Here is a 72089-nt window from a genome sequence, read left to right on the forward strand (position 1 = left end):
GCCGCGCGAGGGACCCTGGGTAGGAGCGCGTGACGGAGCCGGGGAGCGGGGCCGCGCGCCCAAAGCTCGGGCCGGCAGCCGCGCGAGGGAGCTGGGGGCCAGAGGCGGATGAGCTAAGGGGGGGGGGGGCGTGATGGCGTGTAACTCACACGTTCGTTGGGAACCCCAAGAGGAAGGTATGATGCGCACAGCAGCAAGTTTTCCCTCAGAAAGAAACCAAGGTTTATCGAACCAGGAGGAGCCAAGAAGCACGTTGAAGGTTGATGGTGGCGAAATGTAGTGCGGCGCAACACCGGGGATTCCGGCGCCAACGTGGAACCTACACAACACAACCAAAGTACTTTGCCCCAACGAAACAGATGAGGTTGTCAATCTCACCGGCTTGCTGTAACAAAGGATTAACCGTATTGTGTGGAAGATGATTGTTTGCAAGAAAACGAGTAAAACAAGTATTGCGGTAGATTGTATGCGATGTAAAGAATAGGACCGGGGTCCACAGTTCACTAGAGGTGTCTCTCCCATAAGATTAAAGCATGTTGGGTGAACAAATTACAGTCGGGCAATTGACAAATAGAAAAGGGCATAACAATGCATATACATGAAATGATAAATATAGTGAGATTTAATTGGGCATTACGACAAAGTACATAGACCGCCATCCAACTGCATCTATGCCTAAAAAGTCCACCTTCAGGTTATCATCCGAACCCCATTTAGTATTAAGTTGCAAAGCAACAGACAATTGCATTAAGTATGGTGCGTAATGTAATCGACAACTACATCCTTAGACATAGAATCAATGTTTTATCCCTAGTGGCAACAAGCACATCACAACCTTAGAACTTTCCGTCACTCGTCCCGGTGTCAATGAAGGCATGAACCCACTATCGAGCATAAATACTCCCTCTTGGAGTTAAGAGCAAAAACTTGGCCGAGCCTCTACTAATAACGGAGAGCATGCAAGATCATAAACAACACATAAGTAATAGATTGATAATCACCATAACATAGTACTCTCTATCCATCGGATCCCGACAAACACAACATATAGTATTACAGATAGATGATCTTGATCATGTTAGGCAGCTCACAAGATCCAACAATTAAGCACAATTAGGAGAAGACGACCATCTAGCTACTGCTATGGACCCATAGTCCAGGGGTGAACTACTCACTCATCACTCCGGAGGCGATCATGGCGATGAAGAGTCCTCCGGGAGATGAATCCCCTCTCCGGCAGGGTGCCGGAGGCGATCTCCTGAATCTCCCGAGATGGGATTCGCGGCGGTGGCGGCTCTGGAAGGTTTTCCGTATTGTGGCTCTCGGTACTGGGGGTTTCGCGACGGAGGCTTTAAGTAGGCGAAAGGGCAGCCTCGGAGGGGGTCTGGTGGGGCCAGACACTAGGGCGGCGCGGCCAGGGCCTGGGCCGCGCCGCCACCATATGTGGGCCCCACGTGGCCCCTCTCTGACGTCTCTCGGGTGTTCTGGATGCTTCCGGGCAAAATAGGAACCTGGGCGTTGATTTCGTCCAATTCCGAGAATATTTCCTTACTAGGATTTCTGAAACCAAAAACAGCAGAAAATGACAGAATCGGCTCTTCAGACATCTTGTTAATAGGTTAGTTCCAGAAAATGCGTAAATACGACATATAATGTGCATAAAACATGTAGATATCATCAATAATGTAGCATGAAACATAAGAAATTATCGATACGTTGGAGACGTATCAGCATCCCCAAGCTTAGTTCTGCTCGTTCCGAGCAGGTAAAACGATAACAAAGATAATTTCTGGAGTGACATGCCATCATAATCTTGATCATACTATTGTAAACATATGTAATGAATGCAGCGATCAAAACAATGGTAATGACATGAGTAAACGAATGAATCATAAAGCAAAGACTTTTCATGAATAGTACTTCAAGACAAGCATCAATAAGTCTTGCATAAGAGTTAACTCATAAAGCAATAAATCAAAGTAAAGGTATTGAAGCAACACAAAGGAAAATTAAGTTTCAGCGGTTGCTTTCAACTTATAACATGTATATCTCATGGATAGTGCCAATGTAAAGTAATATAACAAGTGCAATATGCAAGTATGTAGGAATCAATGCACAGTTCACACAAGTGTTTGCTTCTTAAGGTGGAGAGAGAGAGGTAAACTGACTCAACAATAAAAGTAAAAGAAAGGTCCTTCAAAGAGGAAAGCATCGATTGCTGTATTTGTGCTAGAGCTTTTATTTTGAAAACATGAAACAATTTTGTCAACGGTAGTAATAAAGCATATGAGTTATGTAAATTATATCTTACAAGTTGCAAGCCTCATGCATAGTATACTAATAGTGCCCGCAACTTGTCCTACTTAGCTTGGACTACCGGATCTTCGCAATGCACATGTTTCAACCAAGTGTCACAAAGGGGTACCTCCATGCCGCTCGTACAAAGGTCTAAGGAGAAAGCTCGCATTTTGGATTTCTCGCTTTTGATTATTCTCAACTTAGACATCCATACCGGGACAACATGGACAACGAGATAATGGACTCCTCTTTAATGCATAAGCATGTAGCAACAATTATTATTCTCATATGAGATTGAGGATATATGTCCAAACTGAAACTTCCACCATGATTCATGGCTTTAGTTAGCGGCCCAATGTTCTTCTCTAACAATATGCATGTTCCAACCATTAAGGTGGTAGATCTCTCTTACTTCAGACAAGACGGACATGCATAGCAACTCACATGATATTCAACAAAGAGTAGTTGATGGCGTCCCCGAAGCATGGTTATCGCACAACAAGCAACTTAATAAGAGATAAAGTGCATAAGTACATATTCAATACTACGATAGTTTTTAAGGCTATTTTGTCCCATGAGCTATATATTGCAAAGGCGAATGATGGAATTTTAAAGGTAGCACTCAAGCAAATTACTTTGGAATGGCGGAGAAATACCATGTAGTAGGTAGGTATGGTGGACACAAATGGCATAGTGGTTGGCTCAAGGATTTTGAATGCATGAGAAGTATTCCCTCTCGATACAAGGTTTAGGCTAGTAAGGTTATTTGAAGCAAACTCAAGGATGAACCGGTGCAGCAAAACTCACATAAAAGACATTGTAAACATTATAAGACTCTACACCGTCTTCCTTGTTGTTCAAAACTCAATACTAGAATTATCTAGACCTTAGAGAGACCAAATATGCAAATCAGATTTTAGCAAGCTCTATGTATTTCTTCATTAATGGGTGCAAAGTATATGATGCAAGAGCTTAAACATGAGCACAACAATTGCCAAGTATCACATTATCCAAGACATTTTAGAATTACTACATGTAGCATTTTCCAATTCCAACCATATAACAATTTAACGAAGAAGAAACTTCGCCATGAACATTATGAGTAAAGCCTAAGGACATATTTGTCCATATGCAACAGCGGAGCGTGTCTCTCTACCACAAAGTGAATGCTAGGATCCATTTTACTCAAACAAAAACAAAAACAAAAACAAACCGACGCTCCAAGCAAAGAACACAAGATGTGACTGAATAAAAATATAGTTTCAGGGGAGGAACCTGATGATGTTGTCGATGAAGAAGGGGATGCCTTGGGCATCCCCAAGCTTAGACGCTTGAGTCTTCTTAAAATATGCAGGGATGAACCACGGGGCATCCCCAAGCTTAGAGCTTTCACTCCTCTTGATCATAGTATATCATACTCCTCTCTTGACCCTTGAAAACTTCCTTCACACCAAACTTCAAGCAAACTCATTAGAGGGTTAGTGCACAATTAATAATTCACATATTCAGAGGTGACACAATCATTCTTAACACTTCTGGACATTGCATAAAGCTACTGGACATTAATGGATCAAAGAAATTCATCCAACATAGCAAATACGGCAATGCGAAATAAAAGGCAGAATCTATCAAAAGCAGAACAGTTCGTAAAGACGAATTTTAAAATGGCACCAGACTTGCTCAAATGGAAAAACTCAAAACTAATGAAAGTTGCGTACATATCTGAGGATCACGCTCGTAAATTGGCAGATTTTTTTCGAATTTTCTACAGAGACTTGTGCCAGAATTCGTGACAGACAGCAATGCTGTTTCTCGCAGCGATCCCAAATATAACATCAACTTTAGCATAGAAACTTTACTTGGCACAAAAACATGATAAGGAGAGGTTGCTACAGTAGTAAACAACTTCCAAGACTCAAATATAAAATAAAGTACTGTAGTAAAAACATGGGTTGTCTCCCATAAGCGTTTTTATTTAACGCCTTTCAGCTAGGCGCAGAAAGTGCAAATCAAGTAACATCAAGAGTAGAAGCATCAACATCATAACTTGTTCTAATAATAGAATCAAAAGGCAACTTCATTCTCTTTCTAGGGAAGTGTTCCATACCTTTCTTGAGAGGAAATTGATATTTAATATTACCTTCCCTCATATCAATAACAGCACCAACGAGTTCGAAAAAAGGTCTTCCCAACACAATAGGACAAGATGCATTGCATTCGATATCCAAGACAACAAAATCAACGGGGACAAGGTTATTGTTAACCGTAATGCGCACATTATCAATCCTCCCCAAAGGTTTCTTTTTAACATTATCGGCAAGATTAACATCCGAATAACAATTCTTCAATGGTGGCAAGTCAAGCATATCATAAATCTTTTTAGGCATAACAGAAATACTTGCACCAAGATCACATAAAGCATTACATTCAAAGTCATTGAATTTCATTTTAATGATGGGCTCCCAACCATCTTCTAACTTTCTAGGAATAGAAGTTTCAAGTTTTAGTTTCTCTTCTCTAGCTTTTATGAGAGCATTTGTAATATGTTTTGTAAAGGCTAAATTTATAGCACTAGCATTAGGACTTTTAGCAAGTTTTTGTAAGAACTTTATAACTTCAGAGATGTGAAAATCATCAAAATCTAAATCATTATGAGCTACAGCAATGGGATCATTGTTCCCAAGGTTGGAAAAAATTTCAGCAGTTTTATCACAAGCAGTTTCAGCAGTTTTAGCAATTTCAGCAGTTTTGTACGCTTTGCACTAGGAGTAGAAACATTGCCAACACCAATTATTTTACCATTGATAGTAGGAGGTGTAGCAACATGTGAAGATTTAACATTACTAGTGGTGGTAATAGTCCAAACTTTAGCTACATTATTCTCTTTAGCTAGTTTTTCATTTTCTTCTCTATCCCACCTAGCACGCAATTCAGCCATTAATCTTATATTCTCATTAATTCTAACTTGGATGACATTTGCTGTAGTAGTAATCTTATTATCAATATCATTATTAGGCATAACTTTCAATTTTAATAGATTAACGTCAGAGGCAAGTCTATCAACTCTAGAAGCAATAATATCAATTTTATCAAGCTTTTCCTCAACAGATTTGTTAAAAGCAGTTTGTGTACTAATAAATTCTTTAAGCATAGCTTCAAGACCGAGAGGGTACTTGAAAGGATCGTATGCCGCACCTAGAGGGGGGTGAATAGGTGCTAACCAATTTTTAGTTCTTTTTCAATTTAGGCTTGACACAATGGTAAATTCTCTAGATATGCAACTAAGTGAATTTACCTATATGACAAGGTTATCACCTAAGCAAGATATAGCTACGCAATATAGAGAGATAGAATGGGATAGAGGTAACCGAGAGTGGAGCACGCGATGACACGGAGATGATTCCCGTAGTTCCCTTCCTTTGCAAGAAGGTACGTCTACGTTTGGAGGAGTGTGGTTGCTACGCAAGCCAAACCAACGACCACGAAGGCTTCACTCGGATCTCCCGTGAGCAACGCCACGAAGGCCTAGCCCACTTCCACTAAGGGATTTCCTCGAGGCGGAAACCGGGCCTTTACAAAGTTCTTGGGGCACACATCCACAACCAAATTGGAGGCTCCCAAATCTGTAACAACACAACAAATCAACAAGCATACATCAACAACAACAACTAGGGATCCAAAGAGGAACACTAGCAAGGGGGCCCTCAAGCATAAGAGGGGAAATGAGAAACGCTTCGGTGAGGATGTAGATCGGGGTCTTCTCCTTCGATTCTCCAAAGCACAAGTGATTTGGGTGGTTGAGAGAGGAGATCTGGCTACTTTGGTGTTCTTGGTGGCTCAGCAATGGAGGATGAAGATCTTAGGGTTTGAGCTAGCTTCCAAGGTAGGTGAAGGGGGGTTTTTATACCCCACCTACTTTTCTGCCCGTTGGAGGTGAAACCCCGGCAGTGCCGGCCTTGAGACGCCGGCAGTGCCGGCCACTTTTCTGAACCTGAAGATCGACAGTCAGGCCGGCAGTGCCGGGCCGAAAACGCCGGCAGTGCCGGGGTGTACACACCGGCAGTGCCGGCCCGGTGTTGCCGGCAGTGCCGGCCACTGCCAGGTTTCAGCTTCTTCTTCCTTTTCTTTTCTTCCTTTTTGAGTGGGTCGAGATTTTCCGTGGTATCTTTTCCATAACTGTAAACCACTTAGCACACGGTTAAATTGTCACCGGTGTTGTTAACAAACACACAAAACTTAGAGATCATGAAATGTTCTTTCAATCTCCCCCTTTTTGGCGTTTGATGACAATACCGGGATTTTGCAAAGAATAGGGCAAGAATATCATTGTGCTTGATATAAGAAAGAAACTCCCCCTAGATGTGTGCATGCGAGAAATTGATGCAAGAAAACAACTGATACACACATTAGGTATGGAGCAACTCCAACTTACAAGGTAGAAAGCACAATGCTCATAATATGTATGATAGATAATGTATGGACAAAGATAAAAGTTGAGATGTTAAGATCATACCCTTGCATACTGACATCCTCAACAATACAAGACAATAGTCTCAAATTCATAAACAAGAATCCCATGACCATATCAAGTAGATGAATCCATAGACAATATGAGATATAAGATGGTCATACCAATTCATAACAATACTCTCAACCATATAGAATACCGAAGACCATAGCAATAGTTCACTCACTAACAGGTCTTGCCCACCACACATAGAACACATAAAACACAAGATAAGGTTCAACATAAACATAGACGGTAAATGAAGGACACAAGCTTTAACGGAATGATAAAAAGCAAATGCTTGTGCCCTCAAACCCTAGCAAATCCCGTGCAAGTTCTACTAGACCTTCTTCTCCCCCTTTGGCATCAAGACACCAAAAAGGAGAAAAGAAGCGATGCTACATCGTCCCATGAAAACTCAATCATCCTCGGAGGATTCCTCCGTATCTTCATCATCATCAGACTCGGCGGGCTCAACATCATCACTAGGGGGGCGCCGACGGCGAGAAGGACCGGGAAGACCAAGCTGTTCAAATTCAGCCACATTGCCATGCTTAGAGAGCCATTCTTCTTCAGGAGTTATGACCTCCTCAGACCCACTCTCAACAGGAATATCCAACTTGCGCATGATGAGCTTTGTGTTCCTCCTGTCCATTTTCCGCTCCCTGTGAGCTTGATACTGACGCCTGTTGATGTCAGTCTTGAGACAGAACATCTTGGCCAACTTGGCCTCTATACGAGCAACCCAACCATTGTCAGCAGGGGGAGCATACTCCATATCGGAGTCTTCTTGGGCAGACTCCTCATCATTGGGAAGACGAGGAGGATTATCATGAGTCTTGACCCTGAGATCCTTGGCCTTGTGAGGTAGAAGGTTAACCTCATCAGTGAGGTTGCCATATCCAGCATTGTCCCAACGAGAGCATATGAAGAACATGAAGTAGGGAGCAAAAACAGGGGCCTTGCGAGCTATTATGCAAGCCCAAAACTCATTCCACAGAAAGTCCATCACATCAAGCTGCATACCAGTGTCACGGTGCTGGTGAGAAAGAAGCAACAAGTTCCCAAGATATCCATAGATCTGATCAACGCAGCCAACCTTGGGATTAAGGACCTCTCGGTAAATGCGGAGAAGGATGTCATACACCGGACGGAGGAATTTCTGAGAACCATATATCACTTCTCCTTCAAGATAAAGATCAGCAAGGAGAGCCTTCTCAACGGGCTTGGGAGTGTTGTGGGCTCTAAAGTATCCATTTTCATTGCCAGAGAGCACCGGATAACCAAGACAAGCTGCAAATTGGTCCCAAGTGCCATGCAACATGCGACCTTCTGTCATCCAAGTCATAGTCTTGGCATCATCATTGTCAACATAAACTGTGGCAAAGAATTGCCCAATCACGTCCACACAGTAAGGATGATGAAACTTCATCAGAGGAAAAAGACCAAACTGCTCACAAATATCTCGAGCTTCAGCAAAGTAGTTGGCGTGTTTATCCATGTGAGCAAAGTTGATGTGATGCATAGGAGCAACTTTATAGGTGGCATTTGCATAGAGATCATCAAAAGTCTTTTCTTGATACTTACTCCAGAACAGCGCAGAGCAATTGGTGGCCTTGGGAGAGGTGTAGATGTTGGTCTGACGCAGCCGAGCATACTCATTATCTGGCCACTTCCCAATGGGCATGCCTCTCAGCCTCCGGATGAGGTTAGCTCGAGGTTCATCCGGAGCGGAATTCCTCTCCCGACGAGATGACTTCTTCATAGGTAGAATTTCGGCTTCAAAGTCACTAGGTATCGCCCGTTTGCCCGAGCTAGAACCACCTGGACCTGTGAGAGCAATGGATAGGAGGAGCATATGATAAGGTACACTAAAACAAAGCAAAACATGATAATCAAAGCATGGTGACAGAAGTGTTCAAGATACAAGAGAGGAGGCTGAAAGAGATCTGGCCCAGCTACACCGGCAGTGCCGGGGTGGTTAGGGCGGCAGTGCCGGGTCGACAGAGGCGGCAGTGCCGGCCCGACCGGCAGTGCCGGTTTGGAGGGGGCGGCAGTGCCGGCAAACACGAAGAACTACCAGATCTGCTCTAGACTCAACCATTGTTCCTCAAACTTTCACACCACAATGCACAAGATTATCTACCTCTATGGCAAAAATTTCGGAGAGATTCAACCACCCTTCTTTCTTCTAGAGAGGTCTACCCATTCTAGAGAGGGAGAGGGAGGGGAGGAAGCTAACCGGAGGAGGAAGCCATGGAGGAGAGAGGGCACAGCCCGGATCCAGCCGACCAGAGGAGGAGGGAGGTCCCGGGACGGCGGCTGGAGGGCAGGGGCGACGGCGGCGGCGGCTGGGGTCGGGTAGGAGGAGAGCACTCACGCTGGGGAAGAAAAGGGCGGTTGCCCTAACTCCCCCTGCGGGCCCTCAACTTATCCCACGCCCGCAGCGGCAGTGCCGCCGAGCCGAGGCCGGCAGTGCCGGCTCCACCGGCAGTGCCGGTGTGAATGCACCGGCAGTGCCGCCGAAACTGCCCGCAGCCCAAAACCCTCGAAATTTTGCGGAGTTTTAGAGTATGGAGATAGATAAGGTTTCTTTAGGAAAGGTGGGGCTTAGGATAGAGAGATAGCACAGTTGATGGTACGATATCACCCATATTTGCAAAATATTGCAAATGAAGACCAAACATGAGTGATTTCCCATAAACAAGGAGATGTCAATAAAAAAGGCGATAAGACCCAAATAACTCCAACTCTTCACAAAGAAGAGTGTGGTGGCCTAGGCCACCATATATGAGTGTTATGGCATGGCACCGCGAAGATATATCTTGGGCCCAAAACCACTACTCATCATTGAAGCTCACATATCATTATATGATATAAAGAGAATGATTTCTTTTAATGTTGGCATTATGGGGGAGGGATAGCTCAATAGTTTAAACCGCACTCCCCTATTTCCATGCCCACATCTAAACCAAATAAAGTTTTGAGACAAAGGTGTGTTTGCAAGATGGTCAAGCTATACTCCTTGAATCTATGATATTTAGCTCATTCCTCAAATAAGAGAACCTTGCTTCATCAAGAGGCTTCGTGAATATGTCGGCAAGTTGATCTTTGGTAGGAACATAGATAAGCTCAATATCACCACGGGCAACATGATCCCTAATGAAATGATTCCGGATCTCAATATGCTTCGTTCTTGAATGTTGCACCGGATTATAGGCAATCTTGATGGCACTTTCATTGTCACATAATAGAGGCACTTTGTCACAAATGACACCGTATTCCTTTAAAGTTTGCCTCATCCATAACAATTGAGTGCATCCACTTGCGGCGGCAACATATTCGGCTTCGGCGGTGGAGAGAGATATGCAATTTTGCTTCTTAGAAGACCAACACACCAAGGACCTACCAAGGAATTGGCAAGCCCCGGAAGTTGATTTCCTATCATCCTTGTCACCCGCCCAATCCGCATCGGTATATCCATTGAGAATAAAGCTTGAGCCTTTGGGGTACCAAATACCATATCTTGGGGTATCAACCAAATATCGAAAGATTCTTTTGAGAGCCATCATGTGGCTCTCCTTAGGAGAAGCTTGATACCTTGCACACACACCAACACTCAACACTATGTCCGGTCTAGATGCACAAAGGTAAAGCAAAGATCCAATCATGGAGCGGTATACCTTTTGATCCACCTCTTTACCATTGGGATCTAGTGCAAGATGACATTTGGTAACCATAGGAGTGGCCACACCCTTCAACTCGGTCATCTTGAACCTCTTGAGCATGTCTTGGAGATATTTTGCTTGATTGATGAAGGTTCCTCCTCTCAATTGCTTGATCTCAAAACCAAGAAAGAACTTCATCTCTCCCATCATAGACATCTCAAACCTATCGGTCATAAGCTTTGAAAATTCATCATTGAAAGCTTTGTTAGTAGAGCCAAAGATAATATCATCAACATATAATTGGCAAACGAAAAGCTCCCCATTGACCCTCTTAGTAAAAAGAGTGGGATCGATTAACCCAACATCAAACCCACGGTCTACCAACAATTCTTTAAGGTGCTCGTACCAAGCTCTAGGAGCTTGTTTGAGACCATAAAGTGCTTTATCAAGCTTGTAGACATGGTTAGGAAAGTTGAGATCCTCGAACCCCGGGGTTGCTTAACATAAACCTCTTCATGCAAAGGACCATTAAGAAATGCACTTTTAACATCCATTTGTTGCAACTTAAAGTTATGATGCGATGCATAAGCAAGAAGGATACGGATGGACTCAAGACGAGCCACGGGAGCATAGGTCTCTCCAAAGTCAATTCCTTCAACTTGAGAGAAACCTTGAGCCACCAATCTTGCCTTGTTCCTCACAATATTTCCAAACTCATCTTGCTTGTTCTTGAATATCCACTTAGTGCCTATAACATTGCGGCACTCCTTTGGCTTCTCTACTAAGGTCCACACTTTGTTGCGCTTGAAGTTGTTGAGTTCCTCATGCATGGCTTCCACCCAATCCGAATCTTCAAGGGCTTCAAATACTTTCTTGGGTTCCACAACGGAGATATAAGCATGATGATTGCTAAAGTTAGCCAATTGCCTTCTTGTGGAAACCTTTGCCCTTGCATCACCAAGAACCTTGTCATGTGTGTGTTCAAGACGTTCAAGTTGCCTTTCTCTTCTAGCTAGACGACGGGCCTCGATCTCCTCCTTGGTAGGCCTTGGAGGTGTCACTTGATCAACTTGATCATTTGGGTCCCCGTCTTGATCTTCAATTTGAGCTTCCTCAATTTCTTGAGAATGCTCAACCTCATGTGCTTGATCTTGGACAATGTTTGGTGAAGTGCAAATATCAAATGGTTGATCTTGAATGCTTGGTTGATCTTGTCCTTGATCTTGTTCATGAGAGGGAGGGTTTCCTTCTTGTTCTTGGGTTGGTGCATCATTAGCTTCAAGAGATGGGGTTTGTTGATGTTGAGAGGATGAGGGCTCCACCGTGGTAGAGCATAGTTCTTCCCGAGACGCCACACCGTGTCCCTCAATGGGGCGGAAAAATCCCACACCCATTCTTACTATGGCATCTTGAGGTATTTCATCACCTGCACATACATCAACTTGCCCCACTTGGGAGCTATCATTTTCTTCGAACCTCACACTACAAGATTCAATGATAATCCCGGAGGCTATATCAAAGATTCTATAAGTGTGAGATTCAGCACCGTAACCAACAAATATACCCTCCAAAGCTTTAGGAGCAAATTTAGACAAACGAACTCCTTTGATTTTGTAGAAACACTTACAACCGAACACCTTGAAGTATGAGATATTAGGGTTGTGTCCGGTGAGTATTTCATATGGAGTCTTGTTCAATCCCTTGCGGAGGTAGAGCCGGTTAGAGGAGTGGCAAGCGGTGGAGATGGCTTCGGCCCAAAAGTTATAGCGGGATTTGTACTCCGCCATCATAGATCTTGCCATATCCATAAGAGTCTGGTTCTTCCTCTCCGCAACACCATTTTGTTGAGGGGTGTAAGCAGCGGAATATTGATGACGAATCCCCTCATCACTAAGAAAATCATTGAATGTGTAGTTCTTGAACTCGGAGTCGTTGTCACTTCTTATTGCCATAATGAGGAGGTTGTGTTGGCGTTGCACCTCGGTGGCAAAGTCAATGAATATTTGTTGAGTCTCATCTTTCGTCTTGAGAAAGTAGACCCAAGTGTATCTTGAGTAATCATCAACAATCACCAAGCAATGTTTCTTCGCACCAAGACTTGCATGAGTAACGGGACCAAAGAGATCCACATGAAGGAGCTCCAAGATCCTCTTGGAAGAGATGATAGTCTTGCTTGGATGCGGAGAGTCATGCATTTTGCCTTCAACACAAGCCCTACAAACACGATCTTTGGCAAAAGAAACACTTTCCATTAGTCCCACAATATGGTTCTCCTTGTGAAGACTTTGCAAAGTTCTCATGTTGACATGGGCTAGGCGGCGATGCCACAACCAACCCACATCCGCCTTTCCGAATAGGCACATCGCACTTGAAGTGGTGGTCCCCGAAAAGTCCACCACATACAAGTTATGTTCGCGATACCCAACGAAAGCGACTTTTAGAGTCTTGCTCCACAAGAGGACCACAATATCATTATCAATAAAGACGGCGAAACCCATCTTGCCAAGGGCGGAAACGGAAAGCAAATTGTAACCAAGGGTTTTGACAAGCATGACATCCACAAGAGTAATGTTGTGTGCAACCACAACCTTGCCAAAACCCAATACCTCGGATGTAGAATTATCGCCAAAGGAGACGGTGATATCATTTATGTTAGGCCTCAACTCCTTGACGAGGTTCTTGCCGCCGGTCATATGACTTGTACATCCACTATCAAGTACCCATTTTGAACCTCCGGCGGCATAGTCCTACATGAGATCAATTCTTGGATTTAGGTACCCATTTCACAATCGGTCCTCTTTTGTTAGCAACAAGGGTCTTTGGGACCCAAATAGACCAAGCAACATAACCATTATATGGGCCAACATATTTAGCATAAACATCACCATAATAATCTTTAAATAAAACATAGTGAGGGTTAGCATTTCCCGCATCATCATCATTAATGGTTTTGCCCTTAGGAGCTTCACCATTAGTGATATCTTTCTTCTTCTCTTGTGCGGGCTTGGCCTTTTGCTTGTTTGCCTTCTTTGCCTTGGCTCCATAACCAAGGCCCTCCTTCCCATTGTTTGATCTTTGCTTACTCAAAAGATCATCCAAAGAAAGTTTACTTTGGGGAGAGGAGGCCTTTGCAAGTTCATCCTTCAACCTAGTATTTTCCTCAATAACATTTGCATGATCACATGAAGGAGTAGAGGAACTAGGCACATCATATGAAGCAAGCCTAATTTGAAGTTGCTCACACGACTTGGATAGGAGAGTGTATTCACTCTTCAAAGCTTTGTGAGCTTTGTCTAGTTCATCTAGATCCTTCACAAGTTTCTCATGATCAACCCCAAATTGGGCTTTTTCCTTTTTAAGCACTTTATTCTTAGCCCTAGCAAGATCTCTAGCTTTAGTGAGCTTGTTAATTTTATCTTGAGGCTCTTCAAGAGTTTCTAGCCTCTCCTCAAGAGAAGCTATAGTTTCTTGACTTTCCTCAAGAGCTTGTTTAAGAGCATGTATTTCAAGAGAGTCTTCTCTCTCTATTTGACCCTTTTTCTCAAGAGTATGATTTTGTTGAGCTATACGAGCCATGAGATTTGAAACATGTTTTTTAGTGTTACCTTGTAGGTTGAGAATGAAATCATCAAACTCTAGCATTTCTTGTTTCACTTTTAGACTAGCATCATCAACCCCTAGATCACTAGATATGTTAGGCATAGAGGGGTTAGGGGATGATACCTCGGAGGATTTAGCCATGAGGCAACTTTCTTCCTCCACATGAATGACCTCATTGGGGGATTCACTTGGTGATGAAGAGTTAGTGGAGGGAGGCAAGAGCGACCAATCCATTAGAGGTTGCATCTTCTTCATCATCAACATCATCATCTCCGGAGGTATACTCTTCTTGAGTTGATAGCACAATAGATGTGTCCAAGGAGGACCTTGCCATGAAGCAATGTGCATTCTTGTTATGAGGATTCTCATTGGGAGAGTCAAAGAGAGATGAAGAGGGAATGTTGGTGGTGACGATGGCGGCCAATTCCTTTGAGCTTTCTTCACCTTCCTCACTACTAGAACTTTCAACTTCATCGGAAGAATATTCTTCCCTAGTTACGAGCACAACTCTTGGGTGCCTCTTGCCCTTCTTGATCTTGTTGTTGTAGAATTTCTTGTTTGAGGCTTTTGAATATTTGCCCTTTGTGTCCTTGCTCTTGTCCTTGGGAATGAGCCTTCCATTATGAAGCTCTCTATTCTCATAGGGGCATTCGGCAATGAAGTGGCGCTTGTCATCACAATTGTAGCATGATCTTGTCTTTGGACCAAAGCTAGTGAACCCACTCTTGTTGTTTCTCTTGATGTTGTCTTCCTTGGCCTTGGAGGGATCAACCCAAAAGGACTTAGCATGGAAGGCCATGTGATCATGGTAGTGGCATTGCAAATCTTCCGGATAGGACATACTCCAAGATGCCCTATATTGCTCTTGAGGGTACACTTCTTCTACGGGGTTGACCACCAAGGCAAGATTGTTCCCTTTTGACATACCAATGACACGATTGAGAGAATCATGAGAGTTTTGCTCGAGCACCTTGAGGGCTTGCATCTCGTGCACGGCATCTTGAGAAGAGAGAGAGGAATAGCATTCTCTCCCAACAAGGGTCTTGACATCAATGGGTACATATGGCATCATGCATTCAATGTACTTCTCCTTGATCCAAGAGTCATTGATGTGGGTGGCACCAATAAGCCGGAAGGAATCGGCAACAATGAGGAGTCTTGAATACATGTCTTGATGATCTTCATCCGGTAGCCTCATGAATCCTTCGGCTTGATTCCGAAGAGCATTATACTTGTTCCTTCTCGTGCTCTCACTTCCAATGCAACTAGCGGCCAAACCTTCCCAAGCTTCCTTGGCGGTGGTGTAGTTCCGAACACGAGGCAAATCCTTTGTCCCCACACTAGTTTGAATCATGTGCAAGGCGGTGTTGTTGAGTTGACTATCAACCGCTTCTCTTCTAGTCAACTTGTCGGGGTTGTAAGGGTTGAAGCCTTCCTGGATGATTCTCCAAAGTTCATTGGAGGCACTGCAAACATGAGAGCGGAACTCAAATCGCCAAGTATCATAATTCTCAACGGAAAACTTAGGTGGGTCGCCCGAATGTTCAAATGAGGATGGGGGACCGGTATATCGGGAGATAGAAAAGGTGGGGCTACTCGATTGTAGCTCTCACCTCCACTAGTATCCCTAGGAGATGCAATGGTAGATTTGTTAGTGTTTAAGTTATCACCTTCCACGGGTTTGGTAGAGGAGGGTAGTGCCGAAGCACCTCCCTCTTCTAACACACCCGTTTCCTTTACCTCTAAGACGGTAGCCTTAGGAGGGACCGGAGTCATAAGCTCGGAAATCAATTTTCTCATGCTTTCCATTTGAGCGTCCATGGAGGATCTCAACGAATTGATGTCCTCCATGGTGACCACCTTACCGGCCTCTACCGGGGGCACATCGTCCGGCATACTCTTAGGCGGTTAAGCCCGAAATAAGAGCCGAGGCTCTGATACCAATTGAAAGGATCGTATGCCGCACCTAGAGGGGGGGGTGAATAGGTGCTAACCAATTTTTAGTTCTTTTTCAATTTAGGCTTGACACAATGGTAAATTCTCTAGATATGCAACTAAGTGAATTTACCTATATGACAAGGTTATCACCTAAGCAAGATATAGCTACGCAATATAGAGAGATAGAATGGGATAGAGGTAACCGAGAGTGGAGCACGCGATGACACGGAGATGATTCCCGTAGTTCCCTTCCTTTGCAAGAAGGTACGTCTACGTTTGGAGGAGTGTGGTTGCTACGCAAGCCAAACCAACAGCCACGAAGGCTTCACTCGGATCTCCCGTGAGCAACGCCACGAAGGCCTAGCCCACTTCCACTAAGGGATTTCCTCGAGGCGGAAACCGGGCCTTTACAAAGTTCTTGGGGCACACATCCACAACCAAATTGGAGGCTCCCAAATCTGTAACAACACAACAAATCAACAAGCATACATCAACAACAACAACTAGGGATCCAAAGAGGAACACTAGCAAGGGGGCCCTCAAGCATAAGAGGGGGAAATGAGAAACGCTTCGGTGAGGATGTAGATCGGGGTCTTCTCCTTCGATTCTCCAAAGCACAAGTGATTTGGGTGGTTGAGAGAGGAGATCTGGCTACTTTGGTGTTCTTGGTGGCTCAGCAATGGAGGATGAAGATCTTAGGGTTTGAGCTAGCTTCCAAGGTAGGTGAAGGGGGGTTTTTATACCCCACCTACTTTTCTGCCCATTGGAGGTGAAACCCCGGCAGTGCCGGCCTTGAGACGCCGGCAGTGCCGGCCACTTTTCTGAACCTGAAGATCGACAGTCAGGCCGGCAGTGCCGGGCCGAAAATGCCGGCAGTGCCGGGGTGTACACACCGGCGAGTGCCGGCCCGGTGTTGCCGGCGGTGCCGGCCACCGCCGGGTTTCAGCTTCTTCTTCCTTTTCTTTTCTTCCTTTTTGAGTGGGTCGAGATTTTCCGTGGTATCTTTTCCATAACTGTAAACCACTTAGCACACGGTTAAATTGTCACCGGTGTTGTTAACAAACACACAAAACTTAGAGATCATGAAATGTTCTTTTAGGTACACTCCTATTATTGTTGTAAGAATTCCCATAAGAATTACCATAACCATTACCATTAGCAGAAGGATATGGCCTATAGTTATTACCAGAGTTGTTCCTATAAGCATTGTTGTTGAAATTATTATTTTTAATGAAATTCACCTCAACATTTTCTTCTTGAGCAACCAATGAAGCTAAAGGAACATTATTTGGATCAACATTAGATCTACCATTCACAAGCATAGACATAATCACATCAATCTTATCATTCAAGGAAGAGGTTTCTTCAACAGAATTTACCTTCTTACCTTGTGGAGCTCTTTCCGTGTGCCATTCGGAGTAATTTATCATCATATCATCAAGAAGTTTTGTAGCCACCCCCAAAGTGATGGACATAAAGGTACCTCCAAGCAGCTGAATCCAATAAATTCCGCGAAGAAAAATTTAGTCCCGCATAGAAGGTTTGGATGATCATCCAAGTAGTCGACTCCATGGGTTGGGCAATTCTTTACCAAAGTTTTCATTATCTCCCATGCTTGAGCAACATGTTCAGTATCTAATTGCTTAAAATTCATTATGCTACTTCTCAAAGATATAATTTTAGCGGGAGGATAATATCTACCAATAAAAGCATCTTTGCATTTAGTCCATGAATCAATACTATTCTTAGGCAAAGATAGCAACCAATCTTTAGCTCTTCCTCTTAATGAGAAAGGAAATACTTTCAATTTAATAATATCACCATCTACATCCTTATACTTTTGCATTTCACAAAGTTCAACAAAATTATTAAGATGGGCAGCAAGATCAGAACTAATAGCAGAAAATTGATCTCTCATAACCAGGTTCAGTAAAGCAGGTTTAATTTCAAAGAATTCTGCTGTAGTAGCAGGTGGAGCAATAGGTGTGCATAGGAAATCATTGTTATTTGTAGTTGTGATGTCACACAACTTAGTATTTTCAGGGGTATTCATTTTAGCAACAGTAAATAAAATAAACTAGATAAAGTAAATGCAAGTAACTAATTTTTTGTGTTTTTGATATAGAGAGCAAGACAGTAAATAAAGTAAAACTAGCAACTAATTTTTTTGTGTTTTGTTTAGGTGCAGCAAACAAAGTAGTAAATAAAATAAAGCAAGACAAAAACAAAGTAAAGAGATTGAGAAGTGGAGACTCCCTTGCAGCGTGTCTTGATCTCCCCGGCAACGGCGCCGTAAAAAGAGCTTGATGGCGTGTAACTCACACGTTCGTTGGGAACCCCAAGAGGAAGGTATGATGCGCACAGTAGCAAGTTTTCCCTCGAAAAGAAACCAAGGTTTATCGAACCAGGAGGAGCCAAGAAGCACGTTGAAGGTTGATGGTGGCGAAATGTAGTGCGGCGCAACACCAGGGATTCCGGCGCCAACGTGGAACCTGCACAACACAACCAAAGTACTTTGCCCCAACGAAACAGTGAGGTTGTCAATCTCACCGGCTTGCTGTAACAAAGGATTAACCGTATTGTGTGGAAGATGATTGTTTGCATGAAAATAGTAAAACAAGTATTGCAGTAGATTGTATGCGATGTAAAGAATAGGACCGGGGTCCACAGTTCACTAGAGGTGTCTCTCCCATAAGATTAAAGCATGTTGGGTGAACAAATTACAGTCGGGCAATTGACAAATAGAAAAGGGCATAACAATGCATATACATGATATGATAAATATAGTGAGATTTAATTGGGCATTACGACAAAGTACATAGACCGCCATCCAACTGCATCTATGCCTAAAAAGTCCACCTTCAGAGTTATCATCCGAACCCCATTCAGTATTAAGTTGCAAACCAACGGACAATTGCATTAAGTATGGTGCGTAATGTAATCGACAACTACATCCTTAGACATAGAATCAATGTTTTATCCCTAGTGGCAACATCACATCACAACCTTAGAACTTTCTCGTCACCGTCCCAGGTGTCAATGAAGGCATGAACCCACTATCGAGCATAAATACTCCCTCTTGGAGTTAAGAGCAAAAACTTGGCCGAGCCTCTACTAATAACGGAGAGCATGCAAGATCATAAACAACACATAAGTAATAGATTGATAATCACCATAACATAGTATTCTCTATCCATCGGATCCCGACAAACACAATATATAGTATTACAGATAGATGATCTTGATCATGTTAGGCAGCTCACAAGATCCAACAATTAAGCACAATTAGGAGAAGACGACCATCTAGCTACTGCTATGGACCCATAGTCCAGGGGTGAACTACTCACTCATCACTCCGGAGGCGATCATGGCGATGAAGAGTCCTCCGGGAGATGAATCCCCTCTCCAGCAGGGTGCCGGAGGCGATTTCCTGAATCCCCCGAGATGGGATTCGCGGCGGCGGCGTCTCTGGAAGGTTTTCCGTATCGTGGCTCTCGGTATTGGGGGTTTCGCGACGGAGGCTTTAAGTAGGCGAAAGGGCAGCCTCGGAGGGGGTCTGGTGGGGCCAGACACTAGGGCGGCGCGGCCAGGGCCTGGGCCGCGCCGCCACCATGTGTGGGCCCCACGTGGCCCCTCTCTGACGGCTCTCGGGTGTTCCGGATGCTTCCGGGCAAAATAGGAACCCGGGCGTTGATTTCGTCCAATTCCGAGAATATTTCCTTACTAGGATTTCTGAAACCAAAAACAGCAGTAAAACAAGAATCGGCTCTTCGGCATCTTGTTAATAGGTTAGTTCCAGAAAATGCGTAAATACGACATATAATGTGCATAAAACATGTAGATATCATCAATAATGTAGCATGGAACATAAGAAATTATCGATACGTTGGAGACGTATCAGGGCGGCAGCAGCAGGAGCCAAGCCGGGGGGACGGCGGCGGCAGGGCGAGTGAAATTGGGGGCTGACAGTGGAGTCTCTAGCCAGCAGTGAGAAAAAGGGGTAGACGTCATTTTTTTAGTGAGTGGACGACGGGGAAGTTGAGAGGTGGGAGAAAGAAAGAGATATACTGCAGTTTCACTCACGCTGCCTCTGTGTTGTACGCTCCTGAGTTGAATCTTCGTATCTCCAGCTCAATACCGCTGCGTAGGTTATTTCTAATTTAATTCGTATAAAATATCACTTCTAATTTTTGGTGGGTGCTTTTGGGCATGTGAGGAGCAAATATACTGCTAGAGATAGTGTGGCCGGACTTTTAAGTGTATTTTAACCGTGGGAGAGAATTGTATTTTCTTTCATTCCATATGCATGCTTGTATGACTTTATTTAATTTTTCTGTTTCATATATGTTTTTCTTTTTTAGATAATAGCCGGGATGGACACTGATATTGTTGATGCTGCGAAAGAATCCAACGAGATAAGCTCTGATACAATATGCATGGTGGGTGGTATACTACGTTGCACTTTTTCATTTTTTCGCATGAACTATATATGTTAATGTGAAGTATTGTTGTGCAGAATGTTTTTGAGCTCAAGATTTTTTTTTTGGTATGCTTGCTCAGGTACAGTAAAAGTGAAGCGGAAGAAAATATTCCTAGCATTGTATGGTAGTATTTAAGGAGCATCGAGGTGTAGATTCTTTTAATGTATAAACAGTTAGTCGAGTGCTTATTTAATTTTTGTAAACGATGTCAATTATTATAACGTTCTTCAAAGCAATGTAGTTGTATTATGACAATGATATCTTGTTATTGTGTTCGGTATTATCATGCTATAGCACATTATAATATCCCTGATTTGATTTGAATTTTTATACTGAGTTTCAAATTATATATGTGCATTGAGAAATAAAATTTGAAGACCCGTGGCAACGCACGGGCATTTGTACTAGTACAAAGAAACATGAGAAGTTATCAAGGGTCTGACATTGTAATAAGATTTAATATTAGTTATACCCAATATGGGTTAGAACTGAGCACAAAATTCATGATTTGGAATCGACCGAAGTCAATATCGTTTGTGTGTTCGCACATTAAAGTAGGTGCATCAAAATTCAGAAGGTTGGAGGTCTCAATTGGGTGGAAATGACCTTGCAGCCTCTCTCCATACATATACATACGACATGTATGCAAAAACACAATATTTGGCTTGTCAAATCTGAAATTAAACAATCACTGCATTACTGGTAATAAAAATATGAATAGTATATTTTTTGTAATATCAAGTATATGCATACAAACACATGAATACATTAATATTATGTAAACCAAAAAAATATTTATTCCTATATGTATTAAAAAAACTACAAATTAGTTAACCATGTGTATTTTCTATCTATACAAGTAAACACTTTAAATGTATTATCCAATAAAAATGTTATATAGGAGAGTACACATGATAAAAAAAACAAATTCTACATTTTCTATATGTTTTTTTAGTCGGAAATATAAAATATACAAGTGTAACCTCATGAGTATTTTCTACCGAATCTATGCATATTATATTTACTTATTTGTATATGTAATATTTATTTGATCCATTTATACAACACTTATATTTAATTTTCTTATCAATACACTCACAAATACATGAATATGTTTCTACCGTTCTACATGTCAAATTCTTCAATGTGTTGAACCAAACGGAATGTATATTTGAATTTACTACAAATTATAGTGTGCAATTCTTTTGTCATCGAAACACCTGAATTGAAATTAGTACCAAAATATAATTCTCGTTGAATTGGAATTAGTATGTGAATTCCAGTTCCCAATTTTAATCCGGTGATCCAAAGACGATGAGTTGTAGTTCTAACCGTGAAATTTATTATTTTGAATTTATTAGGAGTATCATCCAACTTGTTTTTTTAGTAGATTGTATGAGTCATGTACGCACATATTTTTTTGGGTGGAATAACCCTTTTGAGTTAAATAGATCTCTCATAGACCATATTGAACAATTATGAGCCCGATTGTTTGCATCATGTTCTATGGCAATCCTCATTATATATGCCTTGAGTAAAATCACCGCGATATATGGAAACTAAGGGTGTGTTCGGTTCTGGAACGGTGTGAAATAGAATGGAATGGTTCCGTTCCAGGGGAATGGAATGGTTCCATCCCCGTGTTCGGTTTGAATAACAAGGATGAACAGAATGATACCCTTTTTTGTTTTGTTTGAGGAATTGGAGAGTAGAACGGAATGAGGTTAAACTAATCTTTTGTCTCAAAATCGTAATTAACAATGTTAAATAGTCATTTCAATCTCAAAATCATAATTAACAGCGTCTAAAGGTCTTTTTAATATCAAAATCGTAATTAACATTGTTTTTTGTTTGGTTGGGGAAATTGGAGAGCAGAACTGAATGAGATTAAACTTTAATCTTTTGTATCAAAATTGCAATTAACAATGGATAATAGTTTTTAATTTTAAATCATAGTTTACAACGGCTAATTATTTTTCGATTGGATTAGTGGAGTGTTTCCTAATTAACAACGGCCAATTAATAGTTGTTCCGCCACATTCCACCAATTCGGTGGAATGGATGCATTCCGCATATAGAGAGAATATTTTCTTTTGAGGAACCACTCGGTTCCGTTCCATTCTAAAAACGAACACAAGAATTAGCTCTAGGTGCGGAATGGTTCCGTTCCATTCCATTTGGTTCTGGAACCGAACACACCCTAAGTGGTACGAAGCGGGAAATCCCCTCGACATGTCGAGGCGAATGAGGGCATGTTGTACACATCATCGATTCCTTACTAGTTACTGGTTCCACGTCACTTGTTTGATGATCTAGAGGAGGGAATAGAAAGAGGGAGCAGAAAATTGTTTCTTATAAGTTATAGTAAATGAGCTTGAGAAACAAGCAAAATATTTGTTACACACTTGCTGCTTCTCCCACAAAATTGTGATCCAATCAACATTTAGCACGCATATGTTGATAGTTTGTCTTTGCAACAAGGTGGAGAATATATTAAAGGAATATACTGTTCCTTCATACAAATTTTGCTGTTTCTCACAACGGCGAATACTAGAGAGATGCCTTCACCTCACAACGGCGAGGAAATGGTACTACAAAGCGGACGAGCCAAAGGAAAACTAAAAAACCAGAGAAGCAAAACCACAAAACCTCCCTATTCGCCCCGTCCTCCTCCCACCCTCCGCCGCCGGCCGCCGCGCGAGCGCGACCATGGCGCGCATCGTGTCGCGTGCCCTCCCGTTCGCCTCGCGCTCGCACCTCCACCTCCCGTCGCCCCTCCGCGCCGCGGCGCCGCTCCTCCCGCACCTGCCCGCGGCGTCGTCCTCAGCCTCGCTGCTCTCCTGGCGGGGGTTCACGCCCACCCCCGAGCCCCTGCGCCCCGTTCCGCCTTTCGCTGGGTTCCTCGCCGGCATACGCGGCTTACGAAGGGGGCGGCGCGGGCAGACGGCAGCGAAGCGGGAGGAGCCGCAGGACCCTGCGCCCCCGCCCTCGCCCCCGCCCCCGCCCAAGGAGACCGAGATCGAGCTCTGCGCCCGCATCAGTGTTGAGGAGGACTTGCCCGACGATATCGAAGTGCTGGTACGCATTTCACCTTGTCAAACTTCTCTGTGTTGCGTCTAGCTATTGTAAGTGTCACATGAGGTACATTTAAAAGTGTTGTTTTGCGCAGCATTAAATTGTATGGTGTATCATGAAGCATTGTTCTGATATTTCTGAATATAAGTCTGAGTTATTAGTATCCCGACAGTTCACGCTTGGCGATTTTCAAATTATGAGTCATGTATTATTGTTTCAAACCGGTCATGTTCTCCATTTAACGATAGGAAGTAGGCACGAGCTGCCTAGTTCAGGGAGTTATAATGCGCGTAGTTCATTTCCCAACAGGGTGATGTTGATCACGTTAGCTGTTTAACTTTTCAATTTGTTGCGTGAGTGTTTGTTAATTTTGCTTCCCTTAATTTTCATGCAGAACACTATAGAAATTCTGAAATTAAATGTTCCGATGGCGATGAAAATTGCACTAGATGGACTTCTGGAGTATAACTACAATACACGAGACACTTCAATAAGTGACGTTGGGAAGTATGAAAAGGTTGAGGTTTCTGTGTTGCTATGCAATGATAACTTCATCCAGAACCTTAACAAAGAATGGACAGGCGAGGACAGCCCTACTGATATGCTCTCAGCGTCACAGTACATTCCCGATCTTGATGTTCCTGCTGTAAGAACGCAGCAGCATTTGAATTATTGTCAGTTTTTACCATTAACCATGTCATCTTGTTCTCTCTCTCACACACTTTTTTGTTGCAGCTTATGTTGGGTGATATAGTGATATCAGTTGAAACAGCTGCAAGGCAAGCTGAGGAGAGAGGTCATACACTTCTCGATGAACAGCGGGCTCTAGTGGTATGTTCTTCCCTTTTCTAAACCTGCTTACTAATTGTTATCCCTCTCTACCCTGCGTACTTTTCCTGATGGAGTCGCAACATCGTTTAGTTGAATATTCACGCACAGTTCAGCAGAGCAATTGTTTACCAAACCACTTAATCATATGATGCCGTGCTTAGATTTCTGCAGATGGCATACTTTATGCACAAATTGATTACTGATTTCCTTATATTCTGCACTAGGTTCGTGGCCTGTTACGTCTTCTGGGTTTCGATCGTCAGTCTAGTGATGAGGCGGCAATGGAAATGGAGAAGGAGGAGCTGCTCATTTTAAAAAGTCTAAGGTGGAAAGGGAAAAGTCATGCTAAGGCTGCTGTTGATTTGAGCAAGACCCACACAGAAAATTTGAATGGTGTGTTCTTTTGTCATTTATGTGATCACTGTCCTTCCATTATCTGTGTCTTGAAATGCTTATCACGCTCATATGATGATGTAATCTAGCTCTTGCTGTCTAAGAACGTTTACAGGACAAGAAGGGACAAATAGTCTAAAGAAAGCTGGTAGCCTAAGATTTTATAGACCAAAGTTCAAATATATCTTCTGTGATATGGATGGTACATCCCTAATCCGTTGCTCGTTGCACATATTTGATATTCTAACTCTTAGATTGTCATTATAATTACTGCTGCATTTTAATTGTGTTCTTCTGTTTGACTAGGTACGCTGCTCAACAGTAAAAGTCAAGTTACAGCAAGGAATGCAGAAGCTCTAAAAGAAGCTAGGTCAAGAGGAGTAAACATAGTTATCGCCACAGGAAAGGTATCACAAGTTATCACTTGCGCTTGACCAGTAGTAACTAACTGTTCCAGGAATAGAAGCAATAGATATCATTTTATTCCATCAGATGCCTAGGTATATGTTAGATTATCAAGATGCTAAAATTTATTGATCTTATTGGAGATTGGGGATACGGGGGCCCAGTTTGGGTATCCGTTTATTTTCTGAACCAGAACTGTACCAGTGATGAAGCTTAGTATCACAGTAAATCGTACGTAATAGAAGGATTTTCGCCCTAATTTTAAATCCCCGTTTTGAGTGTTTTGATAATCAGGAACTGATAAATGACATTGCATTGAACACTTAAGCATTGTGAGGAATTATTTCACAGAAAGAATATTTTCTAAGAGATGGTAATGTCCTAGAAGTGGGTCGCTGTAGAACTGATTTTCTAGGGCATAGGGTTTATTAGGGCTTATACACACTTGCTGATAAGTAGCTCATTGGAGAATGGAGTCGAGAATTGCCAGACCAGGCAGGTCAGCAAAGACCCTTGTGGTAGATGAGTCTTGCAGGAACAGACAGGTCAGTGGTCTGTTATCAGGCGTGTCATTTAAAAAGTGATATGCTGGACAAGAAGCTACTGAGAGAACATTAGTAACTTGCTGAGCACACAAGGGCCTCTTCCCGTCCCATTGCCACATGCTATATATCAATGCTCTCAGGAGAGTCAGGACCAGCTATTGCCACCGATACCACATCTTTTTTTTTCTAGGCCGTAACAAAAACATCTAAGGCTTAATTAAGAAACTTACCAAATGTTCTGAATAATTATGGATGAATCTTCACATTTAAATTGTTTCTGTTGTCTTGAATGGAATATGTCACAACGAAAATAGTCAGTGGAGCTCACAGCTCCTCTTATCTTACTAAAACACTTAATTTTTTTTTGTTTGGCATTGTTATATCTGTCAGGAACTCAGAATGCTGATAATTGTTTTCTTATCATGTTCATTTTGGAAACAGACTCGCCCAGCTGTCATTGATGCTCTTAATATGGTCGATTTATCTGGAAGAAATGGCATTGCTTCAGAATCTTCGCCTGGTATATTTCTTCAGGTAGGTGGAAAGTAATGCTTTCATGGAAACACATAATCTTGTAAGAAATAAATTATGCTAGGCATCTTTATCCATCCCAGTCATGTTCAATTGCGATAAGCATTCTGCTAGGTTAGAGGTATGATAATGGAGGCACATATTACCATGGTCTTGTATCTTTTGATTGCGTAATGCATTCTGCTTGCAACAAAACCAAGTTGACACCCTAGCTAAATTTGTATGGATTAAAGAGATACGTCTAAAGCGTAACGGAGGTGTGAGAAGGTAGGTACGAAAGGCTTAGCTCAAAATCATTGATTGATAAACTATTCATCAAGACCATTCTTACATCTCTGCATTCAAAGCTGGATATGCATGTGTTCACGGGACAAAAAGTGTGCTGTTGATATCCCTCTTGCTAAACCTGTTCAAAATATGGTTACTAAGAGCTTGCTATTTAAAAATGTTATCAAATATGTAACATAAAAGCTGATGCCATAATTTCACGAGACCATGAGGTTTTGTGCTTCTGCTCAGTCCTGTAATGTGCTACAGTAAACTTGATGTTCCCTCACATGCTGTATATTAACGGCCAGTTATAATTGTTTCATGTAGTACAGCTTTTCAAAATTGTAAGTCGTTCTCATCTGTAAATAAGAGCATAACTGATTATTCCCATGAGCATTGTCCTCATTTTCATTAGGTCAAATCTTCCAATTGTAGGGCCTGTTGGTTTATGGTCTGGGAGGGAGAGAGATTTACAAAAGAACTTTGGACCAAGAAGTATGCCGAGAGGTAAGCAACAAACTTTTGCTTTGTTATGATGCAGTGCATATCATACATATTTCCAGCAAATGCTTCTATATTTGCAACATTAGACACTTTCTTTTCATGCTGCAGGCATTTTTATATTCTATGGAGCACAGGATACCATTAGTTGGATTTAGCCAGGATCGATGTTTTTCTATGTTTGAGGACCCACTGGTTGATTCTCTCCATGACGTATACCATGAACCTAAGGTATGCTGGGGTTTACAAATCCATTCTTTGTGGAATCCCAGTTGTTTCTATTCCTATTGATTTGACTGTACATGGGACTCTTCTTGCAGGCTGAAATAGTGTCATCTATTGATCAGCTTTTAGGAACAGCTGAGATACAGGTGCTGTGTTTAATTAATTATCTTTCGCCTCAATTACATTTCTGAAATAGTAACAATTACAAAGAACTCCACATGTCCAGCCAAAGATTTGATACTTCGCTGAAGAAACAATCTGGACACATTCACAACAAGCTGCTGCTTCAGTTTATAAACAAATAACTGGATCTTCTGAAGAAGAAAAAGTTTTAGCAGTAGATGTTAAGATCTGTGATAGCTTGACTACGCTATTGTTTTATGTGCAGAAACTAGTGTTCATTGGAACTGCTGAGGGAATGTCTTCCACATTGAGGCCATACTGGACAAACGCAGTAGAAGAAAGGGCGGGTATTGTTCAGGCACAGCCTGACATGCTTGAGCTTGTACCACCTGCAACTTCGAAGGGCAGCGGGGTGAAGATTTTGTTGGATCATCTTTGCATTAGTCCGGATGAGGTATAAGCTGTCTAGTTCCCCCACTATACCTTCCATGGTTCAAGCCAAATGTTGCTGCATTTTCTTCTCTTGGTTCCTTTTGTTACAGATCACCATCTAATCTTGATAATTTCTGCTTGTCAACAAATTAATATGATAAAAATGTGATCACTTTTCAATTGGATAATAGTCCCCTAAGCTTCTGTTGAATCCTCTGAATCTTAGAATTTGTTTTGCTGTCAATCGGAGATGGAGAAAACGACATAGAAATGTTGATTCAGTTGCGTTATTTCTGACATGTAACTTCTACTCTGCAAGATAATGGCGATCGGAGATGGAGAAAATGACATCGAAATGCTACAGCTAGCATCACTGGGTGTTGCTCTGGCTAACGGGGCAGAGAAGACCAAAGCGGTAGCCAATGTAATCGGCGCTACCAACGACGAAGATGGCGTCGCACAGGCCATCTATGACTATGCTTTCTGACTGCCGCTGACAATTGAATTGGGATAGGATTATCTTCTTTTTTGGCTCCCCACTGTGTTCTAGGTTTACCAAATAACAGGTTCTATTCAAACATCATCAACAGGATTATACAGGGATGTGGTCACAGCACCCCACCAGCAAGAGCTGGAACATTTTAGTTGTTAGGCAGATCTATTTTTTTGGTTGGCTACCAGTGATGAACCGCAATTCTTCAGTTCGGGGGTATCTGTAAAAACATTGTTCTACCTCTGATAACCAAGCACTTGGTTCTGTTCTAGCGAAGCAACGTTTTCCTCTTTGCTATGCTGAGAAATAAGCAGGCTGCCTCTGTTGAAATGTTCTCATCAAGGACTCTGTGCCGTTGTTCAAGTGTCAGAGTTGGGGTTATTGTTTGGAGAGTTTGTCGGGCTCCCTAGGTGCGAGAGTTGGGATTTCTGGCTTTCTTTCTGAGTAGTTCGATTTGGTGTGTTTGTATCTGTTTTCTCCCCACTTTTCCGTAAATTAACTTTACAATTCTCTCTTAATTAGTAGATAGAGCTAGAAAAAAAATCATGTACCATGGTATTTACAGGGGAATGTTGTTAATCTGCCACTGCGGCAAAACAAATGTTGGGTATACAATTGCTCTACCTACTTACACATCGAATCAATCTCTTCCTGAACAATACGACCCTGCCGACAGAAGGCAGAGGAACGGAAAAAACCTCTTACATCTGACAGGCTAATACGCCCGTCAAGAAAAATCCTCCGAGACCAAAGAAGAGAGGTGAAGCCGCGCCGCTGCCGCTGGGTGGACAAACATCTCAGTCGCGACCTGACCTACTACTGATGGTACGCGCTCTTGTTCACGGGGATCGCCGGAGCCCTGTAGAGCATGTTGGTAGCGGGGGTGTTCCGAGTCATCAGATTCGCGCAGGAGCTCCCAGACGGCTTGCCTTTAGGGCCAGGCGCAGGACAGGCTTCCTGGTTGGAATCGTCTAGATCTACATGGCTCCTGAACTTCTTGGACGGCCTCTTCTTGGGCAGATCCTCCAGGCACCGCACCTCGGACATGCAGAAGAAGGACTGGGACTTGCCGTCGTAGTATCTGGACAACCCTTTCCTGCAGAGAAGTAGTTGCACGGTGAGAAAGCTGCCCTTCAGTTGCAGCTCATATGTTGATGATGTACAGAAGAGCTCTTCCAGAGACTTACTTGACAGGGAGTTCAGCCTTGATAGAGGACATGTCATAGACGCTATCCGAGTTCAGTCTCCGCACCGTCTTGGGCGTCACCTGCAGACCCTCCAACTCCAAGAGCCGGGCCTCGTCGTCGGAGTCGTCGCCGGAGATGGAGGACGAGGTCTCGAACAGATCTTCTTCCTCTTCCTGGTGAATGACTGGAGCATCACTGAATCTGCCCATGGCTGCTGCGATCTTCTTGTTTCTGGAACACAAATGGATCTCAAGAGGAAAGGAATGCTTGGTGGTGTCTGGATGGATGGATAATATTCTTCTTGTTCTTCCTCTTGTTGTTGTGCTGCTTTGCTTCCTCTGTTTCACGACCTTTACATTCTGGCAGGGGGGTGGGTATATATAGCGCCCCAGCTGGGGACGGGATAACGCTCGCTGGCCGGGTGCGTGCCCGCGTAGTGCGCTTTGACTAATCCACGATTTTGCATCCAGTGACATCACCCTTCCTTCCTTCTGTTGTGTTTGAGTTAGGTTCTCCCGGACACTGACAGGGAACCCATAAGCATTTATTTTATCCCAAATTACAATTCAAAATATGAGAGTAGGCATTAAAGTTTGTTGGCCACTTCCACATGCCTTCGGCGGATTCTGCTGCCGGTGCCCCCTGATCTGATCTTATCTCCATCTTCTTCTTCTACGTTTGTTCGGTGGGGTCCGGCTGGCCGGTTCGGTTCATACTACTATATCCCTGACGCTGACGTGCGGGCCGTGGATGGCATGTTGTGGTGGAGACGATGCCTTGCAAGCCATGTCGATCATGTACGAACGGAGCGGAGCGTGGACACGCGGCGCGCTGCTGCTGGGCTGCGATTCTAATCGATCGGGATCTCAGCCGGCTTTGGCACTTCTACGGTTCAAAATACTCTGCGAAAAGTCGTACCGTGCTAGTTTGAGAGAATTATTAGGACATGACTACGTTTCAGTCGATTTAAAATATAGTTGCAACTCAAAAACCGTAGTCGGGTGACGTCATCAAAGTCTCAGTTAAAATATATGCAACTCATACGCTTATGATTTTTTTCTTTCTTTCTCAATTGCGACTCACACAATAGACGAAATCGTGATGCGATCCAACGGTTCAGAAATCGACTAAGGTTTAGTTAATTCTCAAACAGAATCAGCAAATGCGAGGAAATTGTTATACCGTGGGACTTTGGGCCCTCTAATTTTGAATAGTTTAGAATAGTGGTGCCCAAGATCTAGTCGCAGGATTCTTAGAAGACATGAATAGAAAAAATATATAATTTAATGTTCAGTTGGATTCGAAACGTACTTGATGTTTCTTCAAGTAATGTGTGGCTCATATGAAAAACATCGGAACTGTAACATGAGGTATGAGTGGATAAACATTTTTCTCCAAAAATAGTACAATGCAATTTTATAGAAAAATACCACTCACTCGCAAGAATTCTAATACTACTGCAGATGAAATGGTGCAATCAAAAAAAACTCAGCGGATAAAAATCCTATAAAATTCATATAGCATTCATTTGAATAAGACGAGCCCTTGGTATTTTATAGTCTCATTTGATTTATAGGATAAGAAAATCATAAGAATAGAAAAAATATATGATTGAAATGTCATAGCTACTTGAATCCTATCGAAAGATGAAGTGTGTTTGATTGTAGCAAAGGAATTTTTTCTCCATGAGGTATGACCTCATATTTTTTCTATAGGATTTACATACTACAAGATTCTTATAGAATTTGTTCCTATAGGATATGTTTCTATGAATCAAATAACATGTGTAGAATTTTTTTTAATAGAATTGAAATCCTACACAATACACAATCTCTATAAAAAAATTATGAATCAAAGGAGCCCTAGGTTTCAAACATACTGTGTTGGACGTTGTGGCGAGATAGAGGCAGACGGTACGTAAAATTTCGACAAAGCTTGCCGGAGAAACTCATGTGGATCGGACTGAGCTATGCAAAGGAGATCCACTGGATAACTCTTTCCTTCGTTGAAGGGTCACTCCTTCCACTGCCGAAGTGACACGTGTGTATTCTGCTTAGGATTTACTCTTAAACATATCCATCCTTTTCCTTCTTTGCTCCAAATACGACCAGCCCACAAACAGAGCCTTTTTGCATCCTTGGCGCTGGATCACTGCGTAGTGCCTACCCACACGATCAACTTCACGTCTCGGACCAAATGTGCAAAATGAGATTCCGTGGACAGGATGAGAAGTAGGTGATCACACGCGTCTGGTTCTCCGCATCACACAACTGTAGTTTCGCACTGTTTTCCTGTTTCTTGGCTTCGATTGCACGGGATAAAAAAGTTGAAGCAACATCCGTGTGGTTTAGCTCTCGGATAAAAAGATGTCGATCCCGTCATCTTATCGTTTCTTTCGTGCATAACAATTATTGTTAAAAAAAACCCATTTATGGTTAGAAGACGCACGAGAAAAATGGTGCATTTCAACATCATCCAGGACGCATCACCCGTATGCATTATTGCAGCAAAAGGACTGTTTATCGTCAATCTCATCCGCCCACACGGCGTCGTTTATAATCAGGAATTTATTCTGATTCATATGATCACGTAGCAGAAAACTTGGCGAGGTCCTGCCTAAGAGCATCTCTATCCTATACAGCATAAGGCCGAACCATAAAACACGGATATGGTGTACCGCATGAATGTTTTGGATAGTCCATTTTGCGGCACAGAGTGTGCGATATCTATTCTGCCGCGACACTTGATATACCACAAAACAGCAACAACAACACCAATACCAAAAACTCCAGCCACAACTTTTCTTGTTTCCTTACTTCCAACTTATTTTTCACCATTTTTTTGTTAGAGTATTCATTGTGTTTGGGTCCTTCATCATTATCCAGTTTTCCTCCTTTTTCTCCTTAGGCCCGATCTTTCTATCTTCAGATTCCGTCTCCTCTTCTCATCTTCTCATCTTCTCTAATTGCTTTCCACTTATTTCTTTTACCGAGTTGCTTCTTGTCGGCTAACTCGTTTTTAGCTTCCAATTGCTATTGCACCATTTTTTGTTTGGCCTTATCGTCTCCTCGATCTTCATTGTCAATCTTTCTTGCTCGACTCTTCTCTTTACCTCCAGCTTCACTTTTCTCCTTCCATCCGACCTCCCTTTGTTTCTTCCTCCAGTCAGTGCATCATCACTACCATCGTCAACCAAACTAATGGGAGCGCATTTTCATGGAGGAGCCTCTTGGTCCTCAATTTTCACTTCTCGCTATGTTCTAGCAACTTCCAAAAATGGTGACGGGAAAATGGTTTTTTTCATGCTTGCCTTGTACCTCTCTTGTGCAATAAGATCCTACATTCACACAACCGAGAAGGTAATGATAAGTACAAGACACAAATATCATGTGACATAGAACAAACGCACAAAAATATGCAAGATGAACTCACGCAATCATCAATTGTGCACCCACTAGGAGGTGCATTTCTCGCTTGACCAAACAACCACTCCAATGTGATCAATATTGCTAGATCGCATCATAATGGCCTTGGAGAGATCTCATTGTGCGGGTTGATGGTTCATTGGTCTTCAGCCTCAGCGGATGAAACTTGTCCTCAATTATTTGCCAATACTTCTTCCCAGCTTGATTATTGCCAGTCACCGCGTATACACACCCTCACATGCCTTCAATACAGCAATGTTCTCCTTCTTCGTGTAATTCGTGAATAGTTTGGAGAAAACTTTTTTGCTGATTTGAGTGGCCTCAAATGATGCATCGTCCATCTCTTCAACCTCTTCAGCCTCATCAGCCGCATCAAACACTTCGAGTGGAGTGCGATGAATGCTGACCTCGCTCTTTGCCAACTCATGATCTCCATTTATTGCTCTTGATTTCCTCGTTAAAATATTCATTTCTGCATAAAAAAATAAATAACAAGTAGATTTTTATATCTTTGCAATAATGAGAGATTAGTGTTAGGTTCAAAGAGATACTTTCATCATGATGGTGAGTGATATCCAGTTAAAATAGAGATAGAGATGAGTGTTTCTACCACTTACCAGTTTACGTATCCGTGCCGATTTGCCTGAGGCCATTGTGAGCAGTTGGAGTCCGGGAGGGGGTTGCGGATGTCGCGGAAGGGACATCCGGAGGGGTGAAGGGCCACATATATCCACCCGCTTCATCTTCAGGGCGGCCCGTTCGATGATTTGGGCCGCACCCGGGGCGGCGGCACAGTCATAGGAAGGCCGGAACATGTTGCTGCCTTAGTCGTATGAAGGCCAGAACCTACCGCTGCCATAATACCCAGAACGTGAGCGCCTTGCCGTCGGGAGTTGGGGGAGCGACGAAGACACCAACTGGGCCCACGCGATGATGCACTAGTGTGGCGAGGGAGGGGTGCCGGACTCCATGGCGTCGATCAGGAGGCGCGGGGACAAAGAACGGCACCGCGGCAAGAGATCTGCAGAAGCTCGTGCGCTACAAGCAGAGAAGCTGAAATATGTTTGAGCCAAGTAGAACACATATGAGATATGAGAGTAAGTGAAAACCTATCTCTTGAAACCGCGTATATCTAGGTTTTCGGACCGCATTTTTAGTTTACATGAAAAATTCACATTATTTAGGGATTTGCTCGAGTTATTTTATATACCTAAGAATAACTCTAGCAGACACCTCAAACCACAAATCCCTGATACGGTGATGGAGGGTACCAAAAATGTTGTTTGTGGCCTGAAAAACGCCGTGCATACCAGAGACCGCAAAAGGAGTCCCTAAAACAATATATTCACTAAAATATAGAGACCGACCTTGGACCGTCCCCTCCTCCCGCACAGTAGAGTGAGGCGATTTTTCGAGCCCTTCCCAGATCCACCTCGCTTCCGTCGAATCGACGGGCCCCCCTTCCTCCGCCGGCCGCTCCGGCGGCGGGAGGTTGGGGGAGCCTCGAATCCCGGTTGTATATAGTGTAGGAGCTGTGGAGTCTTCCGTCGGCGGCGCTTTGAGGTGGGCGGCGCGGCCGGTGGTATGTATGCGAGGTGGTGCTGGCCCTCTTCGGCGGTGGAGCTCGGCGGAGTTACGCGGCGTGGCGCCTCCTTCCCCGCGCTCACGGTTCCTGTGGCCGTCGGATGCGCCTACTCCCCTTCCGGATCTTGGTGCGGCGGATCCGGTCGACGACCTTGAAGCCGGCCGGTGGTGAAGCACGCGGGTGGAGCCGACGGAGGAGGGTGGAGGCTCCCGAGGAGTTCGAGGCCCGAAGACTTCCCGTCCGCACGGGGACATCTCTTGTTCCAAGGCTTGTGGAGAGATGCGACGGCGGCGCGCCGTCGGCACGTCTTCTTCCGCTCCGGCGACATCGAGTTGCTTAGGGACCGGGTTGTTTTTTTGTTCTTTGTTGGGGTCCTTTTTGTAACTGTCGTGCTTTAATATCATCAGCAGTTTCCTCGCAAAAAAAAAAAAAAAAACAATATATTCACTGTAGTCAGGTTTTATTTTTATTTCTTCCCTCTTCTTCAACCTCCCGCCGTCTGCCGTGCTCCGCGCGCCTCCCGCTCTCGTGACCCGCGCCCGCCTCACCTGCGTGCGGCCCGAACTCAGCCACCCGCGTGCGCCTGCCCCGCCACCGCCCGGCTGCTCCGCCCTGCCCTTGCCCGATGCATGCACGGGACCTTCCTGGCGAGCTCAGCCCGCTTCTGGCGCCGCGCAAGTGGAGGTCGACCACCGGCAAGCTCCATCCCCTCCATCTTCACATCCAATTTTGGCCGGATTCCGGCGACTTCGAATTTTGGCGACTCCGGCGCCCGTACGAGGACCGTTGGGCTGAAATTCTCTTCACGCCAACGCGGAAGTGGGGATGTGGTTCGTGCTCGGAAGGTTACATGAAACTTGATAGTTGGGGTTTCCGCAAAGCGAAGATGGATAGATAAAAAAAATCCGGATGGGGGCTCAATAGACCTGTCTTTTTTTTCTCTCTAAAACGGTAAAATGGTACTCCCTCCGTCCCAAAATGTAAGGCGCCTAATCTTTAGTCAAAAGTCAACATGTAAGTTTGACTAAATTTACGCGAAAAAATATGAATATCTACAATATCAAATGGATATTTTCAGAAACTATACTTTCTGGTGAATCTACAAATATTGATTTAGAATTATGAATGTTTATATTTTTTACGCGTAAATTTGGTCAAACTTAAAATATATTGACTTTTGACTGAATTTTAGGTGCTTTACATTTTAGGATGGAGGGAGTAGTTACTATGCGAATGGGGCTCGATAGAGTGTTTGCTGGAATTGCTCAAAAAATGGTAAAACGACCGTTATTTTGGTTGGGACTCCTAGAGGTCACTCGATTCCCCGCGACCAGGCTAGGCACCAAGCGCATGTTGGTTGACGCAGCTGGTAAAATAAAAACAAGGGCTCACACACACACGTCTGCCATGGCGCTGGCAGCGCTGCCGGGGACACGGCAGCCGGTTTGCTGGACCAACAGAAACCGGCGATCGAGAAGCTCCATCGTCGTGGACGTCCGCGTGGTGCTCGGCACCGAGGCCGATAAAACGGTGCTTCCGTGTTCCCATGGCTCGTGGTTTTGGAGCTCGCCTCCACCGACGCAGACACGCAGATTCCACTGTCTTTACTTTAGAGTTTACACGCTCTCTTTTTTTGTCTAGTAGAGACAATTACGTGTCATAATTAATCCGCGGCACTAACCTCTGCGCTCAGACAAGGGGTGTCTGGTTAGAATCTGTGTTCCCGACATCGTGATGCCCCCTGATCCTTATCCATGGGCGGGGCGGACTTGTTCAAGCCGCCTATCGGGCTGGACTAGCTCAATAGATTCGAAAAGATTTTTCCTCTGTGGTGTGTATGATTATGTACTATCGTGTCTCAGTCTAGCTAGGGGGGGAAGGATTGAAATTTATGAGTCGTAGGTTTGGTCGGAAACTCTCGAACACGTTCCATGGTTCCAGACCGAGCGAGCTAGGTCGACTACACACGACCTTCCTTCCTTCCTTGTAGCTGCTGAGGTGCTCTCTCCGTCGATCGTGGGAAGTCAAAATTTCACCGGTGCCTCGCGAACGCGTCCACGGTGGCTGGTAGCTCTGACCCGGCCGCTGGCTCGTGCGTAGAACATGGGTCGACCGATCCGCGGGATGTTATCCACACGGCAGGGCAGGTCGTTCGGAACCAAACACATCATGGCCGGCCGGAGCCATCACCCAAAAGTCACGTCCAGCCACCTCGCCGTCGTCTTACAAAAATATCAAAGCGATAAGGGCGAGACGAGGGGCAGACGGCATATTCCTCGATCGGAGCCGGGCCGAATCGTGCGGAAATCCGATGATAGCGACCGGCCACGATGGCCGCACCTCGCCGGCGCGGCGCGCGCCAGAAAATCATGCATGTGCCGCGCGCTAGCCGGATTTTTCCCGCGTTTATTTTTGGGTGGACCACGGCTGGGGAACGTGGTCTGCGCGGACGGCGACGAGCGGCGGCACGTGAAATGAGAATCCACCGTCGATACGAGCGAGCGGATGAGGCGATCGAGGGGGAGCAGTCGCTGTTCCGGCGGGATCTCTCGGGCCCGATGTAATCCGCCTACCTGTCGTCGCGGGATGGATGGATCGATCGGCGCATTCTGGGGACGCGCGATGAGCTTATCTGCCTGCCATGTGAGCGAGATCAGCGCGCGAGCGAACGTGAACGCTAGTCGCTAGCTGCGTCATATCCGATCGCGAACGGGCTGCTGTATGTCTTGGACTCTTGGCTGCGGTGGTGGTGGAGTCGGCCGGGCAGATCACCGGCGCTGCGTTCGGAGCGGAACAGTTTGGCGTCTGGGCTGCTGGAAGGTTGGCCGGGGAGACGTGCGGCGCGGCTTCTCTCCTCTCGTAGAATCCGAGTCAACACGAGTGGACCTGCGCTCTTGGAACGACGATCGCAATGAAATGACAGGGAAAACTGTAGCGGACACACAAGAACTGGAGCAACGTGTGAAACTCGATGGCTGGCTGATGTCATCATCCAGTACATACATCGGAATTAAGGCGCACACAGCCATCACCTGCAGCCATGGGCGGCGCTACGTGTATGCTGGTATATGCAATTGAATACCCATGATTTGAGCAGAAAAAAATTGAGTACAGGGAATATGTGGCCTGTTAGCCCAACCTCAGCGCCTCAGCCCAAACCAACCTGACCACGCTGCGCTCTCTCACTCACGGTTCGCACGAAGTCACGAAGAAACGAACAGAGCACGCAGGGGTCAGGGGAGAAAAGAGACGACACGGGCATCAAGCCAGCAACCCTAGGGCGATTCCAGTCGATCCAAGCGGAGGCGGCGGCGGGCCGACGGCGTGGCGCGGCTACGAATAGCGGGCGACGGCCGGCCGGCGAACCAGCAACCGCGGCGCGGCGGACGGCCACCGGCGAGCGGCGATTCGGCGACGCGATGTCCAGCCAGAGCCAGAGCCACGGCAAGGGGAAGGGGCCGAAGGGCAAGGTAATATTTAGACCTCATTTTCTCTCTATTTCTTCAGATTTCGGTCTAGATTTAGGCCTTGTTTCAGGATATTGCTTCCAGATGCACATTTAGTTGCTAGTTTTAGGATATTGCTGTTAGATGCAAGTTTCTAATTTGAGTAATTTCCTCAAATTTTGTCATGTGCGCAGAGATGGAAGGTTTACAAACTTGAAGAGTATAATTGAACTTTCAGCTATGCTTGTGGAGACAAACAAACATCAACAATACTTTCTTGTTTACAAACTTCTTAAGTTGGTACTGATTTTGCCAGTAGCTACTGCTAGTGTTGAAAAGGTATTCTCCTCGATGAACTATGTGAAGAATAAGCTAAGAAACAAAATAAGTGATGAATATTTGAACAATGCTTTGGTTACATTTGTTGAGAGAGATTTTTTCAATCAAGTGAAGGATGAAGATGTCATCAAAATATTCCAACAAGGCGATCGGAGAGTTACATGGTAATAGGATCAATTATTCTATCAAGAAAAGGTACTGCTTGTATGCCTCAATGCAAATGATTAGTTGTATTTATTGATAATTACTTTGGATTTATGGTTTTATGAACTTATATATTTTGTGCTGTTATTTGACTAAAATATTGTTGGTACTAGTGAATTTGTGGCCATATGTCATATATATATACTAGATAGCTGTTATTTTGTTCACATTGAGCTTTGAGCTTTTTTTGGGGAGGGAAATGAATACCCTTCACCCAATTCCTGGAGCCGCCGTTGCCTGCAGCTTCTGCAGTACTGCACGGAAGATATTGCGAAGCGGCCGGCGGCCGGTTATCACTCGCGCGCGTCGCCCTCCGTTCCGTCATGTCCAGCCGCCCTTTCCTGTAACTTGGCTGACGACGGACGATTGGCGACTGGCGCGCGGAAGCTTCAGCTGCGTGGCCATTTGAACTAACTAACGGAAGGAGGCATACGTGATACGTCGTCATCATCATCTGTCTGCTGCATCTTCTTTGTCTACTTTTCGGATGAGCTAGTGAGACTCGTCTCGCGTCGCAGCCAATGGTGTGGTGTGGTGGGTGGGATCGAGCGAACGCGCGCAGATCCGGCAATCTCACCGATTGGATTTGGCGCGGGGAAGGTGGTGACCGACCGACTGGCGGGCGGGCGGGAGTTGGAACCTGGAACGCGGCACGGCAGGCAAACTGGCCTTTCTTTATTTAAGCTTTCGTGTTGTCGGTTTAGCTATGGTTTGGTGGTCAGCTGTATGGATAGAGTTTGGAGTAGCTTTTGTGCTATGATTATGTCACGTCTCCCATGGGTTCATACTCAGGTCAACTCTCTAGGGATGTACAGTAGAGCTTCTGTGTGTAGAGTATAAACTGCAAGGAATACGGAGGCCGGTAGCCGGCACATGACCTTAAAAAAACAGAGACAAGAAGCTAATTTTCCATACCGAGAGTGGGCCATATTTGACACGTAAGGCCGTGAACCAGAACTGTGATTAGTCCAGCATCTTAGCTATGCGGATATTTCGGCCTGTTCAGATATTATTGGGCTTACGGGATCTCATCCAGCCCGTTTCTTAGAACTGGGCCTCAAGATTCAGTGATTCCTCTGTTGGAAATGACTGGAGCGTATCTTCTGTGGCAACCGAAAGTTCCTGCCCCAACATCTTCAATTTGAATCTAAAAAAGAACATCTTTTTTTTGTTGAATAAAAAAAACATCTTCAATTTGTTCGCAAGCACTGAGGAGTAGTATGATGGTCTACTACTGTACTCTCGCCTGTAAACGGCCTGTACTTTCACCAAATAGATTTTCATTTGGAAATATTTAATGCACTAGTCTCGCATTTTAATTCCCATTGTCACGTATAAATTCACTTCACCGTAACATACACGCGAAGGCCATGGCCCATGGACATGCGAGCTAGGGAAGTGCGCGAAACCCCAATCATCGACATGAAGGTTTTTTTCCCCGTAAAACAACAAGTACTGAGACATGTTGTTGCAGGAGGTTCAGATCAGAGGTTTGACTCATATAGCAGAATCCTGACATGTTGGATCGTTACAATAGTGCCCGGGTGCAACCAATGGCGGAGCTACACCATTTGAAACCAGTGGCGGACGCAGGAAAGAATTGTGGGGGGCACATCTCAAAAAAAATTTTTGCGCACCCCCAAATTGTGAAAAACCTTTGCATAATAAAGTAATGAACAATATACAAGACAAATTCATTGCATTGGAGTTCAATACATATATCAAATGTGCACGATTACAATACAAATAGTTCAAAATATTACAAGGGTCTTACATGGTTGTATCTTCAATGTCAATCTCACTCTCAACATCGGATTCGACTTCTTCATCGTGAACAATATAAGATTGGACCGGAGATGCAATCTTCTTTGATGCTTGTTTCTGAAAAAGTAGCGCAATTTGGCTATTTCTCTTCATTCTACACAATTGAAACATTCAAACATTACTAATTTAACAAATGTGTTCTTCATCATATAAGACTTAACATACATTGATAATTTGATACATAGACACATGAAAATAACAATTTTTCATACAAACAGAGAATCATATGCAAACAGCAAATTGAATAGTGAATAGCAAATTGGATAGTGAATAGCAAACATTAGTCATAGTACACTGTCTGTAACTCTGTACCAGAAGATCCGGGGCGCCGGGGCGGGATTCCGTCGGTGCCAGTGCTACGGCCGGGCGGCCGGCACGGCAGTAGCGACGGCCTCGAGCTCGCAGGCGGGCGGCGCGGACGCAGCTGGGCGGGCCACGGGCGAGCGCCAGATTGGGGGGAGCCGACGGGCAGCAGCAGCGACGGGGCTGGGGCGGCGGGGCGGCGGGTGGCGGCTGCGGTCGGGCTCGGGACGTGCGTGGAGACTGGTGGTGGAGTGGGGAATCGAAGGTCCGGGCGTCGTGCGCGTGCGTGGTGCTCGACTCCTCCAGGCTCCAGGATGGGCTTGCTCAATCGGGCTTTTTTCATTTTTTTTCCATGGGTACAAGTTGGGCCAGCGAAACCCCCCCCCCGCTGCGTCCGCCAATGTTTGAAACAAGGAGGATGCTAGAACAGATTTAAAAAAATCATTCTTAGGGGTGCATTTGATGAAAAAAATGCTACAACCCCCAATTCATAATAATTGTCGTAGTTTTAGTTTTAATTTAAACTAAAACCTCAATATTTGTTATGGATTGGATGAAGTATTTTGCAACAAAAAACCTTATTTAGGAGGTGTCCTGTGCATCCCAATAACTGGCCGTGGATCCACCACTGGGTGCAAGTCCACATTTTAGACAAGACTTCAAATGCTTAAAAAATCGTACAAGTACAATAAGAAATGATTTTATCGTGCATGCATTTTACGATGTAATAGACCCCCCCCCCCCCCCCACACACACACACACACCTACACACACCTTATACTAAACATCGATGTGAAATACAAATTTACGTCGTAGGATTATATTTGCAAACCTAAAAAACTTAATAAACACCACAAAATCATAGCAAACAACTATCTATCGAAAACATAAATATTTTTATACATTCTAATTTCGAGTGTGATGAACCTATTATTGATGCAAGAGAAATACATGTTTAAATATGTACCTAAAACTATTCAACCTGTAGCGGAGCCAGCAAAGTGTAAGCGGGGGGTCGGGTCTCAACCTAAGATTTGGCCCAACCCATATGGTTGCTACAGAAATGAATAATCAGGAGAAAAAAGGGGTCCAGCCCACATTAGTTCTTCCCCATCCTATAATTAGCCTGTTTGCGGGTCTTCCCATTTGACAAAACAAGTGTTCCCCGCAAAAAGGTGTTAAATGAGTTAAGCATGTTGTTTATGCTCGATGCAACAAGTCATCTCAATAATCTGAGGTTTTGTGCAAAAAATAAGATAGTTATGGGTGTGGAACAAGGGTCTCAATGGTTGTGGTTTTACCCAATTCACTTTCAACATACCATTATGGTATTGTACAGTTGTTACTAAGGGCATCTCCAGCGGCGTGACGCATTTTAGCGTCTGCGCGCGTCCGTTTGCGTTGGTCCTTTTGGTCGAAAACGACCGCGCGTCCGTTTGCGTCGGGGGTGGCTCTAGCGGCACGACGCATTTTTTTTTTAGGACGAATCATTTTTTTGAACTGAAACATAATTTACAAAAACTGAAACATAACTTACATACCTGAAAACATAAAAAAACCTAAAACGCCTACCGCCGCGCATCGTGGCCGTGCCGCTCCTCGTCGCCGTCGAGCAAGATGACCTCGGGTATGTCCCACGGCCGCAGCCATCCGGGAGCGTACGCCGGCGCGATCGCGGTGCTCGAGGTTGAGGAGGCCGCGCCGAGGCGGCGGTGGAGGCGCCTGTGGCTGCGGGCCGTGGCGGCGGATGAGGAGCCCAGCCATAAGGCCGTGGCGGCAGTGGGAGGCGCCCAAGGCCGTGGCGGCGGTGGAGGAGGCGCCGCCGAGTCCAGGAGCGCCTGTCGAAGGGCTTCATCCGCGGACAGGCCCGGCGGCATGACAGCGGTGGCGTAGCGGGGCAACGGCGGCCGCACAGGCGCGTCGTACTCGGAGACGAGGAGGCCGAGCTTGGCCATCTCGTCGTCCGTCATGTTGTCGGGGAACTCGAAGTTCGGCCCTCCGCCATGGCCTGCTGCCATTCGTGGAAGACGAGGCCGACGTAGTCCTCGCTGTCGTCCTTCACCTCCTCGCTATGGTACGCGAGCGCCTCGATGTAGTCATCGTCGTCGTCGTCGTCGTACATGGCGTAGGCTTCGTCGTCGTCGTCCTCGTCCTCGCGGTCGTTGTGCCGCGGCCGCTCACGCCGCGTCGGCGCCCGCCGACGACGCGTCGGCGCTCGGCGACGACGAGCCGGCGGTGCGAGGCCGAAGGGATAATCCCGCCGCCCATGAAGCCGGCCCTTCATCCGTTGTCCGTCTCCGTGGACGAGTACGTACGCCAAATCTCCGAGTCGATGGCGTACGCCGGATCGGCGAGGAGGTCCGCCGGCGAGATACCGCCTCCGCGCCGGATCTCCTTGGTCCGCTCGGGCTCGCGCGCGTGCATCGGAGGGATGGGCACCCGGCGGCACCGAGCCGCCGGCCGCCAGTGCAGCCGCACGCCGGACCGGGCGCCGCACGACACCCATTTGCCGTGCATTAGCCTCCCCACCGTGACGGGGAGCGGCACCTTCTTGCCGCCGCCGCCGGAGGCCTCGAAGTCGTTCTTCTTCCCCATGGCGCAGCCGGCGGTTGTGGTGCGAGTGGAGCCGTGGGCGAAGGAGCAACGCGTCCGCCGGACTTTTAAGGGCGGCCGTGCACCGGATACGATGCCATTGAAGACGCCGCAGAGCCCAACCGCCGCCCGCCGGTGCACGCGCGCAACGGGATCGCCGCGGCATTCATGGCGAAGGCTGCGGCGCGCGACGCGGAAGCGCGCTGACCGCGAAGCGATGGCCGCGGAAGCGATGCCCTCCATGCGAGCTCGCCGCGGCGGGCCCGGTGGAGACCGCAGCGGACACTTTGCGCGTCCAGCGCAGCGTCCGCCGAGACGCAAACCTGGCGCATATTTGGGCCAGGTTTGCGTCTCCGCGGACGGCCCGGTCACTTTGCGTCGTGCCGCTGGAGAAGGTGCCAGACGCATTTACGACCAAAGCGGACGCAAACGGTCGCTGCGTCGCGCCGCTGGAGATGCCCTAATGGTACAACACGACCACCTAGTGATGTGAACAAGATCACTGGAACAAATTTATATAAAAAACAAAGCTAACCAATCCGTTCTCAAGTAAGTGTTTGTTTAAATATATCTTAAATCAAACTTATATTAACTTTGATCAGTTTTCTAGAAGAAAAAAATAGCAACATAAATGACTCTAAATTAATATTGCTAGATTCATCTTAACATGTACCCAATTAATATTAATAGTAGTTCAATAAATATGATCACCTGATATCGCGTATGTTGCTACTTCTATGTAAAAATTAGATCAAATTTAAAGATTTTTTAAAATTTTGAAAAAATGATTGCATTCAGGTACCCTCTTATGCCCATAGACACCTTCCGGAAAGGGATTTCCCATGAGAAAGATAATCATCACTGAGGTAGGTATCGAGCTATGGATATTTAAAAGTCTCGATCTATAGAATTATAGAAGGTTTTCATAAACAAGGGTAATCCCATGCCATTGAGGTGATAGTATTGTATGTTTTTAGGTTCTACTTATAACCAAATGTGTTTCTATTTTCATTATAGTAAGAGATTGTATTTAATCATATAGTATAAGAGCATCTCCAGGCGCGTCACCCGAAGCGACCCCTAATGGGATTTGGGGTGCGTCGGACAAAAAATCGTTCCCAGCCACGCGCCCCAAATGCCCTTTCCGTCCGGCGCGACCTAATACGGCGCCGGCACCCCGAGCCCATCCCCGCTACACAGGGGACGCTCCGGGCACGCCGGACACAACGAGAAGCGAGGCGAGGAGACGCGGGCCTGACGCATTAGCTGAACATTTAAGTTTAAACCTAATCATCGCCTACCTCGTGACGGAAGTTATTGGCGCGCAGTGACACACGAACGAAGTGTCGCAGCATTGCCTTAATAGCGACAGAGGAGCACGCGAGACATCTCATAGCTGCTGCACAGCCTCCACGTGTTGCTGACGTTCGCCACCGCGCGTTCCCGCGCTTTCTTCTCTCCGCTTCTGGCCACTTTCCCGCGCTATCTTCCCGCCTCTTCTGGCGACGTCGGCGTCTATATAAGCCCCCTGGCTCAATGGCAGTCACCACAGCCGCCGACACCCCTTTCTCCGCCGCAAGCACAGCCCTCGTCGCATAAACACCACTACGCAATGGTGAACCACCTCGACGCCGGCCAGTTCCCTCCACCACTGTCTCCACCACCACCTCCACCACCTGAAGCACCGCAGTTCGACATCGACCCAGAAGCTGCAGAGAATGAGGCGTGGGAGGAGGCGGCGCTGGCGGACACCATACCGGTGTTCGACGCCGCCACGGTGGAAGAGGCGTGGCGGCGCCGGACGGAGGAGATGGTCGAGCGATGGCGTGCAGAGCGGCAACGCCTGCACATGGAGCGGGATCTCCAATACCGTGAACGGCGGGAGGCGATTGAGCAACGGCGGTGGGAGGCGGTGGAGCGTCAGCAGCGACAGGCGGCGGAGGAGCGTCAGTAGCGGGAGTTGGCGCTGGCGGCAACGGAGGCGGCCTGGGGGCGCGGATGGATGCGTTGGCGGCGGAGGCCGACGCGTTGGCGGCGCAAATGGATGCACAAATGGAGGAGGAGGAGGAGGACGAGGACGAGGCGGAGGAGGACGAGGACGAGGACGAGGCGGAGGAGGAGGAGGAGGAGGAGGACGAGGTGGAGTAGGATGAGGAGGCGGGCGACGATGACGACTTCAAGTGGTCCGACGACGACGGACCGCACCCGAACAAGGTGGCGGATCAGCAACGAGCGCTCGTCAAGTCATTCGAGTCGGAGAAGAAGCTTTAGGACGACGCCCGTGCCCGCGAAGACGCGCAGATTTGCTGCGCCGTCGAGCTCTTCCTCCAGGCGACGCAGCAAGGGAGGGCAGGCGACGACGCGCTGCTGGAGCAGCGGCGTCTGGCCTCCACCCTACGCATGGAGAGGCGGCGCGCGTAGTAGAAGCTGCGACGGAGGGGAGGCGATGATGGGGCCGGGCCATCGAACACACCGCTGGATGGCCAGTAGGCTAGGATTAGATAAAATCTAGCCGTTTTCATTCGATCTTGTAATATATAATCAAATTTGAATGAAAACATTTATTTTCGTGCACTATTATTTATTTGAGGTGCGTTTTTGGGATGCGGCTGGGAAGCGACGTCCCCCAAACATGATATAAAATAAACACATTTCCTAAAACGCTCGATTCCGACACTGTTTTGGACGCTTTGGGGAGATGATCTAACGTGTCAAAGTTATTTTTATATTTACATCATCTTTTACATTTCGCCTCACCTCAAATAACTTTGGTCCTGCGCCGCTGTCCCTGGCTACCTCGCCAGACGCCGATGAGCAACCCGTGATTCACCCAGGAGGCCAGGAGCTCCAGATTTCCGCTTCCCAAAACGCCAACGCTGAAAAGCAGCGCCAAGCCAATGCCAATACCAAGAAAGAGAACCTCGGCGCTAGCTTTACCGCTGAAGGTCCCACGACGTGTCTGCGTGGAATGGGCCTTCCGATGCGACCTGTCTGCCCGTCTCGCGTCAGTCCCGCCTCGGCAACTGGCGCGCCACCGCGCTGCTCCCGCCATGCTCGAGCAGCATTCATGGACCCCTTTCAGGACAAGCTCGTAGTACTACCTCGCCTGGGAAGAAGGGTAGCCTCTGCTTTCGTCTGATTCCCGGTCAAGTACCTGCTCGAGTGGACGAGTGTATCCTAGCTGAAAATTACTCTAAAAGAGAGCACGGTGCTTTGATCGTTTACTTTACGAAATGCCGCTTCGTTTGAACCTTTCGTCTTATACGGAAGTTCCCTGTACTTGTGTGCAAGCCTACATGTGCTTATACGCATTTTGTAAAAATCCTACTGTCTACTATGTGCACTTCATTTCCTCAAAATTAATAAAGGCACTTTTGATTTGCTAGTAAGTAAAAGTAGGAGAAAAAGTGTAGAAATAGGATAGAAGATTCTCCATAAATATACGTTATTTAGTGTCTAGATACATCTAGATTTAGAAAAAACCTTAAACATCTATTTATAGACGGAGTGAGTATTGGTACATTTGGTTCAAAGGAGATAATTTCATAACTTTGGTTGATTTTTTTTCTTTCATAAGTTCTACTCCCTCTGTTCGGAAAATAATCGATGCGAGTGGACATACATGGTGTAAAATGGTGTGGCTAGCACTCACGTCAATTAAAACCGAACGGAGGGAGTACTACACACCAAGTACGAATCGCCTTTAACAAGATAATAAGATCCTAATTATACCACTCCATGTGATTTATTTTGATTTTGTTTTGTTCATTACGATTCCTATGTTTTTCCTATTTATATGGACTATAAACAAAGTTTTTTTAAAAAATAGGTTTCTAGAATCTTACGAACCAAAGAGCCCTTAGATTGTTGAACATGACCAAGACACTTCTTTGATTCCAATGATTGCATAGGAAGGTTGAAGAATTCAAATATGTGTGATTCTTCTTTTGTATGGTAGTTTTTTTATTTGTTGGATTAAATTCTAAGGAATTCTTTGCAGCATTTGCCTAGAAAATCCAAACACCACTTGAACCTAGTTTTCAGAATCCTTTTCTTTTCCTATGATGAAATCAAACAAAATTTGGTGCATATGAAATCATGTAATATTAGAGTTGCATGCTGGCATAACATTGCAATCTTGCATTTTTTCATTCTCGCGTTCTTAGAATCATGTGGATCATATAGGCCATAAGACGTCAAATTGTGTGGACACCGATAACTCTCTGATCTATACTAGTATCCTCTAAACACAATTTTGGCACCACATCATCAACAATATGTGTACCCTCTGAAAAAAATTGTCGGTGATGCTCTAAATGCAATTTAATGTGGACCTCGTGATAACAAAGTGAACCATCTTCTTAAAGTTCTAGTAGGAGACCTCACTACTATGATGGAAACAAAGACATGCTTGATATCTCTCATTCTTCGCTTTAACTACAATTGACCTCATACCCAGTATGGAGGAAAGTCATCCCTCCTAAAATTTCTGCAACTTACGATAACTATGTAACTTAAGTGTATAATACGTTTAATTGGGTTTAGAAGTATCCATGTTCTGAAAATGCACGTTAGTCTTCTTAGCTTGTCATATGTGCGACTGTGCTTCCAATGCTCAGTGGAGATGTTGCTCTAGGACGATGACATAACTTGGATGGTTACACGCCGAGGTGCCACGGTTCTTGTATACATGCATCAACCACATAATTTTATTATTAAGTGGCCAATTCTTATCCTTATTAATGAAAAGGCTGAACTCTTGGTTGCTCGAACAAAAAGTGCCACACAGTTTTGCATCTCCTTTGTCGGTTTAGGAATATTTGCCTCACGGTGAGAAGTTGGATAGGGCTTCACAACCTTAGCCCATTCGAGTGAGCAACTTAAACCATGCTTGTTCATTGGTGAACCGCAGATAGACGATCACCATGTTGGTATTTTTAGCAGTTCATTATGAATCTCTTATGGTACAGTACAATTAGATGAAAACATGATAAAAGTACGATGTAAAATAAAAATTACCAATACTAAACCAACTCCACCAAAACACCCGACTTTTTTATGGTTTCTCGAAACCATCCAAAACCGTCAAAACCGTGGATGCACATTGTTACCTTCAAAACATTGAGCCTACGGCTGGGTCTTAGAATTAACGAATTCACCATATTCATCTCTTTTATCCACAAATATATATAAAAAATTAGTACTCTCCAGTTCTTGTAGGTTTCGCACAATGTTGCATGTCCAGATTTTCTAAATTTACATCAACATGTAATTTGAATCGAAGGGAGTATATAAAAAGGCAACTAGCATTGGAATTGGAAGTGGCCTTGCGCGATTCGAATCAACATTCGAAAATCGTTTTCTAGACTGAACATTCGAAAGTCGTATTTTACATCACCCGTCCCAAGTCTCAACCATAGCCAAATCAAACATTCGTTGCCACGTCACTCCCCTCCTCTGTTCCGTTTCTGTTCCGGACTCGTGCGGCCTTTGTTTAGAGACTCTCAACCCCATTTCACAGCACACCCCTCACGTCCGCTTCAGTCACGCAGGCACTCCATTCCACGCCTGCTCTGCTGCACCGCCTGCGCGGCTGTGCCCAGTGGCTGCTGTGGACGACAGCCCGTGCCTCGGTTCGTCGTCCTCCTCCTCCTCTCTCCACTCCTCCTCCTTCCCCATCAACGCCTCAACGGCCACATTTCCTTCCTCGGCCTCGGATACAGCGAAAGCAAGGTTGCAGCACCGGGGAGCAGCGGAGGGCAGCAGAGCTTGGGGCTGGGACGGCAATGGCGCGGTGGCGTGCGGCGGCGTTTGCTGCGTTCCTCTTCTTGCTGCTCGCGGGTGAGTTCTTGGACCATTTGCCTTCTTCCGTTTCTCGATTGAGTCTTGATAGCAGTAGTATTACCTTTTGGAATGCCAAGTATGGAGTGGCTGCTGAGTTCTAGATGCCTTGCGTGCTGCCGAGCGCTAGCTGTTTGGTAATGGGCATCGTGATGATGTCCAAGTCCGTTGGCGAATATGTTCTTTTGGGGAAAACCTAGTCCCCAATGTCCAAGAACTTTATCTATCCGATTTTCGATTGTTTATTTTTGACATTAAAACGGATATCCATAAATGGTCGCTAAAACACACACTGTGACGTGGCTTCTGCAGGGCATTGCCGCGGCGGCAAGACCGGCATCTGCTACGGGCGCAACGCCGACGACCTGCCGAGCCCGGACAAGGTGGCGCGCCTCGTCCAGCAGCAGTCCATCAAGTACGTGCGGATCTACGACACCAACATCGACGTCATCAGGGCCTTCGCCAACACCAGCGTGGAGCTCATGGTGGGCGTCCCCAACGCCGACCTGCTCGCCTTCTCGCAGTACCAGTCTAACGTCGACACCTGGCTCAAGAACAACATCCTCCCCTACTACCCGGCCACCGCGATCACCCACATCACCGTCGGCGCCGAGATCACCGAGAGCCCCGTCAACGTCTCCGCCCTCGTCGTCCCCGCCATGCGCAACGTGCTGGCCGCCCTCAAGAAGTCCGGCCTGCACAAGAAGATCACCATCTCCAGCACGCACTCGCTCGGTATCCTGTCCCGGTCCTTCCCGCCGTCCGCGGGGGCGTTCAACAGCAGCTACGCGCACTTCCTCAAGCCCATGTTGGAGTTCCTCATGGAGAACCAGGCGCCCTTCATGGTGGACCTGTACCCGTACTACGCCTACCAGAACTCGCCCAGCAACGTCTCGCTCAACTACGCCCTCTTCTCGCCGCAGTCGCAGGGCGTGATTGACCCCAACACCGGGCTGGTCTACACAAACATGTTCGACGCCCAGGTTGATTCCATATTCTTTGCGCTCATGGCTCTGAACTTCAAGACGCTGAAGATCATGATCACCGAGACAGGGTGGCCAAACAAAGGAGCTGCTAAGGAGACCGGAGCGACTCCCGACAATGCTCAGACCTACAACACCAATCTGATTCGCCATGTTGTTAATGACAGTGGCACGCCTGCGAAGCCTGGAGAAGAGATAGATGTCTACATCTTCTCCTTGTTCAACGAGAACAGGAAACCGGGCATCGAGTCGGAGAGGAACTGGGGACTGTTCTCCCCAGACCAAAGCGCCATCTACAGTCTAGATTGGACGGGCAGAGGAAATGTGGACATCATGACTGGCGGAAACATTACGGGTTCAAATGGTACCTGGTGTGTTGCTTCAACCAATGTATCCGAGACTGCTCTGCAGAATGCCTTGAACTGGGCATGCGGTCCAGGCGATGTCGATTGCTCTGCTATTCAGCCAAGCCAACCCTGCTACCAGCCTGATACATTGATTTCACATGCTTCATATGCATTCAACATGTATTATCAGCAAAAGGGAGCTACTGATGTGGCTTGTAGCTTCGGTGGTGCTGGAGTGCGAACGACGAAAGATCCAAGTAAGTATCCTGTGCTTAGACCAATTTCGTTGATCATGTTGTTGCATTTGAAAAGTTACCTCTACTTGCTTTTGCCGTAATCTGAATATTGACAAACTATCTAAATTAGCCTAAATATTGCCAATATGTGCCGAGTAGAGTGTTAGCGATAATAGCTATGCAGGTCCTTGACTTAAATTGCAACAATACCTCTACCAGCTTTTGTTGTACTTTGAATATTGACAAACGCTAAATTAGTCTAAACAGTTACGAACTAGCTAAATCTAAATGCAAGCATATAATCCCAGGCAATACGTGCTGATTAGATTGTTTGTTATAACAGTTTTCTAATAGTTACATATGTATGCAAGTCCTTGACTGAAACTACAACAATAAGTCGATGGCTGTATTCCTGGATATGTATCTGTGATTGTTTGAATGATTCCATTTTAAAAGCCTATGTTGTTTTCAGTTGTTTTTCCTGAGTATCTGTCTGTCCAGAGAACAGATAAACTTTAGTACGTTACCGAATACTGTAATATACTACCTCCGTTTCAAGGAATAAGGCGCACGCGTATTCCAAGACAAACTTTGATCATAAAAATTGAGCAACAAAATCTTGATAATATTATATGTAATTAGTATCATTGGATTCGTATTGAAGAACACTTTTTAATAATATTAATTTCATAGAAACAATCTTTATCTATTTAAAGTAATTCTTGGTCAAACAAAAAGCTCGTAAAACGAGGACGCCTTATTCCTTGAAACGGAGGTAGTACATAGGCTTTTGACTTTTACTGCCGAATCGTTAACTTCACACTTTTATGTTTTCTCACTCTCTGCTTCTTGCTATGATCTGCTGGGTTAGACGAATGAGCATACACATAACCATTTCTATGTTCCGATCTGTTTATTTTCATATACCAGTTGTGTTGTCATATTTTGTATGCTGATGCATAACCTCTGCATATGCTAATTATGCACAGTATCAATGTGTACCTAGAAAAAAACACATGAAAATCTGATGATATAATTATCACTTTAATGCACCATATGTGTCTGATAAAAAATGTTTATATGAATATGTGATGATGACATTAGTATTTCTATATATCTTACCGATGGGTAGGATGCCCGCATACTGGTTCACATAATGTAGATTATATGAACTGCAAGACATGATTACACCTCTGCACATTAGCCCAGTGTTCCATAAGCTCTGTACAGAGTTTTTGCTTGTACTTGTTGGTTCATTACCCTGATTGATGTTACTTTTCTTCAGCCGGATAATCTCCTCATGCTTTTTGCACTGATTGCTTGCAGGTTATGATGCTTGTTTTTACTTGGACTCTGAGTAAGAAATACTTTCTTGTTTCTCTTTGCAGATTTTATGAACATTTCCACCTACTGGTGCGAGAAACAGATCACACTGACTATGTGTTTCTTCTTTTCTTATAGCAGAAAGATTATCAACACAAATTCACCCCCACCTCCAGCTCCAAGCGCATCCAGTCCGTCACTGCCGGGCCAATGCTTTACCCTGCTGCTCCCTATGTTTCCCATTGTGATCGCGTCAGGCTTCCTGTGATCCTCGGACTGAGCTCTAGTTAGTATGTTTGGATCGAAGGAGGAAGGCTAATTGCCTAATACTGGGAACCAGTACCATTCTGTTATGGGTTGAAGGTGGTAGTAAGGACCATATTATGCAGCACGTTGTTCTCTATAAGATGCGCGCTGTTGAGCGGACAATATATGTTAGCTGTCGTTGAGAACTAGAAATGCGTTCTGCTGATTCAGTCTCCCAAGTGCTCATCATTGCTGCATTTTGCATCATATTATCTCATATCTCTCTGTGATATCCGAAGGTCGTATTATTCAGCATGTGGAGTAGAAATTGGTGGCCTTTTTCCGGTGTGGTTGGATATTGTTGGGCGAGCAGTTTGGAATATGCTTGCGAGGCAGCTGGAGAAAAGGAGGGCTGCAACAACCTTGTTGTTTCAGTTATCAAAGGTCCTAGGATTGATAATTAAGCTCTGCAGCTGAATTGTGTGTGTTTCTAGTGCCTCCTTTTGGACTCTTATACATTTACTTATTACTAAAGCTCACCGTTTGTCCTATCTTTTTTTATAAAAAAATAAAAATTCTCTTATGCCTATGTGGGATTCACTCACTGGTCTTGTTTTGATCCGATGAACATGCACGACAGCAGTTATGGTAAATAGGGCAAGAGGATAGAATGGGTTAGCTCTCAAAGTTCATGGGCTTGGAAGCCCAACAACAGCTCGGTGGACGCTTTCAGCCAGAGTGGCGACTGAGTGAGAAGAGATGGCTGGAAAGTAAGATTCGTATGGCCTACACCAGTCCATCGGCAGTACGAATTGCTGGCCCTGTGGTACAACCAATGCCAATCTCACTGGCTGGGAGCCACACCTTACTCATCACGTCGGTCGTGAAGCTTTACGATTATGCCCACGCTTATTGCAAATTGCAACGTGTTAGCCCAAACGCGCTGTGTTTAGAATGAAGAAACAATGAGCTCCCACAGGCATAGGCAATGGCAAGGCCGGAATTGCTGCCAAATCCAGGGTTGGGCGATAGAGCGGGGCATGGGCCATGATGATATTGGGGGCTCATGGCGCGCGGCAGCGCACCAAAGCAGGCGCGAGGTTGAAGGGCGAACTCAAGATGGAACGGGTGGTTGGGACGAAGCAGCACTTGGGGTCCAGCCAGGCCTTCCCCGCCACTCTCCCGCCCTATTTATATGCCGCTCCCGTTCTCGGCGCTTGTACACCTCACCACACCACCACGGTTTACGTGCGCCTCGCCACCGCAAGGAAGCCACCGCCGCCGCAGCGAAGCAGAGAGAGCGATCTATCCGGCCCGTTTCTTGGCCGTAGAAGGCAGGCGGAGCACCGCCGGGGAGAGGCGAAGATGTCGTGGCAGACGTACGTGGACGAGCACCTGATGTGCGACATCGAGGGCCACCACCTCGCCTCCGCCGCCATCCTCGGCCACGACGGCACCGTCTGGGCCCAGAGCGCAGACTTCCCCTCGGTAAGAATTCCCGCGCGATCCCCAGTTGCCGTTTCCGACAGCATCTTCATTGTTGACTGATGTGTTGCGAGCGTGATCCAGTTGAAGCCGGAGGACATGGCCGGCATCATGAAGGATTTCGACGAGCCGGGCACCCTTGCCCCGACCGGGATGTTTATTGGAGGAGCGAAGTACATGGTCATCCAAGGGGAACCTGGGGCCGTCATCCGTGGCAAGAAGGTAACGATCGGATCGGATCGATCCCGTCTCTTCTGATTAATCTGTGCCCGCCATTGAATATTTCATTTGTAATCGCAGGGAGCAGGAGGCGTCACCTTGAAGAAGACCGGGCAGGCGCTGGTGGTGGGCATCTACGACGAGCCCATGACCCCGGGGCAGTGCAACCTGGTGGTGGAGAGGCTGGGCGACTACCTCGTAGAGCAGGGCATGTAGATCACGCCCACCCCCAACGCCTAAGCAACAAAGACATAGTAGCATGCATGGGATTATTGTGCTTCAGTTTCTCCATCTTCCTCCTCTTTCCATGTCCCGGCACGTACCTACTTCGCCGATTATCCCTTTTGATCCATCCGCGATTTTTTGTTTTCATTGTTTCTCGATTGAAGCCGCTGTTCGGCTAATAATTTCTGCTTTTGGTCACTTGGGCTGCCGTTTGAGTTTGTGCATCCGGAACAATATATATAGTATGTGATTCTGATGGTTCCTATGTAATACGAGAGATTATGTATGTATTTCGATCGCGTGTGTGGCCTTCCCCAACACCAAACATAATCTTCCCCTCTGTTCTTGTATTCCTGCTTATTTTCATAAAATAATTTATCGAACAACTTTTTTGTAGAAGAATTGAAGAATCTCTTGCAAACTGGATGTGCATAAGGGGCATGAATAATGGTTGATAAGACTATCTTATCTTAATACTGCCACGTAATTTAGATATAAGAAAAAAACAATGTGGAACAATGGGTTATTTTTTAGTCTTATCTCTAGTAATAAGATATCCCTAAATGGTGGTGAGAGAGATTATTTATCAGAGATGATCTATCTACTAAGAGAAGACCAACCTCTTTTTTTCTATTTCTGTCTCCTACATGCCATCAATTATCCTAGGTGACAATGCTAAGATATAACCATTGTATATGCCCTAAGCGTGTGACTCGGATTAAAAGGCCCATATGTACCACCTCTGATATTTTGTCTTTTATGACGAAAGGACATTTTCACGACGGTTATTGTATTACACGCTACGAGTTTGGGCCTTTCTCAAGGGTATTATAGCAACAAATTACAGGCCCCGTAAAAGGCCCAATTCACACGGAGGGCCGCCGAGAACAATAAATATGTATCGTTTGAATTGTCGTGGGCTTAGCATAGCTACGGCGGTTCGTGAACGCCGTGATTTGAAACGGAGATACGCCCCATTTATTTTTTTTGTGTGTAGTCGAATCTCAGTTGCACAAGACTAGAGTGGGAAAACTAGCTTCAACACTAGGTTATTATCGCTCGTTGGGAGCTAGTAGTTCTAGCCATAGCGGAGGAGTTAGCATTTTCTAGAATAGTGAAATAAATACCTAAGATTTTACCTTATTCTCAGCACAACCTTGATGTTATTGTTTCATCTTCAAATGGAGCCTTGGCATTTGAGCGTGTGTATGTAGAAGCTCAAGTTTAAGATTGTCATAAGACATTGGATATGCTAAAGATTATAAAATCCTCATCGGATCTCCAGTGGATGTCTATTGGTGATTTCAATGAACTGCTCCACAAGGAGGAACACGTCAGCGTGAAGGAGAGACATAACCTAGATTGCTGCCCTTTCGTCAGAACATTTGTGGTTGTGGCCTAGTTTTTTTTTAAATGGTGACCATTTTAATATAAAGTTTCAAAGTTCAAGAGTTTTTACATATCATGGATCGCACATGATATACATAATTATCAACGAGCGAAAAAATAAATATGAAGCGCCTAAGCATCTTATATTCTTTTAGAAAGCAACTAGCCACCTCTGGTTGTACATATCCTGAGCAACCGAGTCGGCTACACCTAATACCAATATGCGCATGCCGAGCCTCCGACAGAAGATACGAGCATCTCCAGCCGCGTCCCCCAAAGGGATTTGGGCGCGCCGGACCAAAAAACGTTTCCACCCGCGTGTTTCAAAGCCTCCTTCTGTCCGGCGCGGCCCGATATGGTGTCCGGTGCCCGAAGCCCGTCCCCACTACATAGGGTACTCCGGGCACGCCAGACACAACGAAAAGCGAGGCGATGAGCGGCGGGACCGACACGTCAGCGGCACAGTGAAGTTTAACCTAACCGTCTCCTACCTCGCGACGAAATTTATTGGCGCGCAGTGACGGTGCAGTTCCCGCAGAGGCGCATCGAAGCGTCTCGACGCGCCTAGCTCTGCGTGCCGGCGTTAATGAGCGCCACCGCTCCCCCGCCTCCCTCCGGCCTATAAAAAGGGTCGCTCTCTCATCGTCCCTCACACACAAACCCTAGCGCCTCTGTCCCAAACCCTAGCCGCCACCATCTCAAGAGTCGACGCCATGGCTAGTAGAGGCGGAGGCTGAGGTCGCGGCCGTGGTCGTGGTCATGGCCGTGGCCGTGGCCGTGGCAGAGCTGCACGCTCGCCATCGCCTGCGACGCCGTCGTCTTCATCGTCTGACATGCATGATGAGGAGCGGGAAGTGATGTTCGAGTTCGTCGTCGTTCTCAAGGGCGACCCACTCGGCATCCAGAGGCTACCGGACAAGTTCGTCGACTTCGTCGCCGGCAACGAGCCGGCCTCGCTGCATCTGCGGGAGGCTGCCTGCTACTGCTGCCGGTGGATTGTGGACGTGATCTTCGACGCGCGCATCAAGATGTACCTTCACACCGGCTAGGAGAAGTTCGCGCGCTACCACGACCTCGAACCTGACTGCGTGCTCACATTCTCCTACCTTTGCGAGGGGGATATGAGTGTCAAGGTGTTCGACGAGACGTGCTACCGCCGGCACTACCACTGCGACACCGATGAGGAGGACGATTGAGTGTTCTTTCTTTGCAGCGAATATGGCCATGAGCCAATTGAAGCCAGTAGTGACGGTTTCTGTATGTCCTATCTTGGTGAGAGATGCTCCAGGAAGGATCAAACCAAGCCACGCTGAAATTAAAATTTGCGATCACATTGCGGAGTTAAAACATCGCGAGGAGTTCATGTGGCGACAATGTTTGAGAGTGCAGTAATTATCATAGGGGGACAAGAACACCCACTTCCTCCACCAATGGGAAATTAGGAGAAATAAGAACAACATATCTAACTTGGAAAATCGGATGATGGTACGACTAATGATCTGGAGGAATTAAGTGCCCTTGCATGTGATTTTTACAATCACTTATACGAGGTGGAAATAGCTAGCGAGATGGATCGCATTTTGTATACAATACCTTGTAGCGTCACATTGTCGATGAACGCAGTTTTGTTAGTACCTTATTCGGCATATGAGGTGAAGACTACACTCTCAGATGTTCCCAGCGAAAGCCCCAAGACCAGATGGGTACCCTGCACATTTCTTCCAGCAAAATTGGCAGCTATGTGGTTCAGAGATCACAACATCCATGCCTTGCCTACTCCGAGGGGAGGATGGCTAATTGATACGTTTATCGTTCTTACACCCAAAGTGGCTAGCTAACATGTTGAAACGGATTTTGTTGGAGATTATTTGAGAGGTGCTCTACTTTTGTTTCAAGAAGATTAATCATAGACAACATAATTGTAGCATATGAGTGCCTTCATTTTATGAAGAAAAAGAATAAATCAAAGAAGCATAGTCATTGTACAATTAAGCTCGATGTGAAGTTTATGAACGCGTGGAATGGTCATACCTTTGAGAGATTTTGATGCATATGGGTTTCAGCGAAAGGAGGGTTGATCTTATCATGAGCATGGTTTCTTCAGTGAATTTTTTAGTCCTTTTTAATGGCTCGTCAATGGAGGCTTTTAAGCCCACTCGGGGGAATTGTCAAGTAGACCCCATCTCCCTGTATTTGTTTTTGCTAGAAGCATATGGATTCACATTCCTTTAAAATTCATGAAGTGTTTCACGATCATCGAGCCTACAAGGATTACAGGTGGCCAGCTCTGTTTCGAAATTAAAACACCTCCTTTTCACGGATGATAGCATGTTGTTCGTGAAAGCGAGTGCGGAGGGACCAATAGAGAGCTAGGTTGCTGAGGTGCTTGACATCTACTGTAACGGCTCATGTTGGAGGATTAATCTTGATAAATCTTCAATGTTCTTCAACAAGGGTTGTCAACAGTCGAGACAAAAGGCTATGAAAACAATTCTGAACGTCTAGAACAAATCACCCAGTGAGAAATGTCTTGGCATGCCCTCAGTTGTGGGGCGTTCAATGAATGGTGCATTCAAGTATATGAAGGATAGGGTCTGGAAACGAGTCCAAGGTTGGTTGGAGCTACTCCTTTCCGCTGATGGCAAGGTGATTTTAATCAAATAGGTTACTTAGGCGATACCCACATACTCGATGTCATGCTTTAAGCCACCGGTAGGTCCGTGTCATCATATAAACACTCTATTCCATATTTTTTGTTGGGGTTGTCGAGGTGGGAAAAGGAATACATGTTAGGTGTCGTGGGAAGATATGACTAAACCCAAATTTGCTAGCGGTTTGGAGTTCCCTGATATGGTCCATCTGCTAGCTTGGCAAGCATGGAAAACTATGCAAAATTTGATATTGTAAGCTCCATAATTCTCAAAGAAATATACTACTACAATAAAGTGGCTTTCCTTGAAGCGCCAATGGGAGCTCATCCATCCTAGATTTGGCAGGAAATTGTTGAGTGTATGGAAGTTCTGAAACAATGGCCCATTCATAGAATTAGCACAGGGACTAACACTCACAACTGGAAGGACAACTGGCTTCACTGGGATGCTATGGTGAGGCCTACTACATGTAGGAAATGTAATCCACCTACTGCAGTTACGGAGTTCAATCACGTGACAACAAATAGCTAGGATCTACATCGGCTTGAAGAATCTGTTATTCTGATGAATGTCGAGATGATTCGTTCTATACCCATGAGTACAACTCCATTTGAAGATTTCTAGACATGCATGACAACATGAAAGAATGTGTGTTTTCTCTGTTTGTTCGGCCTACCAAATAATCGTGAATTTATTATCTTGAAGGGTGGCACGACTCGAGGGCACACCATCGAGTTCTAACCACAAGGAGGAGAAGAGAAACTGAACTAGATTGTGGAAGGTTCGTAACCTCTTGAAAATCAAGGTGTTCCTATGGTTCCTAGCCAAGCAATTAATTCCAACTGGTGATGCCCTTCATCGTTGCAACATGGAAACTTACAGTTCATGCTCTCTCTATGGTGAGATGGGTTCGTGGCAGCACTCCTTGCTCAATAAGCAGGTGTGTGTGAGCCCTGGTACCGGTCTCGATTACCCAACACCTGGAGGTCACAACGAAACCTGCGGCTACACAATGGTTATTCTCTGTGATTTGGTCTCTGAATCATGATAAGTTGACATACTGCTTGGTGACTCTTAGGGCAGTGTTTTATGGACGTGAGAAAGCGATCGACAAAGATATATACTGAAGCTCTCTCAATCTTTTGTGCAGTCATTCTTGCGATACCTGGTGCATGCCTTGGCAAGCGGTGATGTGGGTATACCCTATCGGGCACCCACGATTATTATATGTTGTGCGGTCCAACCAGAGGCCCAGAAAGCCAAATAAGGGATGGCACTTACCAAAGTAGCCGAAGCCTAGGGGCATGGCCTATGACACAAGAACTAGCCAGCCATTCTTGCGATACTTGGTGCATGCCTTGGCAAGATGTGGGCATAATCAATCGGGTACCCACGATTATTATACCTCGTGCGGTCCAACGAGACGCCCACAAAGCCAAATAAGGGATGGCAATTACCAAAGGAGTCGAAGCCTAGGGACATGGCGTGTGACACAAGAACTAGCCCATATAAGGGAACCCTTACATGTAACCGACCCGGAGTACCAAGACCTGGCATCCTTTATAAGGGCCAGGAGGGATTTATGGGAGGGGATAAGAAATAGAGAGAGAACGAAAGAAATGATGATGACCTTGTAACCCTAATCATCATCAATCAAGAACAAACAGTATCACCTAGGGTTTTCCCCCGAGGACCTGAAACTGGATAAATCGTGTCCCCTATATTGCTTGTACACCGACGAACCCACCATCGCGCCTTCTTCCTTAAAACCCAAGTCCATAATCCATGAGAATTTCCATGGTATCCCCTCATCAAGCGGCAAGAAGGTTTTTCAACCTAAGGTGGCTACAATGGAGGCCAAATGCATCGCTCCACCACCAAGGGTTGCAAAGATAAGCATTGATGCTTCTGTCAAGACAAGGAAAGCTGGTGTGGTGGCATATGTCTATCGATCATCAACATACGATTTTCTAGCCACCTTTTCAGTCGTTCCCCAGGAGATCGTTGATCCCGCAGCCGTCAAAGCTATGGCTTGCCGCGAGGCTCTCTTCCTAGCTCCATATCTCCACCTTATGAAGGTTAATGTTGCCTTAGAGTGCTTAGAGGTTATCAATAGTATGGAAGGGAAATACATGGGCAAGATCAGCAATGTAACTAGTGAGAAAAAGTCCAGATGAAGTGATTTTGAGGTTGCTTCCTTCGTGCACGAAAGGAGGTCGCCAAACACGGAAGCACACGACTAGCTAGGTCCTTTGTTTCCTTAGAGTTTGGTCGCCATGTCTCTTTTCAGTCACTAGGTTGTCTTTTGTGTCTACTAATATCAATGAGTATTAAAACGGTAGCCCGCTTCTTCTCTACTACCTAAAAAACACGAACGTGTTCCGTCGTCAGACGGTCCGTCGTCCCGCATCGTCAATCGTTCGTCGCATGCATTTAGCCCCTCAGGCCCTCACTAATTGGGAAATCAACCCCCGCTGCCCATGCTTCTGTCCTCTCTCGCATCGGGCGCGTGTCGTCCTCCCTGACCTCGACGCACCCTAATTTGTCAGGCTGGCGCGCCGCCGGCCCACACCCATCGCTCCTGCTCTGGTGATAGAAGGGGGCGGGTTGCCTGAGTCCGGAGTCCGGACGACAGGGAGCCGATGGATCCGGCATCTCCTTGGCTAGATCTGGGGAGAGGCCACCTGCCACGGCCGTCGCGTTGAGGACGAGGAGAAACGCCTCCCTTCTTGTGGTAGGGGCCGAAGATGAGGAGCCGCGCGCTCCCGCTGTAGGTGTCGATGTCAAGGTTCGGCGCCTCCGTTCCAGCCGGCCACGGACGGATCCGCGCCGTGTAGGACAGGGACAGTCATGGCTAGACTTCTTTGCTCCATTGCTGTTGCGCCGTCTTGCAAGGCACGAGATAGGGCCGGCCGCTGAACTGGAGGACGGCGGCAAGTTGGAGGGTGACGAGATTGAGTAATTGGAGAAGAGGGGGCGGTGTTGTTTTTGGTGTCCATGTTTGAGAAAGAGCTGAGAGAGCCCCACTACTGCTGCTTGCTGTTTGACAGAGGAATTGGAGATGATAGTTGATCATGTACTGCTGCCGTAGCTTGGTTTGAGTGGATGCATCTGGGAGATTCTACTGGTACTTGTGTGTACTACTGTTGTGCTTCGATGTGTGCTGTACTGAGCGAGCAAGGAGGAAAGCGGCGAGGCGGTGAAGGCCAGCGAGGGTGGTGGTGTTGGTTGACTGTGCATGTCCATGGCCGCGTGGTCTGATTGGCACCGTGGTCGCGGTATGCAAACACCTCAGGTGTGACTTAGGTTCCTTGATGTATGCATTGATACATGCCATTTCTTGGTCGTGCATATGACTGAAATTATATTAATAAAGCATGTGAATTTGTCACGCACTATTTCAATGCATCTCATGTTCACTGTTTCTTATTTAGCTATCTGATGCATGTATAAATATAGTACCTCTTCAAGTAGGGCCTCACTCTATAGTTGTTCCTCAATCCTGACGCAGCCCAAGTTAAATAGTACTTCAGCCCGGTTTTTATTTTTTGGCAACGCTGTATGGATAATTTTGCTTCATCCAAGCGGAATAGCACCGCTACAAGGTATTACCAGGCGTAATGCGCTGTTCTCTTTCAATGCAAGCATGCCCGTAGTTTTATCAGCAATTAGCATTACGTGTTCTGTGGTATTATGTGCATTAAAAAAATTGTAACCCTACCATGGTTAGGCTTGCTTAACTTTCTGGAGTTTGGATTGGTGTGTTTTCTATTTCCCGTGGACATTCACAAAATAAGTATGAATTCTTATTTCTTCTTCTTCTTAATCAGATATTTCATCTGTATCTACTCAATTGAACTACGTCATATTTCTCGTCCTCATAGAACTCATGAATAAATACAAGTTCTAAATTCTTCTTCCAAATCACATATTTCAATTTCTTGTACCCCATTGAACGGCATCATGTTTCTTCTCCCCAATGAATATTAAAAGCTCTTGCTTGTGTACAAGTGTACAACTACTATGCAGGGAGCAGGGTTGCCCAGGGCTTAGAGGAATCTCATTGCTTCCTTCAACATATAATAGGGTGCCCACCGGCTTCATGAAAGTTTCTCTCTGAAAGCTAAGTTTCTTAATCTTACCACCTTTCTGCAACTTATGATGTTACTAGGCAGTCAATTTGAAGGGAAAAATGATCTGACCAGCTTGGAACCCTGAAAATGTGATGTGTATGTTTTCTAAGCACCACTTGACCTGAAGCGCTCTTAACATTTTGGTGCGTGTTCGGTAAAAAAGGTACTCATAAGGACTGGGAGCAACGAGTTAATACTCTACCTGTAGATTTATCTATTGAGTTGCTGCAACTATATTAGCCCAAGCTATACATTTCCTTAAGCGGATTTATCGGAGTTTGAGAAAGTAGTTGTATCCATTTATTTATCAATCACTTTTCTATAATATGCTATATGTATACTGTCGGATCCTCAAGTGGTCCTCGGGTCATTTAGGGAGATAATAAATAAAAAGTGCATTATGTTATGGTTCTAATCTATCTTGGATGCTACATGGAGTAGTTGCAGTAGTAGTTACACATAGATACTGTTTGGAGTTTTCTTGTCTCTTGGAGATGTAACTTGCAGTACCAATTCTCAAAACAAAACTTGCAGTATAAATTGTTCAGAACATAATTATGATCATGAGCCTGGGAAGATATTGTTAGTAATTTGTGCTCATGGGATGTGGATGGTTAGAAGCAGCAAATGTTTCTGTTTAATTTTTGTAACATACATTATGTATGAACGAAGTTCCTGTTTTTCTGCTCCCAATTTATTTTTTGTATCTTTACTTTTGCTTATCCTAAATTTGTGTCTTCCGAACATGGTTGCGAAAACCAACAATAATATGTTTTGCTGGTTCCATTTCTATAATATGTCTCACAATTGATATGAACTGCTTGTGTTACAATTATCTGGCGTGAGTTGTTGAGTTGAAATTTCAAGTTTTACTCATTACTATCACAATGTATTGGGCTAGGTCCCTTTCGCTGTTTCGCACATAACACATCTTCTCATCTGCCATGCTTTCATTGTGAGAAACAAATCTTAGGTACAAATTACATTACTATTGAGAATTAGCCAACTACAATCGACTAAATGATGTGTCAGTTTCTTCTTAATTTGCAAGCATTATCTTGGCTAGGGCACATGTCTTATCATGTTGTGGGGACACCACACGGTCATGAGTATGATTGATGGTGTTATAGATGAGGGGTACATGGCTTTGTTCAACGATGAGATCTCCAAGCTCATCAGGAGGCTGCAGGTACTCGATGTGGACCTGAGATTCTTGGAGCACAACCTTAACCTGTCAAAAAATGGATATGAGAGAGGAGGGTGATCCACAACATAGCTTGCAGCTTAGCTCGAGAGCTCAGGAAGACACAGAAATGATTAGCTACAAAACTTCTTGTCTTAGGGATGGTCACGCAACAACCCATGTAATACTGAGTTCATGATCCTAAAAATTCATTTGAACTTTTCACATAATTTATCCTTTTGTCGATGATCACCAATTCTACTTATTTACTAATATATCCCTTGTGCTCCTTCTTGTTACTAATTTTATGCTTAGTTCAAGCGATTTATCATTTGAGTATGGCAGATTGTAAAGAACGATGAAGGTTGGCTGACTTACTAAGGATGACTGCACATATCAAGGAAGTTTTGTGGTCGTGGGTCCACAAGTGTGGAAATATCTTTTGCCTTGGGAGTGTGGATTTGTGATGCAACACACTGCAGGATTTGTGTCGTCTGAGCACCAAATAATATCTTATATAGTAGATGTATTTTTCGATTGTGTCCATCAGTGGATCTTCTTAGAATTTTCTTGGAATTTAGCTATCATTTATATTTGTTATTTGTAGACAAACTTAAGCTTTTTGTGCATTATGAATAAAAAAAGGATAAGTAAATTCAGAGTTGTTAAGCTTTGATGTACACATACTATTTTAGTACTGATTAGGAAATACGAAAGGAGAAGAAGACAGAAGAATAATACATTGTGCCTTAATATAGTAAGAGTATCCGCGAAAAGTGTATTTGGCACATGAGCACCAGTGCTCCTGATTTTTAAAAATCATAGTTTTTGAATTTTAAAAAATATGAAATTAAATACCCACATACATATAAACATTCTGAAGGTACAGTATAAACTTTGAAGAAAAATATGTTATATTTTAAGCTATACAAAAAAGACAAATTTCTGACAAATATATACCTTTATACGTAGCCACAAATTTGTTTTTTTCCTGTAGCTCAAAATACAATGCAATTTCTACCGAAATTTTGCATGAATATTCAGAATATGTGTATGTATTCATGGAATAAATGCGATGATTTTTTGAAGTGCAGAAATTCAGTTTTTAAATATTTTAAAAACTGAGAGCACTGGTGCTCATGTGCACCAAATTTGCTTCCGAGTATCCGTTGCAACCGCACGGGCATTTTACTAGTCTTTCAAAAAATACTACTACCTCCATCCCAAAGATTATTTTTTTTAAATCAAACCAAGTAAATTTTGACCAAACTTTTAGAAGAATCTATCAACAAATATGATATTTTGTAGATACCATATGAAAATATATTTTATTATCTATCTAATGATATTGAATTTGTATTTTACATTTTAATATTTTTGTAAAAACTTAGTCAAACTTGACTTAGTTTGACTTTCTAAAAATATATAATACTTAAGCTTTAAGATAGAGGTAGTATGTAACAATCCGTTGCAAATTCGGCCGCCTTCATTTGCTACACTTGTTCGCTTTTGTGTTATCTTAGACTTCGTTTGGTTTATAATAACCTATAACTAATGCACCCAAAATAATAATATTCATATACGTTTTCATATCTTCACCATCCAAGATCAAACAGATTGATTCCGTGACCATTTTGTCCCCGACGACCTAAAAATTCAACGTTGGGGCCAACAATTTAGCAAATGCCATCTCTTAGTATAATCGTAATTATCCTAATTTCATGATGAATAAATCAGGAAACTCTAGAATTATGTATCAACATAATAGTTATATGGGCCATGATATTTAAGGATACTACAAATAAACACAATGCAAATTTAATCTTGAATTTATCTACAGGATACAAATAGATCTCTAGATTTTTACTCTTCTACTTTTCTCGGGTTGAGAAGTTTAATGAAACAACTTAACGATATTATCCGCATTAGGTTTTATGCAAGTGTTTTTTACCAACTAAATGTTACAAATATATGAAAATATTTAATATTTATGTTTAGTAGATTGTTATGTTGTTAGTTTTGTTAATGTAATGCATAATCAAGAGTGAAATTTAATGTTTAAAGAGTAATTTATTAAAAGTAAAAAAGATTAGTATCAACAATGCAAACATATGGGATGGCTGAAAGAAGCAAAATTTCCATGTACCACAATAAATAAAGCTATCATGGATGAGATCTAAACATTGCACCCTACATGTGACTACCTTTAGACCTCGCAGCACATTGTGACATTATACTAAGAAATCATGTTATTATAGAAATGACGTGGAGTAATCTGTAGTTCTGTACCATACATTGTTCATCAATAGCTTTTACTAAGAGAGACTGAGAGAGTGCAATGAGTAACATGTAGCCATATATTGTTCTCTACTGTTCTTAAGAAACTAACTATGAAATTGGTTAGGAAGCCCCTCACTAGGAAAATCTTCTGTCAAATTTAACTGCCACCAGAACTTTTGTTTTTGCTCAACTACTAGAGCAAATTGATTTCCCATGAAACCTTGATAAATATGCCGCACCTTCTCTATTTTTTTCTTCTTATCTTCATTATGAAATAGGAGTTGTTCAAATGTGTAAAGATAGTTCGGGTTTTGTTAAACTGGTATTGTCGCGGTGCTATCTGAAAGTTGTATTTTTGGAATTATAGTAACATTTGAAAGTTCAACAATATTGGAATCTTTTGTGTACCATACGAACATAATCTGCCTTCACTGTTTGCAGCTTCAGGAATATGCCAACGAAGGTTCTCCATGTGGACATTCTGAAGTCAATTTGTTTTACCTGCATTCTGAAATTAAGTAGGTAAACAGAAAAAAGTGGTGCGGCACAGTTATATGCACAAAATCGTGATTAAGCAGTAAATTAAACCAAAATAAATGTTAGATTATAATGTCTAAGATATATATTAATGAAAAACTAGCTACCCATAAACATTATTGCACAATTGTCATGTTAGTTTCATGATTACATAACTAAATATAGTAAGCTGCAACTTGCACACGTGCCGCCAACAATTCTTCCTAGTATCTTACTAAAATCTACTGCGAAACAATGTATAATATTTGATCGCAAGTTCAAATAAAGGCAGCGCCATGTTTACAAGTTCAAAATAAAAAAGCATGCAGTGGTTATTTTGCGAAATTTGTGTAGCCACATGTCACCTTCTGATTGTGTGTGTACCTATTTGCTCTCTTAGTGCAAGTTTGTGTGTACCTATTTGCTCTTTTAGTGCAAGTTTGTGTACGTACCGCATCTTTCACTTTGCAAGTTCTTGTATGAATTTGCTCCCGCTCGACAAGTTGTTATATCTAGGGTGCTAATACCTCCATCAGTAAATGGGGAATCCCATGTGTTTCCGTAATATAGACATCTTCTGCTATTTGTGAAGCCGTTTATGTGTGTGAACACCATCTCTTTTAGAACAATTGTAATTATCATATTTTCTGAATGAATTAATCATGAAACTCTATAATTCTCTATCAACATTAGAGTTGTATTATCCATGATATTGAAGGATACTACAAATTGACAGAAACACATATATAATCTTGAATTTATCTAAAGGTTACAAATTGATCTCTATAATTTTTTACTCTTGTACTTTTCTCCGGTTGAGAAGTTTAATGAAACAACTGAACGATATTATCCACATTAGGTTTTATGCAAGTGATTTTTACCAACGAAATGCTATAAATATATGATGGCGTGTGCTTCTATAGACCCCCAAGTATCAAAACTGTGTAAACCCCCGAAGGAGTATCGTGCTATCATTTAATCTCAGCCATACTACCCCTAATCCTAAACATGTATCGTTTAATCCCAGCCCTCTTTATGTTTAGTCAGAAAAACCTTTCAGCCTTGCGGGTCTATGGAAGCACAAGCCATATATGAAATATATTTAATATTTATATTTAACAAATTTTTATGTTGTTAATTTTGTTAATGTAATGCATAATCAAGAGTTAATTTTGAATGTTCAAAGAGTAATTTATTAAACGTAAAAAAAATTGGTACGTATCAACAATACACACATATGGCCATATGGGTTAGCTGAAGCAAACAAAATTTCAATGTATCACAATACATATAAAATAGAAAAGTACATGTTATAGTACATATTATTTTTGTATATAGTCAAAATACGATACAAGGTAATATTCATTGTAGATAATGTTGTATAACCCATCGTGTTTCTATATATTTCTATTATTGGATGCTTAGTCACATCGGGTAATGGGGAATTTCATATATCAGCTACTCCCCGATCATGAGATGTGTGTATTGAGTCGATTACATCAGCTACTCCCCGATCCTTCACCTCAAAGCAACGAGATGGTAGACTTGATTTTTCATAATTTTTTACCAACTTGTTTGCCAACCTTGTAACGCTTCCATGTCAACTGTTTCAAAGACTGTAAACTAACTTCATGACATTACAGTTTTAACAAACTCCAACTGAGCTCAAGTGTGGTAAGGGATGTTAATGTTCAGTGTGGTTCTTGTGTTAAATTGGCGACTATGAAATGCAAAGGCACCATGTGAGATGCTTCCGGATGGAGTAATGGTTGGTGAACAAATGATGGAATTGGTACCAAGATTGAACAATAAATTCCATCAAGAAAATGATTGAGCAATAAGTGAGTAGCATTTATGCTAGATCTATAATTGAATGTATTTTTTTACCGTCAAAAGCAACGGTATACTCCCTGCGTTCACAATTACCATGCGTTTTGGCTTTAGTGAGAATCGAACTTTATTTGACAGAATATTAATGAAAAAGTATCAACATTTACAATATAAAATCTATCATGATAGAGTTTTGTAAGTTTACTTTTATATTATATGCATTTGATTTTATAGATGTTGACAGTTTTGTATTTGATCAAACTTCACAAAATTTGACTATGACTAAAATTAAAACGCAGGGTATTATAAAAAACAGATGGAGTATATACTTGCTGAGTACACTCTGACAGCAAGTAGGAGATTCCCGAAATGGGGCATCAAGAGGTGCAACGCGGAAAATTTACACGCGATTTTGTCTAGCAGTGTGACCCCGAATCACTGAGACTCGCCTACTGTTGGGCACCAATGTGCCACCTCATATTTCCCCTACCATATTCATCAGATTATCTATATTCTTGTCCTCGAAACAGCCTTTTGTCGTGCTTTATAAATAATGCTAAACTATCAAACGAATACAAAAGGGATAAGAAAATTATCTTACACAATAGATCAAAGATATACCGTTGCCATGAAATTATCTATATGAACAAAAAACAATGTGCTTGGACAAATGGTTGCCATGAGTTTATCCGGGGTTCTAGATTGTTGTGATACCTTGAATTTGTGTGATCTGCCCAGGTTCAGCGTCCAGAATCCCGCAAGAAAAGGAAAACAAAAACTGAGTGTTCAGAAGAAGCTCGGTAAACGGTGCAGCTAGGTACCAAGTTGCTCCTCGTTTACACCGTGCATGACGCAAGTTGGTGATACTTTTTACAAGTGATTTGCCGACTCGATTCATTGACAAGTGGAAGTCCAGGTCTAGAATCGAACACTGTGCACATGCATGCTAAGCAGTAGCAGGCTAGCAAACCGTATCGAAGCTTTGATCAGCTGCCGGCTGCCGGCCGGCGGTCGCTGCAAGTGGGCAGGGGCAGGTGGTAGTATGCATCAACCTCTGATTCCTGCGGTGCAGCGGGTTGATCACACTCATCACAGTACATGCATCCATGGCGTAGACTGTTAGTTGCATTAATCCCAGGCATAAAAATGCTTAGAACACTTGAGTTTGCTCTTTGCTGGATCCACCTTGAGGTCAAATTTCAGGAACTACACGGCCGATCGGGGCACCGTACACAGATTTCTGCAGGTTGCATGCACTGACGCATGCAAGAGAAGACGTAGTATAAACTTAGCTGGGAGCGTAGCCGTCCAACGAGCAGCACGATCTGCCATGCTGAAAGAATCGGATATATGCATGGATCGCGTCGACCGCGAACAACCGGCCATAAAACCACCCTGCAACTTGCAGCAACCATGCGCCACCCGACGACCACCAGCACCCGTCCACCCGTATCTCCGATTCGCCATCCATGCCCTATAACCGCCACCACAGCCCACAGGTCACAGGTGAGGTCCAAGAGGGCCGGCGGATGGCGTCCGGTCCGACGGGTCAAAACGGCGGCACATGCGATGCGTATATGCGCGCGCCGCGGCGGCACGCACCTAACGCGCACAGCCACATGCGCTGGGGCCGTCCCACACGGACACGGCCGAGGACGGACGCCCGGCGAGAGACATGCGTATCTCGGCGGGGATCTGGGTGCCCGCCTGCTCCCGCGCACGAGCTCCATGCACAGTATCCTCCATCGGATCCTCCTGTGTGCCATGCATCGCATCGTGATGCCGCCGCGCCGCGTCGGATTGGCTGGGCGTGCTCCTGCGTGCATGGGGTGGCTCGCGGCCGGTCGCGTCCTCCGCGTTGGACGGCCGTTAAAACCGTTGCAACTTGCCCGTAAACTGTACGTACTTCTGGCGGTGCTGCTCTGATTCCAATAGGATTCTGGAGCCTCTGGCTCAATGTCACTCCATGCATGGCTGACAGCTTAATTTACTGATGATGGAGTGTGTTTTGATCTACAGCACCTGCCTGCCACCCAAACCCAAAGAAGGATTTTATCGGTAGCTCATTAATAGCGCACACGACGGACAACAGTTTTCGAACAAATGTATGCTCTATGGAATAGACGCATGTGCACACGAGTCCTCAGTTATCTTGTGTTGATATTGTGCTATATAGCTGAACCTTAATTTCGCTATAAAATGTGTTTTTTTAACAAGTAGAGGTCGGTGGGTACAAATTACATACAAGACCCTAATACAAATGAAATAATAACATAGCCCTGCCCTGGAACAAGAACTAAGTAAGCAATCAGATCCTTGGTCCTCTCCACCGTCTCTGAGCCACCACCGCCGGACGCCTAAACATCGTCGGGGACGTACCACTTGGCGACGAGAAGGCGGAGAACTCCGTCCAGAAGCAGCGAAGGGGCCTCCACACATGAGGTAGAAGAAAACACCGTCATGGCGTCTGGAGAGTCCTCCAGAACATTCACAGATCATGGTGGCAAACCCGACCACCGTGTGTTTTCCTCTCCAAGATTCGGCAACACACCAACCCTCCGTCCTCCCGGAGAGAAGAACAATGCAGAACTCCGCATCATCCCCTCGCCGCCATGGCCGGCCGGAGGAAACAGAGAAGCAGATCGAATCCTCGCCAAGAGGAAGGCACATATCATGACCTTATTGAAGGGATCGACAACCCTCTTCTTCACTATGTACTCCAGCCTCTAAAGTAGAGGAGTAAAAAGGAGAAGTCCTACACAACCCCAAATATGGTCGAGGAGATCTGGTGCTCCGCTACACCCTACTGACATCGTGCCATTCTCTGGCATCAAGCCAACGAAGGGCATCCAGGCCAGAAAACTACTTCTACTCTATACAAGCCAAGCCACTCTACCATCTCTCCTCCAAGCGGCGGTGGTGCCGGATTCAATGCAGAAGAGGGCTCGGGGAAGGTGGGCGACTCTCAAGAGTATTGTAGATGGGGGGGGAGGGAAGGGGGAAATAAGCCGGCCAAAGGGCACGCGCTATATAAAATGTTTCTACATCATTCAATTTCTCAAACTATAATTCTACTTGGTGAGTTAATTTCGGTCTCACTGCACCTATCAACACGATGGAGTGGGTCGCTGCCCTAGGCCTAGCATACGGACAAAGAAGTAACTTAGGTGGAATGAAAAGAAGAGTGGCGCCATAGAATAGGTGCACGGTTTCTCGATGGATGGTATTCTCTACTTCTCAGGTTGTCACGTCCGAGGACTTTGTTCTTGTGTTTTCAGTGGGGATTTTCTTCTTCATTTTGGTGATCCATGTGTTAAGACTTAAGAGTGGTTGTGGTTTAGTTAAAAAAAAAAGAGTGGTTGTGGTTTTGTACTAGGTTGGAAGTGTTTATTGGTTTTCCTAGAGGTTAGGAGGTTTTTTTTAGAGAAGTCTGTATGTAATTTTAATGCGATGATTTCCGCCTAGTTTTCCGTTAATTAAATCATAATTCCTTTTCTTTAATTAACCCTTTCTTTGTTCATTAATGTAAAGCTTTTTATATATTTTAAAATGGATAGATCATAATGACACGCCAAAACTGTATTTACGGGCGATCAGGGATGATGTGTCTTGTCACAAGGATCGTATGTCAGTCCAAGAGGTGCCAGATAGCATATGTCTGCATCCAAGGAGGACTGCTTACGTGCAGACAAAAGACAGAGATCAGATTAGGTTCCTCGTGGTGATACTCCCATGTGGTTGACATGCCGCCGCACTGTCACTTTGTCACGTTACGGAAATACGGAATCAACGCAGCCCAAAGCTGGAGTACCAAACTGACATCTCCCAGCGCAGCAACCAAATCGGTCGATACGTATCTTATGTGTATATATATACTCTCGTGTAGGTGTAAGGTGTAACCAAAGTAGTATCTTCGCGTCATCCCATCTCCATGCATGTATGCATGTGCCCAACAGCCCAAGTGGTACGAAGACGGGGAGA

General features: G+C 44.7%; 4 protein-coding genes across 4 annotated transcripts; 3 read left to right on the forward strand and 1 right to left on the reverse strand.

Moving 5' to 3' along the window:
• The first annotated feature begins 23179 nt into the window (after positions 1–23179).
• Positions 23180–28592, forward strand: LOC124668432 (endoribonuclease YBEY, chloroplastic-like). Its single transcript, XM_047205574.1, has 12 exons — positions 23180–23570; positions 23962–24213; positions 24303–24398; positions 24623–24791; positions 24907–24993; positions 25098–25198; positions 26183–26275; positions 26978–27049; positions 27155–27274; positions 27364–27414; positions 27657–27845; positions 28143–28592. Exons 1-12 carry the CDS (start codon positions 23202–23204, stop codon positions 28308–28310), a joined length of 1767 nt encoding a protein of 588 aa, XP_047061530.1. The 5' UTR covers positions 23180–23201; the 3' UTR covers positions 28311–28592.
• Positions 28593–28811: 219 nt separating this feature from the next.
• On the reverse strand, positions 28812–29868 carry LOC124668433. The gene is made up of 2 exons (XM_047205576.1): positions 29504–29868; positions 28812–29412 (listed from the first exon to the last, which is right to left on the reverse strand). The coding sequence occupies exons 1-2, from the start codon at positions 29710–29712 to the stop codon at positions 29133–29135; spliced, it is 489 nt and encodes a 162-aa protein (XP_047061532.1). The 5' UTR covers positions 29713–29868; the 3' UTR covers positions 28812–29132.
• Positions 29869–49007: 19139 nt separating this feature from the next.
• LOC124668616 (glucan endo-1,3-beta-glucosidase 13-like) lies at positions 49008–52408 on the forward strand. The gene is made up of 4 exons (XM_047205727.1): positions 49008–49062; positions 49375–50649; positions 51955–51985; positions 52090–52408. Exons 1-4 carry the CDS (start codon positions 49008–49010, stop codon positions 52217–52219), a joined length of 1491 nt encoding a protein of 496 aa, XP_047061683.1. The 3' UTR covers positions 52220–52408.
• A 1154-nt stretch (positions 52409–53562) lies between these two features.
• LOC124663122 (profilin-2-like) lies at positions 53563–54394 on the forward strand. The gene is made up of 3 exons (XM_047200863.1): positions 53563–53685; positions 53767–53904; positions 53983–54394. Exons 1-3 carry the CDS (start codon positions 53563–53565, stop codon positions 54115–54117), a joined length of 396 nt encoding a protein of 131 aa, XP_047056819.1. The 3' UTR covers positions 54118–54394.
• Positions 54395–72089: the final 17695 nt, after the last annotated feature.

The sequence above is a fragment of the Lolium rigidum genome, chromosome 6, assembly GCF_022539505.1.
Source record: "Lolium rigidum isolate FL_2022 chromosome 6, APGP_CSIRO_Lrig_0.1, whole genome shotgun sequence".
NCBI lineage: Eukaryota > Viridiplantae > Streptophyta > Magnoliopsida > Poales > Poaceae > Lolium > Lolium rigidum.

Excerpts from the sequence above, each read along its gene's own strand:
- LOC124668432 (XM_047205574.1), top strand. The coding sequence starts at position 23,202 with ATGGCGCGCATCGTGTCGCGTGCCCTCCCGTTCGCCTCGCGCTCGCAC. Across the intron at positions 23,571-23,961 it reads CCGACGATATCGAAGTGCTG|AACACTATAGAAATTCTGAA; the intron begins GTACGCATTTCA and ends ATTTTCATGCAG. Across the intron at positions 27,415-27,656 it reads TAGGAACAGCTGAGATACAG|AAACTAGTGTTCATTGGAAC; the intron begins GTGCTGTGTTTA and ends TTTTATGTGCAG.
- LOC124668433 (XM_047205576.1), bottom strand. The coding sequence starts at position 29,712 with ATGGGCAGATTCAGTGATGCTCCAGTCATTCACCAGGAAGAGGAAGAA. Across the intron at positions 29,413-29,503 it reads AAGGCTGAACTCCCTGTCAA|GAAAGGGTTGTCCAGATACT; the intron begins GTAAGTCTCTGG and ends ACTTCTCTGCAG.
- LOC124668616 (XM_047205727.1), top strand. The coding sequence starts at position 49,008 with ATGGCGCGGTGGCGTGCGGCGGCGTTTGCTGCGTTCCTCTTCTTGCTG. Across the intron at positions 49,063-49,374 it reads CCTCTTCTTGCTGCTCGCGG|GGCATTGCCGCGGCGGCAAG; the intron begins GTGAGTTCTTGG and ends TGGCTTCTGCAG. Across the intron at positions 50,650-51,954 it reads GCGAACGACGAAAGATCCAA|GTTATGATGCTTGTTTTTAC; the intron begins GTAAGTATCCTG and ends GATTGCTTGCAG.
- LOC124663122 (XM_047200863.1), top strand. The coding sequence starts at position 53,563 with ATGTCGTGGCAGACGTACGTGGACGAGCACCTGATGTGCGACATCGAG. Across the intron at positions 53,686-53,766 it reads AGAGCGCAGACTTCCCCTCG|TTGAAGCCGGAGGACATGGC; the intron begins GTAAGAATTCCC and ends AGCGTGATCCAG. Across the intron at positions 53,905-53,982 it reads CCGTCATCCGTGGCAAGAAG|GGAGCAGGAGGCGTCACCTT; the intron begins GTAACGATCGGA and ends TTGTAATCGCAG.